Source organism: Brassica napus, chromosome A5 (assembly GCF_020379485.1).
Source record: "Brassica napus cultivar Da-Ae chromosome A5, Da-Ae, whole genome shotgun sequence".
NCBI lineage: Eukaryota > Viridiplantae > Streptophyta > Magnoliopsida > Brassicales > Brassicaceae > Brassica > Brassica napus.
The window spans coordinates 8,398,971-8,461,809 of NC_063438.1; the positions used below are offsets into that span (position 1 = coordinate 8,398,971).

At 35.0% G+C, this 62,839-nt stretch overlaps 9 protein-coding genes across 11 annotated transcripts; 2 read left to right on the forward strand and 7 right to left on the reverse strand.

Moving 5' to 3' along the window:
* Positions 1–232: 232 nt before the first annotated feature.
* Positions 233–2,103, reverse strand: LOC125609446 (probable protein phosphatase 2C 24). Its single transcript, XM_048780899.1, has 3 exons — positions 1,577–2,103; positions 1,167–1,487; positions 233–682 (listed from the first exon to the last, which is right to left on the reverse strand). Exons 1-3 carry the CDS (start codon positions 1,922–1,924, stop codon positions 452–454), a joined length of 900 nt encoding a protein of 299 aa, XP_048636856.1. The 5' UTR covers positions 1,925–2,103; the 3' UTR covers positions 233–451.
* Positions 2,104–8,419: 6,316 nt separating this feature from the next.
* On the reverse strand, positions 8,420–9,921 carry LOC125609448 (tropinone reductase homolog At2g29310-like). Of its 2 annotated transcripts, none has more exons than XM_048780901.1 (5): positions 9,703–9,921; positions 9,424–9,631; positions 9,123–9,339; positions 8,917–9,023; positions 8,420–8,815 (listed from the first exon to the last, which is right to left on the reverse strand). In XM_048780901.1, exons 1-5 carry the CDS (start codon positions 9,765–9,767, stop codon positions 8,624–8,626), a joined length of 789 nt encoding a protein of 262 aa, XP_048636858.1. In that variant the 5' UTR covers positions 9,768–9,921; the 3' UTR covers positions 8,420–8,623. The 2 variants fall into 2 exon arrangements, with proteins under 2 accessions (XP_048636858.1, XP_048636859.1); XM_048780902.1 differs by having other exon boundaries at positions 9,686–9,756.
* A 1,088-nt stretch (positions 9,922–11,009) lies between these two features.
* On the reverse strand, positions 11,010–12,420 carry LOC125609449 (tropinone reductase homolog At2g29330-like). Its single transcript, XM_048780903.1, has 5 exons — positions 12,271–12,420; positions 11,970–12,177; positions 11,647–11,863; positions 11,449–11,555; positions 11,010–11,355 (listed from the first exon to the last, which is right to left on the reverse strand). Exons 1-5 carry the CDS (start codon positions 12,333–12,335, stop codon positions 11,164–11,166), a joined length of 789 nt encoding a protein of 262 aa, XP_048636860.1. The 5' UTR covers positions 12,336–12,420; the 3' UTR covers positions 11,010–11,163.
* A 3,610-nt stretch (positions 12,421–16,030) lies between these two features.
* Positions 16,031–17,120, reverse strand: LOC125608540 (tropinone reductase homolog At2g29320-like). Its single transcript, XM_048778962.1, has 5 exons — positions 17,083–17,120; positions 16,837–17,008; positions 16,509–16,725; positions 16,313–16,419; positions 16,031–16,222 (listed from the first exon to the last, which is right to left on the reverse strand). Exons 1-5 carry the CDS (start codon positions 17,118–17,120, stop codon positions 16,031–16,033), a joined length of 726 nt encoding a protein of 241 aa, XP_048634919.1.
* Positions 17,121–18,703: 1,583 nt separating this feature from the next.
* Positions 18,704–20,059, reverse strand: LOC125609447 (tropinone reductase homolog At2g29310-like). Its single transcript, XM_048780900.1, has 5 exons — positions 19,885–20,059; positions 19,603–19,810; positions 19,311–19,527; positions 19,132–19,238; positions 18,704–19,046 (listed from the first exon to the last, which is right to left on the reverse strand). The coding sequence occupies exons 1-5, from the start codon at positions 19,947–19,949 to the stop codon at positions 18,855–18,857; spliced, it is 789 nt and encodes a 262-aa protein (XP_048636857.1). The 5' UTR covers positions 19,950–20,059; the 3' UTR covers positions 18,704–18,854.
* Positions 20,060–21,057: 998 nt separating this feature from the next.
* Positions 21,058–24,117, forward strand: LOC125609451 (probable inactive L-type lectin-domain containing receptor kinase III.1). Its single transcript, XM_048780906.1, has one exon. The coding sequence runs from the start codon at positions 21,556–21,558 to the stop codon at positions 23,425–23,427; it is 1,872 nt and encodes a 623-aa protein (XP_048636863.1). The 5' UTR covers positions 21,058–21,555; the 3' UTR covers positions 23,428–24,117.
* Positions 24,118–24,513: 396 nt separating this feature from the next.
* On the reverse strand, positions 24,514–28,252 carry LOC125609450 (serine/arginine repetitive matrix protein 1-like). 2 transcript variants are annotated; one of them, XM_048780905.1, is made up of 10 exons: positions 28,107–28,252; positions 27,935–28,024; positions 27,573–27,863; positions 27,413–27,511; positions 27,162–27,277; positions 26,931–26,987; positions 25,596–26,810; positions 25,399–25,500; positions 24,747–25,311; positions 24,514–24,632 (listed from the first exon to the last, which is right to left on the reverse strand). In XM_048780905.1, exons 1-9 carry the CDS (start codon positions 28,125–28,127, stop codon positions 24,783–24,785), a joined length of 2,520 nt encoding a protein of 839 aa, XP_048636862.1. In that variant the 5' UTR covers positions 28,128–28,252; the 3' UTR covers positions 24,514–24,632; positions 24,747–24,782. The 2 variants fall into 2 exon arrangements, with proteins under 2 accessions (XP_048636862.1, XP_048636861.1); XM_048780904.1 differs by having other exon boundaries at positions 24,514–25,311.
* A 7,476-nt stretch (positions 28,253–35,728) lies between these two features.
* On the forward strand, positions 35,729–38,376 carry LOC125609452 (laccase-2-like). Its single transcript, XM_048780907.1, has 6 exons — positions 35,729–35,989; positions 36,094–36,245; positions 36,348–36,592; positions 36,683–36,811; positions 36,894–37,868; positions 38,005–38,376. The coding sequence occupies exons 1-6, from the start codon at positions 35,885–35,887 to the stop codon at positions 38,133–38,135; spliced, it is 1,737 nt and encodes a 578-aa protein (XP_048636864.1). The 5' UTR covers positions 35,729–35,884; the 3' UTR covers positions 38,136–38,376.
* A 9,480-nt stretch (positions 38,377–47,856) lies between these two features.
* On the reverse strand, positions 47,857–48,627 carry LOC125608541. The gene has a single exon (XM_048778963.1). It carries the CDS (start codon positions 48,625–48,627, stop codon positions 47,857–47,859), a length of 771 nt encoding a protein of 256 aa, XP_048634920.1.
* Between the last annotated feature and the right edge of the window lie 14,212 nt (positions 48,628–62,839).

Genomic DNA, 62,839 nt, shown 5'->3' on the forward strand with positions numbered 1-62,839 from the left:
GTTTCTTCCATGCAACGTCGTTATCATCCTCCGGTAAGAGAGTTCCGTCAAGATGTCCGGAAGCGTCAAAGCTCTGGCAATGAGTGAGGAAAAGCTCTCGCCAGGCGTCGTAGTTACCATCGTCGATGTCAAGAATGAGGGGGATGTGATGTTTGATGTTTGTCACACCGTAAGCGCGTTCGTGTTGAGCAACAGGAGCAGCCATGGAAGGTGGAGAAGAGTAGAGATTGAAGAAGGCGTAGAGAAGAAGAAAGAGAGAGAGACGCAGAGATGCGTATTAGGTTTCAGGAACTGTAACCCTCTGATACCATATAAGAGATTATGTTTCCCTTGCAATGTATTATGTATTGATCTCAACATATATAGTACAAGAGGTTGAGCGATTATAGGGATCGGCTCATAACAGAAAGGAATATGCAAGGAATAATATCTAAACTATACAAAGTGATACTTATCCTCTAATAGACACAACGTCCCATAAACCGTCGCTGGCTAGAATAAGGCAGTCATCGTCCGTCCTGTCTGTTACCGTTACCTCCGGTTCACAAGTCACGTAAGGTTTCAGATAGTTGTCTCCTATGGCTCGTGACATCGCTAAGACTCCTAGAACTCTCGGACAGTCCCAGTATATGACTCGTCCTCCAGCTCCTTCGATTCGGTCCAACTCGTCTGGACGGTCAGGCTGTGTTTCATACAAACTTTTGAGTCAAATCTAGAATTCTGATTATTACCAAAACACACGAAAGTACAAAACAGAGCTTTCCAAGTGATCTATGTTATTTGTTCAAAAAAAAAGGGTGATCTATGTTCAGTGTGGATCTTGAGATTTATAAATATTTTAAAATAAATCATTTTAATAACTTTTCTTATATATAATTTACAGATCACAAAATTTATAAACGTTACTCTTTAAAATTTAGGAATCAGATAAATATTTCATTAGGTGTAACCCATGACCGGCCATGTCTATGTTGGCTTGTATCGCTAACGAAAACAAAATGAAGAAGCATGAGTTAGATATTCACTAGGGATCAGTGTTCGAATCTTCCTACTGCAGTATTAGTACTGTTTGGTTACCCTAGATACCTTCAGTCACAAGAAAGATTAGATTCTTGGCATGTCTCTAGATTAGTCTCATGTAAAGACAGAAATAGAAAGATAGTAACCTTGTGATCTGTCGATAGAGGGAATGGTTTTCCGTTCCGGCAGAGAACTGCTCTGGAATCGCCGCAGTTAGCGACGACGATCTTATCCTGCGTAATGATAGACACGACGGCGGTTGATCCGACCGCATCACAATCCGGCGTCTGAAGCTCGCACTTACATTTCGCACTCAGGACTGATTCACTCAACAACACAACCTCTTTATCCATGCGAGTGAAGCTACGCTCCATCGTCTTTCTCCACTCGTCCTCCTCTTCTTCCCTATCAGAGTTTAGCTCCTCTTGCACCAGCTTGTGAAGTCTCTCCCTACACCTCGCTGCAACCTGAATAACGAAAACGGCGTCGTATGAACTACAGCTGATTTTTATTTTTTATGAGTTACATACAAGTTTGGAGATAGACAACGACGTACGTGGGAACAACCGTGACCGTCGTAGACACCGAAGTAGTGTTGAGGATACTCCGAATGAGAAGAAAACGAAGGATGAATCGCCACCGCATCTTCCATCTCTCTTCTTCTACCGCACACCGAAGAAACGCCGTATCTCGGACTTGCCTCCGTCACCGGAGACTCACCGGAGACGTTCTCATTTCTCACCGTTAAAGCCTCCAGTTTATTACGCTTAAAGTTTTTCTTCTCCCATTCTTCTTGCATCGCCACCGTCTTATCCATCGGAAACCTCTGCCTCCTCCCTGAATGTAACGGTCTTGATTCATACGCCGACGCATCGGTCACAACTTCGTAACATATATCTGCCATATGTTCGATCTCTTTTTTTTTTTTAAATCAAGAAGAACAAGAAACTGTTTCTCCGATGAACAAATAAAAAGTTGAATGTTGTTTAGGTTACTTGCACGTGAAGAAAGACTAGGAAACGAATCAATTGAACACAATAATATTGTTACTACTACACGTTGCTCCACTCTACCTCATTTATACACAGCTCTACCTCATAAACTACTTTCAGTTTTGGTTTACTTTTTAAGAACGTCACGTACTTAATGTTTTAATCTGGACCGTCGATACATAGAGTACGGTTATTAAAAAATAAGCCACGTAAGCGTCACGAACTAGTGCGAGACTCGTGTTCCAATGAAAATAGGACAGGAAGGTTTAAAGCAAGTTCCTTTCGCGCCACGACTGGTGCTGGTTCTTCGCTTCAAGAATAGCTTTTCCCCAAATACATCTTTTGTATACTGTATTTTAATACCTAAAATGAATTTCACTACGTTAAACTTCGTATTTGATTACCATTTAAGTTTAAATTTCTATATAAATTATGTTTACCAATCAATACCTAACAGTGCCGATGATGTTTGTGTTTTCTCGTAGGCAGTAGACACGTAAACAAAGAAAACCTTAATATATATAAACATAACCTTGTATCAATTATTATTGTCTTCATAGACCAGTGGATCATTGGAAATTTAATATTTCGGACAGTTAATCAACTTTGTTGTGATGGCACTATGAGCAATTTTAAAATATCGAAAAATCTAATTTGAAAATGTGTTTTTGGTCCACACGTCGTCGAGATGAAGTTGGCTTGAGAGAGAAAATGTTAAGCTTTATACAGTTTGAATTCTCATTGTTCTCCTCTAGAGCTAATGATTTTATCATTTACATTTTTAATGGATATGAATGATTCAGTGACAACTCAATACAGCTAATACACCCACACAAAAAACATGTGTTCTTGGGTTCACGTACCGGTTCACCGACCAATAGAAATTAAATATTTTATATTTAATATCTTTAAAAAAAATTATCAATTTATATTATAATTTTAAAATGAAAATATAAAAAAAATACTAGTTGCAAAAAAAATTAAAATATTTTTAACGCCGTCAGCAAAACATTAAACCCTAAATCTTAAATCATAAATCTTTAAGTAAACCCTAAAACTTTGAGTAAACCAAAGACCCTTAGATAAATACTAAACCATAAATAAATAATACTAAATTTTAAAAACACTACACTAAACCCAAGGGTTTAAGGATTAGGATTACGGGTTTTTAAGATTTAGTATTTTTGATTTAGAGTTTAGGATTTTATCTAAGGGTTTATGGTTTACCCAAAGATTTAGAGTTTAGGATTTTAGTGTTTAGAGTTTAGGTTTTAGGTTTTAGAATTTAGTGTTTTGCTGACGGCGTTAAAAGTATTTTTTATTTTTTGCGACTAGTACTATTTTTATTTATTTTTACTTTTTTAATTTTGAAACCATGTTATAAATTGGTAATATTTTGTTTTTCTTTTTTAAAGATACTTAATATAAAATAAGTAATTCATATTGGTTGGTGAATCTATAAGTTCACCCTAGAGGGTGAACCCAATAATAACTCTACAAAAAAAAAAACTTTTTCTTGTGTTCACCTTAGTGAACCTCTAACTCACCAACCAATATGATTGAATTATTTTATATCGAATCTTTTAAAAATGAAAACAAAATATAGTCAAATTATATTATTTTTTAAAGTAAAAAAATAAATAAAAATAGTAATAATTATTAAAAAAAATATTAAAAAATAATATTTTTAACATCATCACAAAACACTAAATCCTAAACCCTAAATCTTAAACCTTTGGATAAACTCTAAACCCTTCGATAAATCTTAAACCTTAAATCAAAAACACTAAACACTAAAAGACTCAAAGGTTTAAGATTTAGGATTTAGTGTTTTTATTTAGAGCTTGATTGTTTTCAGTTGCTGAAATGGTTTCTGGCTTTTGTTTTTGAAAAATCACTTTTTTGCCAATCAAGATTTTGGAAAAAAATGATTCCTTAAAATTTAGGGAAACTAGTTTTTTTTAAAGTTACCACCTATTTATATACAAAAACCAAAAGCTGTGTTTTCTTAGATTATGGCCAACGTTCTTTTATTTTAAATTATTTTATTTTAAAATATTTTATTTTAAATTTTTCCTTTTATATTTATTCCATGTTTATCTCCTATTTCTACTCCCACACATTTGTTTCACCGTCATGTTATCAGTTAAACTATGCAATAGAGCACTAAAATGAAAGAAATTAAAAATAAAATTTAAAATAACTCAGAATGCAAATGGTGGATGATTATATTCATGTAGTTTCGAGTTCCACAAAAATATTCTTTAAAAATTAAGTTATTGGAGTTTTATTTAGCTAAATTAGTTTTATAATTATTTAATTAATATTTCATACTATAAAATTAATTATAACTGTTAATTATAACTGTTATACATTTAATAGATTCATTCTAAAAAAATAGATAGTCATTCTATTTTTACCATATTTTAAAATTTTAAATTTTTTTTTTTAATTTTGTTTTACTATATTAGCTATTTATTGTGTATTGTTCTGAAGATATAGAATTAAAGTTATTTTAAAATATAGCTATTAGTTTTTATTCTATAATATATTTTAAAAACTTATAATATAAGTTTATTTATTTTAGTGATAATAAAAACAATTAATGGTGTCTAGAAGAAAGATTTTATATTATACATATTTTAATTCAAAAAACAAAAACCAAAATCTAATGTCACCAATCAAGCTTTTTGAAAAAAAACTAAAATCTACAGAAAAATCAAAAACTAAAAACTAAAAACTAAAAACTAAAACCAAAATCTAAAGACTAAAAACCAAAAACCAAAAACTAAAATCTAAAAACTATGCAAACAATCATCACCTTAGAGTTTAGGATTTATGCAAGGGTTTAGGGTTTACCTAAAAGTTTAGGGTTTAGTGTGATGTTAAAAAAAAATTTAAAAATAATATGTTTTGTAACTACTATTATTTTTTTATTTTTTTTATTTTAAAAACATAATGTAACTTGACAATATTTTGTTTCATTTTCTAAAAGATATCAAATATAAAATAACAAAATCATATTGGTTGGTGAACTTTTAGGTTCACCATACGTGGTGAACCCAAGAATACTCCAAAAAAAGGAACAATAAATAGTTACAAAATATTTTTATCACCAAATTACATAGTTTAGTTAAAAGAACAAAAATGTACAGAATATTTTGTTTACATGCCTTAGATTTCGAGTTTTAAACAAGGAAGCATGTACAAATGTATTTAAGGCAAAGCGAAGCCCCGCAGGAAGGATATTTTCGAGTCTTTAGAATTTAGTGGCACCTCCGTCGACGCAAATGTGTTGACCTGTTATATATGAAGCCGCATGAAAAGAGATGCCACAAGCGATGAGACTTCGTTTGCTTCCCTGAAAACATCTCCAATGAGACACAAAAATGTCCTTTATATTCTATATTAAAATAGATTAACTTTATTATAGAATTGAATTTACTTCAATGGTTCACTCCATAAGAACATCTTCAATGGAACACTATTATATCTTCTATATTTTACACTAAAATAGAGTAACTCTATTATAAAGTTAGATTTGCTACAATGTTTCACTCCGTAATAGAGTGAAATATAGAGGGATGTTGTTTTTTTCTCTATATTTGGAATAAAAAAACAAGATTCTTCTATATTTCACTCCTTTATAGAGTAATTCTATTATAGAGTAAACCACTGGAGCAAATTCAACTCTATAATAGAGTTATTCTTAGTTTAGTGTAAAATATAGAGAAAAAAATAGTGTTCCATTAGAGATGCTATAATAGAGTTACTCTATAAGACCATCTCCAATGGTTTACTCTATTTTTTCTTCTAAAATAAAGTTACTCTATAATAGAGTTGGATGTTGCTCCAATGGTATTCTATTTTAGAGTAAAAAATAGAGTATGAACAAAAAGTAAAGAAATTACTCTATATATAGAGTAAAAAATAGGTTTACACTATTATAGAGTAGAAAATAGAGTATCATTGGAGCATTTTTTACTCTAAACTCTATTTTAAAGGATAAAATAGAGTGAAATTGAAGATGCCCTAATATAATAAAATATAGAGTAATATTTTTTTACTCTATATTTGAAGTCAAAAAGCAAGATTACTCTATATTTTATTTTATTATAGAGTGAACCATTGGAATAAATCCAACTCTGTAATAGAGTTACTTTATTTTAGTATAAAATATATATATAGATAATTTTTGTGTCCCATTGGAGATGGTCTAACACGTCTCATCGGTGTTTTACTCTCCACTTCTTCTTTTTTTTATCCAAACTCTCCACTTTTTATTTACTATCCTAGTATCGCAGAGATTTTCATGTAAAGTAATCAAAATTCACTTAGTGTCCTAGTATCGGAGAGATTTTTCATGTAAAGTAATCAAAATTCACTTAGTACGAAAAATCAACCAAAACCTTCTTATAAAACATAGTAAAAATAATATCTTACATTGCGATCAACCATGGACATCCTAAGTTAACCCTTATGTTGCCACTTTCCCACTCACAATCTATATATAAGTTTCTAGTCAGCTGATTCATAGCTCCTGGAATGTGTCCAAAGATTATGTTTTCTTTTGATTACCCTAACATTCTGAATATCGTTAGGGGTTTTCATAGGTTTTAATTAATGGAGAGTTTTTTTGGATTAGGGTTAATTAAGTATATCGTTTTTTACTATCATAACATCTCAAAAATGAGACACATTTTTTACATCAGAAACACACAAAACAGATTATAATTCAATGTGTAAACATGTTTTTATACCCAACTTATTCACAAAAGTGTATCATTCAAATCAAGCTTTATATGTAGTTATTTAGAGTCTGGGATGGAGATCACTAATCATATACTACTAGGTTTGAAAGTCCAGTAAAGAAGCTTCTCTACAAATTTTTGTCAGTATGCCTCTCTGTATTAAAGCAAGAAAACTGAAAGAACCAGAACTCCGGGTGATCATCCAAAGGTTTGACACAAGAAGACCACTAGTGATGCATGCATAAGGTCGGTTTGAGTTTTTGGAGACCAAAAAATACTTTAGAATAAAGCTTAATAACAATAATTTTTTAACAAATTGGAGGCATATATATATGTCAATGACCGGATGCAAAATTCATTTGATTTTCTAGTACGACCAAGTACTGGAGTTCTACCGAAAGACGAACCCGATTCCGCTGGTTCAACCGGTCACAAGAGAAGTCATACCTAGGCCTGGCGCTTTTTTCTTTTTTTTTTTCTGATAATTTTGGTGTGATCTCAGAGGCTTTCTAGGCCAAAGACTAATCACCAAAAAACCCATAAAAATCTAAGTTTTTTTACCACTTAAGACGTCTATGGGTGGCCAAAGAGAATCGAACCCAGGACAGAAGCTCCAGCTGGAACCCCTTTACCACTAGGCCAAGACCATAGGCCTGGGCATTCGGATCGTTGGGTCGGATTCGGATCGGATCCTTCCGGGTCCGGGTCTTTCAGGTCTAAGAGTTTAGGACCCGATAGGGTAATTTTAAATTTTCAGTTCCGGATCGATTCGGATCGTGCCGGTCCGGGTCGGGTCGGGTCTTAAATAGTTAGACCCATTTGGGTAACTAGAATTTATCGGTTTGGATTCGGTTCGATTTCGGGTCAGGTTCGGTTCGGGTTCGATTTAAAAAAGATCTAAAAATACAAAAAAAATATCTGAAAATATTTATATATCCGAAAATATTCGAAAATTTATCCAAAATTTGTGTTTTTATTATATTAAAATGTGTATATATATATTAAACTATGCGAGATACAACAACAATTTGTTGTCTCCTAGTGGTTGACCTCCATGTTCTCTAGACGAATAATCCGTCTTTGATTCCCCCTTCATGCATTTTATTTAATTTACATTATTAATTCGAGTACCCATCGGATTTGGGTCGGGTCGGATCCAAGATCCGCGGGTCCTCTGCAACAAGACCCGATAGAGTAATTTGATCGGATCGGTTCCTATCCGAACTGGGTTTTTTCGAGTCGATTTCGGGTCGGATCTTCGGATCCAGGTAAAATACTCAGGCCTACAAAACCACTTGGTTCCTGGCTCATTATTTTCATGGGCCCTATATATTAAGTTACGTCAAAGAACAACTAAAATAGTTATGCAAAAAGGTCCTAATTTTGTTGGTAAATGCTCCAAAATCTAACCAACAAATTGTAAAAAATATTGGACCCAGTGCACCTCTTGCACATGCCAAGAGCCAGGCCTGGTCATACCTTGAAAACTCCATCTTTTAACCATTTTTTGTTTGCATGTGATTAGTAATTACCAGAAATGCCACAGATTATAGATATACAATGAATGATTAAGTTGGTATTTGTGGTTGTAATTAAAAGAGAAGATGATTTAAACATGTAAACAAATGGTAGTCCAGATAATTTGAAACAAAAGAAGACGAAAAAATAACAAGCATCAATACATCTTAAATAAGATTGTACATTTAAGATGTATTAACTTTGGAAGTAGCTTTCAAGTCTCAACAATGAAAGTAAGAACTCATTTATTATGACAAACTGACAAAACGGGACAATGAGATTTTTATAGAGAGAGAACTCTGAGAACTGAAGGCAAACAGATAAAACGCGACAAGGTCATTTTTAAGCATGTGGTTGATAGGAGAAACCGTTAACCGTAAGGCCTCCATCAACACAAATAGTTTGACCTGTGATATAGGAAGCTGCAGGTAGACACAAGAATGCCACTAGTGATGCAACTTCATTCAGCTCACCAGCGCGCCCAAGTGGAGTTCTTCGGCATAATTCTTCATTGAACTTGACGTCATCAAGATACTTTAAAACACACAATTAAAAGATGATTAGAAGATTTGAGGTTGTTACATTCGTACACACACATTACACATAATATGTAAAAAACTGTTTTATTTACTGACAGATTGAGACAGAGGAGTCTTGATAACATTAGGTGCAACAGCATTGGCTCTTATGCCGTCTTTTGCCCATTCACATGCCAGATTTCTTGCTAGCTGATTCAGAGCTCCTATAATAAACTTTGTCTTACGATTTGTGGAATCAACAAAATAAAAGTTAAACTAGCGATAATTAGCTAGTATTGCCTCTATAATTGTATTTTGGTTACCTTTTGTTAAGTTATAAATGGATCCAGCGGTAAATGATAAAATGCCTGTAATAGAGGACATGAAGATGATACTTCCATAGCCTGAAGCCTTTAGTAGAGGATGTGAAAGCTGACAAAAATTGAAAGCAGGTTCCAAGTTTGTTGAGATGTGGAAATCAAAATCCTCTTTCGCATATTCTAACGTTCGCTTTCCACGAAGTACTCCCACATTGTTCACCTAAGTTGAACAGAATGAGAATATTTTTCAGTTTTCGTTAAACGGATATGCTTTGTTGTTTCAAGATTAAGATCATTTACTTACAAGAATGTTGAGCTTGCCATCGAACAGCGAGGAGACAGATTGTATTAATGATTCTCTCTCGGAAAGAGAGGTAACATCACAGACTGAGCCACTCACGTGAAACCCTTTATTTTCCCATTCGCTTAAGCTTTGATTAAGAATAACTTCAGATATGTCGCAAACATGGATTTTAGCTCCAAATCTAGCTAACTCCTCTACTATGGCATACCTAAACATTCAACAAGCATAGACTACTTAAAATCTTGACCATTCAAGATGATACAGAGAAGAAAGACGAACCCGATTCCGCTGGCTCCACCGGTTACAAGGGCAGTCATACCTTGAAGACTCCATCGCTTATCCATGTTTTTGAGTGTGACTAGCAATGGCCAGACATGGCATGTGTTATAGCGTGGATCAGATAAGTTTGAATGAATGAGTACGTTTGGATGTGTGGTGGAAATGTTATCTGAGAGAGCATGGCAATAATGTCTGTGCACGTTGTCCCATCACCCATGCAAAAACATACTGATAATGATCAAAATTGTCGACTAAAACAAATTTAGGACAATTCCTCAAATAGCCATTTAAGTTTTTGTCACAAAAATAGTATTTAAAAAAGAAAAGGACCAAAATAGTTCATTTTTATTTTGAAATTTTTATTTTTAATTTTTATTGTTTAAAATTTAAAATCTTATCCTCAAAACTCCACCCTTTAACTCTAAACCCTAAATTTAGATTAGTTAGCCCTAGAATAAAAACACATTTTTATTTTTTAATAAAATTTATTTTGGTCATTTTTTTCATTGAAACTATTTTTGTAACAAAAACTTATAAGGACTATTCTAAAGAATTTCTCAACAAATTTTCTCATTTGTCGTTTTCGCCTTGACGGAAAACGAAACCAGAAGTTAGAACAAAGTTTGCTTCATTGCACATTTTATAACTATGTGAGTTAGATGAAATCAAAACAATTTTGATATTGAAATTTTATTCACTTGAAACCAAACAGCATATAATAATAATTGTCTATCAAGTCAGCTCAATTTTCTCTACCTCTCTTTCGTGCACTAGTTTGCATAATAATTGGCTTGAATCAATTTCGGTTGCAGCAACTGTTCCTTGCATATGAGGAGGATTCTAGTGTCAAACTACTGGAGTTCTTCACTTTGGCTTTATTAACGATCGAAAGCAAAATTTTAAAACAAAACATAGGCTTTAATTGGTGACATGTAATATTAGATCTGAGTTATGATAAAAGTTATGGTTTGATGTAGTTTGCAGTAAAAACTTTGTGGTAAAAACCAAAACACAAATCGACTTAAGGGTAATCATAGACTAAAGCAAATAAACTGCTGACCCTAATAGAGAACCCAACATCAAAAGAAAAAAAAAGAGAAAAAGGCTAAAGGAAGGAATTTGAGACTGGTTAGTGAAAGTTACAAATGCTCTCTAATTTCAAAATGGTCTTTGAGCATTTCTCTTAATCGTGTTTATATGCTTATTATTGATTATTTGGAGACTAATTTATCATTTTAAGGCTCTCCATTCTTTAACTTAGAAGCAATTACAAACTACTTGGATATCAATAATGATGGGGAACTACATGAGTTTCTTCATTTTGGGTTTTATTAATGATCAAAAGAAAAGTTAAAAACAAAACATAAAGTAAAGCACGAATACACTGCCAACCCAAATACAGAACCCAACACCAGAAGAAAATAGGCTTGTACGCTGCATCACCACCACGCAACTCTCAGCTCAAGCATGTGGTTGATAGGAGAAGCCATTGACCGTGAGACCTCCATCAACACAAATGCTCTGACCAGTAATATATGAAGCCGCAGGTAGACACAAGAATGCCACAAGTGATGCAACCTCTTCTGGTTCTCCAGGGCGACCAAGTGGAGTTCTAGTGGACAAACTCTTGTTAAAACCAGCGTCATCAAGAAACTGATTATTCACAAGATTTAGAAACAAGAATGAGAAAAGTGCGTGACGTTAATTGGAAGGAGAAAAATAAAGTTGGAATGTGTCATTCATTACAGGTTGAGCCAGAGCAGTGTAGATAAAATTGGGAGCAACAGCGTTGGCTCTTATTCCATCTTTGGCCCATTCACAAGCCAGATTTCTTGCTAGTTGATTCAAAGCTCCTGCACAAAACAAGAATGATAGAAATTAACCTTTTCTTTTTACCAAAAAAATTTGAAATTCTCCTATATTGCGTCTAGTAATACTATGTACCTTTGGTTAAACCATACATGGATCCACAATCAATTGAAACAACCCCTGCAACTGAAGAAATGAAGACAATGCTTCCAGATCCTGAAGCTTTTAGAAAAGGATGTGAAAGCTGGCTAAGATGATAAGCAGACTCCAAGTTTGTTGAGATATGAAAGGAGAAATCATCTTCCAGATATTCAGTTGTTGGTTTTACACGAGCTGAGCCAACGTTGTTCACCTATGTAGAACGAAAACAAAAAGAAGAGTAACAAAAATCCTATTGTACAAAATTTTGTTTTCCGAAAAGAATATCCTTCGTTACTTGAAACTTAAATTTGACTTACAAGAATGTTGAGCTTGCCGTTGAACATAGTTGAGACGGTTTGTATGAGTTTTTCTCTCTCGGAACGACATGATACATCACAGACCGAACCACTCACTTGAAACCCTTTCTTCTTCCATTCACATAAACTCTGATTGAGCAGAGTTTCGGATAGATCACATGCATGAACTTTACACCCAAAGCCGGCTAGTTCCTCTACTATGGCATGCCTAAAATATTAACGACAAAAAAAAAGAGATATATTAAATAAAAGCAGAAAACTAGCTAAATTTTGATATAAGCTAGAGAGTAGAAAGACTAACCCGATTCCGCTGGCTCCACCCGTTACAAGAGCCGTCATACCTTTGAGACTCCATCTTTTATCCATTTTTTTTTTTGTTTATGACTGGCAGAGACAAGAGATACCACATAAATATAGTTATATAACATCAAAGTAAATCAAATAATACAAGATGCGTTTCCTAATTAGCAATAGGGCCTATTGTTGACCACGGAACACACAGAACAGAACATGTGAAGCAGCTTTTTTAGACCACATGTTAATAGGATTGAAAATTCAGTAAGGAAGTTGCTCTACAAAAAGTCAGTGAAATTTTGTGTAGCATGCCCTCTCTATTCCGAAGCAAAGAAACTGATGTACAAATTATATTTTTTTTTTTTAACTAATATCAAACTAGAACTCTTTAACGAAAACTATTTGAAGAATTTATATTCTGAATATCACTTTTCTTCAAAAAACAATTATGAAAAAACAATAATCTTCTCTTTGAAAATAAAATATCACTTTCAGAATTTTTTTGGAGGGTTTCTTCTTCTAAATGAAAGACAAAGCAAATCCAAACAATGTTCATTTTGAATATTTATACCAAAACGGATTTGATCAACATATTAAATATATTCTCTGACGTATGCATTTTTTATCCAAAAAACTTCTTTATGACCAAAAACTTTATGATCTTATGAAATGTTACATGAATATACTTTGTGCTTACATATATGTGATTCTTATGTAGAAATAATGCACTACTATTCTGACACGCCCTTAAAAAAGGCGGATATTTTTTTTTGTTTTACATTTTTTAGAAATTTAATTTTTATATTGTGTTTTTAGTTATATTTGTGTTTTTTGTATAATATTCTCTTAAATGATTAATAATAGGTTTTAATAATTGTATTAAAATAGTTGGACTACTCTATATCAATAGGTCATGTTCATGTTTTAAATGAGTATAATATATATTAGATTTTGACTCGCACTTCAAAAACACGGGTTTTTCTAGAATATAAACAAAATTTGATATGAATTAGTATTTGAGAATTGTTATACAGTATTATGTTAAAAAATCATATTATATCGAAAAAGCGAATATGTCTAAAACTATAATTTATGAATTACTTAATTTAAGATTTTTTATGTACACTCTTACATAACTATTTAGGCATGGCATATCCGGACCTGAGAAACCAAACCGAAATCGACATAAACATAATGTTTGGTTTGGATTCGGGTCCAGAAAAAAAATACATATTGGGTATTTTTGGACCCGCGGGTCTTGTTTCGAGTCTTGTTCCTACCAGAATCCCAATCGCGGGTACCTAAAATATTTTGCGTATATTAGTATATTTGGGTATTTCAATTTTCAGTATTACTATTATTTTTTCCAATTTTGGGTTCAGATTTTGATTAAAATGTCAAAGTTTTAAAAATATATGTTGGGCATTCGAATAAAATTTTGGGTGTTTTTTGGTTCTTTTATCAGATTTCGGGCAAACTTTGTGTTTTTCTGGTATTCAAATATTTTCAGGTATTTGTTTGAGTTTTCAGGTACTTTAAGTTTTTTTGGGTCTTAAATACCCAAACCCATTACATATTTAAAAATTACATGTATCTGAATTATGGGACCTGAATTGTCATGGTCATGAAGTGAACCTATTTGAACATGAACCAAGAAAAATTTCAAATACCTAGTTAGATCCAAATGTCTAGGACTCGAAAGACTCGGAATCGAAAAGAAACAATATGTACCCAACTCCAAGATCCGAATGCACATGCCTACTCCATCTTATTATATTTTGTGTGTATTTTATAAGAGTTGTATTTATTGAGGTTACGAGACTTAAGATTTACTTGATTTTGACTAATTTAATAGTATAGATTTATATGATTTTTAATAGTTTTTAAGTTTATCTTAAATAACATATTTTTATTATTGATACTCTTTATAAAAATTAATTTAACGTAGTATATATAATTTTTAACAAATGGTTTGCTAAAGTGTTTTTATCAAATTTTATTTTGTCAATATTTGGAATTATATAATGTAAAATGAATTTAATGTAATTATGAAAGTAACTGTTGAATTATTCCCTGTTTTATAGGAATCACAATCGATACTACTTATGTCAAAATATGACATACTCAAAAAATATTAAATCTAGGAAATATTAATGAATAATTAAATGTTGTTAATATATATTAACCATTAGTTAAAAATATTAAATCACTATCTAAATCATTTCGGATGGTTATAATGGATTCTATATGTAAACCAATTTATAATTTGATTAGACCACTTATGAATTTACGACAATGTAGTATGTGAGATGGCGTGGATATACATATGTAGTATTGATGATTAATTGAATAATAGAAACACAGTATAATTAATTCGATTGATAACGGAATCAGTTTGTTAGATATGAAAATATTCTAGGAGTGAATATTAAGAAATATCATATTGATATATTTTTGATTGGTTAAGGTAAATATTAATTATTAAGTTTCTAGTGAATAGGTCCAACAACCTTGTTTAAGTAGATTTTTTCAGATTCATTCTCCTTGAATATAGATAGCTCAGCTCTACCTTAATCAACGCTCAACTTTGACACAAATAACTTAACCCGGTATTCTATCAATTTCCACTTACATAGTAGACAATTACAATTGATTACACCATCGGTCTTCAACAGATAGGAGGACCTCTTGCAAGGATAAAATTGTCTCATGAAGTATACATTGCATTACCTAAATCTCATGCATAATCCGAGTTCATGTTACTATAACTAAGCCACACTGTTGGCCTCTAAACATAAGCCTATACTTTGTACCCTTCAAAGTAAATTTATTACGTGACTAACCGCTTATACTGAATCTGACATGTGTAGACTCTTAACATATACAAATAACCAACTACATTAGCATAAACGAATTATGTCACATCTATGATATATTATAAATCTTTGGACATTGCGTTGTTGAAAGCATGATGTGCTCACCAAAAATGTGCAAACTGGGTTTGCTATTAAAATTGTCAAACCTTTCTAAGATCTTCTGTATATAACTTGATACTCAAGATCTTCAACCAAAACTTGTCACTTGTCTTTTCCAATAACTTTACGCACAAGAGTACTAGTGTCGAACATGCAATAAGCTTAAATCTGAGTCGGCGGAAGAACGCCGAATTCAACAAATATTGTAAAAAAAAAACAATTTGATATTACAGATCAAATAGCACAATATTTTTATAGAATATTTAGTTTCCGGGATGGAGATTGATAGGATTGAGTTTATATAAGATGTTGCTGAACACAATGACAAAGTAGAAAGTGCCTAGCTGATCGCAGACACTGAAAGCATCACAAGGTTTTAAAGATTTGATACGAGTTTTGAAGTGCACATGTATGAGTGTTACCAATGTTATGCTCAGTTAAACATGTTGATCGAGTTTCTCTCTCAGTTTTCTTGTTTTCTTCGAGTTTGATTCGCTTTTTCTTTGTTAGAACAAAGCAGAGTATAGAGGAGAAACTTTATGATGCATGAGAGTCTCTCTTGAGAGATATTGCTTTGCTTCAAGTTGTTGGTGCTCGCTAAGGTTCTCCTGTGTGATTGAATCTTCTATTCATACAAATGGCAATGTGTAGTCGTTCATATTTTTGCGCATGCATTCGTCGCGTGAGAAATTTTATTATTATTATTATAATTTTTTTTTTTTTTGAGAAATTTTATTATAGATAATACTGTAAGAGTTTAAAGAAAAAAGAAAAACGAAACAAGGCTATTTCTTAAGCATGCGGTTGATAGGAGAAACCGTTAACCGTGAGGCCTCCATCAACACAAATGGTTTGACCTGTGATGTAGGAAGCTACAGGTAGACACAAGAAGACGGCTAGTGATGCAACTTCGTTTGGCCCACCAGCGCGACCAAGTGGAGTTCTACCAAACAATCCCTTCTTGAATCTAACGTCATCTAGATACTTTAAGAGCCAAAATATGAGAGATGATTAGAGGAAATGAGGTTGTTTAATATTTTTTTAAAAAGGTGTAAAACTTGTCTTGTTCATTACAGGTTGAGACAGAGGAGTCTTGATAACATTAGGAGCAACAGCGTTGGCCCTTATGCCATCTTTTGCCCATTCACATGCCAAATTTTTTGCTAGCTGGTTCAGAGCTCCTGTAAAAGACTTTTATGTGGAATCAACAAAAAAACACAAACACTCCTTGTTGACTACTGAATCTTGCCTCTAATAGTACTTTGGTTACCTTTCGCTAGACTACAAATAGATCCAGATTCAATTGATACAACCCCGGCGACAGAGGAAATGAAGATAATACTTCCATAACCTGAAGCCTTTAGGAGAGGATGTGAAAGTTGGCAAAAATGGAAAGCAGGTTCCAAGTTTGTTGCAATATGGAAATCAAAATCGTCTGCATCATATTCTATCATTGGCTTTGAACGAACTCCACCCACATTGTTCACCTATGATAAACATAAACAAAGTTTTCTTTGAATGTAAATGCTTAGTTGTTTCTATATCAAAGGTCATTTACTTACAAAAATATTGAGCTTGCCATTGAACAGGGTGGAGACCTTTTGCATCAAAGTTTCTCTCTCGGGTCGAGAAGTTACATCACAGACTGAACCACTCACTTGAAAACCTTTCTTTTCCCATTCGCTTAAACTTTTATTGAGCAAAGTCTCGGATATGTCACATACATAGATTTTAGCTCCAAAACCACCCAACTCCTCTACTATGGCATACCTAAACATTCAACACACATAATATAACTTAAAATCTTGACCATTCAAGACGATATAGACAGTAGAAAGACAAACCCGATTCCTCTGCCTCCACCGGTTACTAGAGCAGTCATACCTTGAAGACTTCATTTTTTTTTTCCATTTTGAGTGTGTTATGCATGTGATTTGCAATATCTGGAAATGCGACATTATATATACAGTGAATGTGGATCAATAAGCGTGAATATTTACTTATCAAAAAAAAGAAGAAGACAAATATAGGTCTGCACTAATGGGGTGAGTTTGTATGTGTGGTAGAAGTGTAATGTAGTTTTTTTTTGGTAAAAAGGTGTGATGTAGTTGTATGCTTTAAGAACTTTATCACCAACAATGGTGGAATTTTAGCCGATTTAACAGCTGAGATTAACTCCCTATATCATTCCATCCTTTTCTACATTCTCTAGGATTTTCTATAAACTTATAGAATACGTTTAGATAATTAACATACGACAAAAGACTTAGAAAATGGCTTTCCAAGTTTTTTAAAGTTATCTCTTGGCTTTAAATTTTACTTACAAGAACGTCGAGCTTGCCATCAAATAAAGACAATTTCCTCGAGTGTTTCTCTCTCGGAACGTGAAGTTATTAAATCTCAGACTGACCCGCTCACTTGAAACGCTTTCTTATGGGAATAATTTGAGCTCAGATTTCCTCATATTTAATTATAGTTTTCATTGGACAAAAGTAATATCTATTATTCTTAAGGGATCAGGTGTTCCTAGAAACCCTCAACTACTTTGATTGACAAAATACCTCAACTACTTTGCACCACTTTAAATCAAGCTGTCCACTTATCATTGGCTTTGTCGAAAGCATACTAGAAATGTTTCTATATTGGGTAAGGGACAAAGGTACTACATGTACAACCTTTGTTTTAAAGTACGCACCAAACTCATGTCTATATGCAACTTCCATCTTTCTCAACCACTTTTGTGTATAATGCGGATGGTAATCATTTACATTAACAAGGTACTACATGTATAACCTTTGTTTTAAAGTACGCACCAAACTCATGTCAATGATGTCAGAATCCAGAAATCATGACACAGAACAAACCAATGAAAGCTCACGGAATCAGGTTATAGCATGAAAAAGTTTCTCAGCAGCTTTCCACCACATAAGTTATCAGATGGTAATCATTTACATTAACAGTTATTAAATTAGTAGAACAACTTAAATCTCATGAACTATATTGAGTATCTCATATGAAGAATTGTCTTTCACAGAAACGAGATATACTAGTTAGGGATTAAAGAAAGGATCCCAAATAAATATCATAAATATGATAAGAGTGGCCTAAAAATAATGTGAACAGATAGCTTATGGTTTTGAGAAATATTCTTGGTCGCTTCATGACAACCTTATTACTCTTCCGAGAAACTTAATATTTCAAAGTACTAATCTACTCTATTTTGAATGATGTGTGTTCGTCATTTTAGAATGAATAGTATGAGTTCGAAGTTTTGAGATTAAATAGGGAACATGTATGAGTGTTACCCATGTTTTGCTCAGTTAAGACACTATCTGTCTTTTTCTTTGTAAGTACAAAACAGAGGATAGAGAAGAAACTTTGTGATGCATGAGAGTCTCTCCGAGAGAGATTGCTGCAAGCTGATGGTGCTGTGGCTTCCGGGTAGAAGAGTGGTGCTCGCTAAGGTTCTCGTGTGTAACTGAATCTTATTACAACAATGACAATGTAGACACGCTTATATTTTTGGATATAAACTCACAGTGTGACAATTTTTATTAGAGAGCAGACTTTAAGAGTTCAAGGACAGTTGCATGAAATAAACACGAGAAGGGCATTCTCAAGCATGTGGTTGATAGGAGAAACCGTTAACGGTGAGGCCTCCATCAACGCAAATTGTTTGACCAGTTATATAAGACGCCGCAGGTAGACACAAGAAGACCACCAGTGATGCAACTTCATTTGGCTCTCCAGCACGACCAAGTGGAGTTCTACCAAACAATTCCTCCTTGAAACTGACGTCATCAAGATACTTTAAGAAACAAAATTTGAGAGGGGATTAGAGGAAATGAGGTTGGTAATTCCAAAAAAAAGTAAAAGTTGTCTTGTTGATTTACTGGTTGAGACAGAGGAGTCTTGATAGCATTAGGAGCAACAGCGTTGGCCCTTATGCCATCTTTTGCCCATTCACATGCCAAATTTCTTGCTAGCTGATTCAGAGCTCCTGTAAAACACTTTTATGTGGATTCAACAAAAGAAAAACACTTAATCTTGTCTCTAGTAGTACTTTGGTTACCTTTTGCTAGACTATAAATGGATCCACATTCAAAAGATACAACCCCAGCAACAGATGAAATGAAGATGATGCTTCCATAGCCTGAAGCCTTTAGGAGAGGATGTGAAAGCTGGCAAAAATGGAAAGCAGGTTCCAAGTTTGTTGCAATATGGAAATCAAAATCGTCTGCATCATATTCTGTCGTTGGCTTTAGACGACCTCCACCCACATTGTTCACCTATGGTGAACATAAAAAAAGTTTTCTTTGAATGTAAATGCTTAGTTGTTTCTATATCAATGGTCATTTACTTACGAAAATATCGAGCTTGCCATTGAACAGGGAGGAGACAGTTTGCATCAAAGTTTCTCTCTCGGGTCGAGAAGTTACATCACAGACTGAACCACTCACTTTAAACCCTTTCTTTTCCCATTCGCTTAAACTTTTATTAAGCAGTGTTTCAGATATGTCGCAAACATGGATTTTAGCTCCAAAACCAGCTAACTCCTCTACTATGGCATACCTAGACGTATTCCAAAAAATTAAATTACTTGAAATCTTGGTATTCATGATAATATAGAGAGAAGAAAGACGAACCCGATTCCGCTGCCTCCACCAGTTACAAGAGCAGTCGTACCTTCAAGACTCCATCTTTTATCCATTTTTTTTTAATGTGGCTAGCAATGGTCAGAAATGGCAGATATTATAGTGTAGATCAGATATGTGTGAATAAATGAGTATGTTTGGATGTGTGGTGGGAATGTTATGTGAGACAACATGCCAAAAATGTCCGTCGTCCCGTGAATAAAGTAATGTTACTAGTCAAAATCTTGGACGTAAACAAATTTGTCGTTCTGTGACGACGAACCTAGAAAGTCTGAACGGTGAACAACGTTTTGTCGGAACCAAATTTTACAAGTTTATTAGACTAATAACTACAATGTTGGATTATGGTTTCAATTTTATTGGATGTCCCCAAAGGGACCTCTTACATTTTCATGAAAAGCTATTAAGCGTACGTAAAAGATGTATAATACTTGTTAGAGATTAGAGAAAGGATCATAAAAGAACCTAATAAAAATTATAAGAGTGGCCTAAAAATAAGGTGAGCAATAGTTTATGGTTTTGAAAAATATTCTTGGTCGCTTGACAACCTTATTACTCTTCCGAGAAACTTAATATTTCAGAGTGAAAATAATAATAATAATAATAATAATAATAATAATGATAATAATTCAAAGTACTTCTCTACTCTATTTAGAATGATGTGTTCGTCATTTTAGAAAGAATAGTATGCCTTGTTTGTTAAATAAATGCTAAGCAAATATATCTCATGACTTATTGCTGAATACACATTAACGAAACTTGAGAGTTTAATTTTCGTTTATACATATATGGAACGTTATTGTGAGATATACATATACATTTTGCATGAAAACTTCTCTTAATTTGTACTTTATATATTTATGCATCCAACTCCGCAAACTCCAAATAAGAATTGAATGGTCAAAGTCTGCTTTTTCTTCGTTTTAAAAGAAAAATTATAGAGAAAAAGACTAAAATAGCACTAAATCAAATTTTTGTTCCCAAACTAGTACTCAAGGTCAAAAGTCACAAAAATAGCACTCAAGAGATGGGGTTTAGGGTTTAGAATTTAGGGTTTAGAGTTTAGGTTTTAGGGTTTAGAGTTGAGAAGTGAGGTTTTGGGGATAAGATTTCAAATTTTGAAAAATAAAAAAATTTAAATTTTTCAAAAGATAAAATGCTATTTTGGTCATTTTAGTTTTTGAGTGCTATTTTGTGATATAAACTTAGAAATGTGCTATTTTGGAGATTTGCCCAAAATTATTCATCTTTATTTTTTATAGGAATACTAATATTTGAAGTTCATTGTTTAGCAGTTTCAAGATATATTCATCTATTTCTTATATAGGATAGTGGCCATTACCAAAACCAACGCATTTTCTAGGCGACAGATACTGTGACGTTGTAATCATATTTTAAGTTGTGTATATAAAAACTAATGTCATTGTTGCAATTATTTAGATTAGAAAGGAATTTTGGAGGAAAGACCAAATGAAACTTTCAAGGATATTAACAAAAATATTTGTTTAGCCAATTTATAAGAAGTCAAATGCTCACCTGAGGTTTGTGTAGCGTCTTGGTATAAACAAAAAAGGTTTGAATATGAAATAGTCGAGCTTTCTTGAAGCTATAAATAGATATAGCAACTGACACAAGTAACTTCAAACTCTAAAACAACATAAAATGGCCATTACCTCCAAATCCATAGCTCTAACAATAATCTTCCTATTACTTTCTGTTTCTTGCGCCTCAAGTCAACAAGAAACCAAGTTTCTTAACCATGGCTTTCTTGGTGCTAACCTCCTCAAGTTCGGTTCTTCCATTGTCCACCCTAGTGGCCTCTTGGAGCTGACAAACACTTCGATGAGGCAAATTGGTCAAGCTTTCCATGGCTTTCCCATACCCTTCTCGAAACCTAACTCTTCGAATTCGATTTCTTTCTCCACAAGTTTCGTCTTCGCCATCACTCCAGGACCCGGCGCACCAGGCCACGGCTTGGCTTTCGTCATTTCACCCTCCATGGACTTTAGCGGAGCCCTTCCCAGCAATTACCTAGGCCTCTTCAACACCTCCAACAATGGAAACTCCTTAAACCGCATCCTCGCAGTTGAATTCGACACCGTGCAGGCCGTTGAGTTGAGCGATATTGATGATAATCATGTTGCTATCGACCTAAACGGAGTGGTCTCCATTGAGTCTGCAACAGCTGCATACTTTGATGACCGAGACGCGAAGAACATAAGCTTGAGGCTGGCAAGTGGAGACCCAATCAGAGTCTGGATCGAATACAACGCGACAGAGATGTTGCTCAATGTCACGTTGGCTCCTCTAGAACGTCCAAAGTCAAACGTGCCTCTTCTCTCAAGAAAAATGAATCTTTCCGAGACTTTATCCGAACAAAACTATGTTGGATTCTCTGCAGCCACAGGAACCGTCACGAGCACGCATCTTGTTCTAGGCTGGAGCTTCAGCATAGAAGGGAAAGCCACAGAGATTGACCTAACAAAGCTTCCTTCTATTCCAAAACCGCCTTCTCCACCGTCTCCATCCTCAACTCCTCCAGTTTCAGTCAAGAAGGATTCGAACAACACTAAGCTCATCATAATCTTCGCTGCATCAGCAACAGGCGTAATCATGATCCTGGCTCTCTTAGGGTTTTGGCTCTTCCGTAGAAGGCAAGTATTCTTCACAGCAGGCGCAAGAAAATTCTCTCACCAGATGATATCAAGCGCGACGGGAGGTTTCGACAACTCTAGACTTCTCGGAGAGAGAAACTCAGGAAGTTTCTACAAAGGGAACCTTACTCCTACAGAGATTATAGCAGTGAAGAAGATTACTTGCACCACAAGGCAACAGAAGACAACCCTAATAGGGGAGATAGCTTCTATCTCAAGGCTAAGACAAAGAAACCTTGTTAACCTACTTGGTTACTGCAGCAAAGGTAACGAGGTTTATCTCGTCTACGAGTACGTCCCCAACGGTAGCCTAGACCGGTTCTTGTTCAGCAATGACCGACCGGTTCTCACATGGTCAGACCGGTTCTGTATCATAAAGGGTATTGCGGCAGGACTTCAATACCTTCACGGCGAGGGTCAAAGACCTTTGATTCACGGAAACGTGAAAGCCAGCAACGTACTCTTAGACGAAGAGCTACACGCTAGACTAGGAGACTACGGACAAGGAATCAGGCACAGCAGCACCACGGGACACGTGGCTCCGGAGCTAGTCGAGACAGGGAAGGCTACGCGTGACACAGACGTGTTTGGTTTTGGGGTGTTGGTTATGGAGATAGTCTGTGGAAGGAAAGCCATAGAGCCGACAAAACCACCTGAAGAGATCAGTTTAGTGAACTGGGTGCTTCAAGGGTTCAAGAAAGGCGATCTTTTACAGAGATGCGACACGAGAATGAACAGAGACGAGTTGGTGGCTAGAGAAGTGTTACTGGTTCTGAAAACCGGACTTCTGTGTGCTAACCGGTCTCAGGAAGCTAGGCCAATGATGAAGCAAGTAGTTGGGTATCTCGACGGTACAGAACGTCTCCCTCATGACGACTAAAAGAGGTTGTTGTATTTGAAGCATTTTCGTTTTGTGGTTGTGTGAATTTAAAGATATGACCAAAAGTATTAAGCATGATGCATGTGAATAAAACAAGAATTGTATACTCCATTTGTAAATTTGAAAATAAGAAAGATAATACATTACTTTGTCTTGAATAATGGATACAATAAGTAGTGTGTGTGGCTATAACACAAGTCTCAAGAAACTTTGTGAAAATTTGACCCAAGAAAAAAAAAACTGTGTGAAACCAAATGTATTTTAAATGCAGTCTTTAGACAAAGCAAGGAAACAAACACGACAACAAAATATCCAAGGTGTTGGATCTTACGCTACACCTAAGCCACAGAGACTCCTCACACTAAATCTTCATCATTTCTAGACAGCACTTTCAGATTAGACGATCAAGTAATGGGCAACATAGCAGCGCTTCAGCTTGTGTTAAGTATTGGATTTAAAAGGGTAACGTATTAAATACTTCTGTTACAAGATATTGCAGTTTGGTAACGAAACATAGAAATTACCATTGTTCAGAAAAAATATATATAGGAGACACAACTGACAGAACAGAACAAAAGGTTGAAAATATGTTAGGATTTAAAACAAACAAACAAAAGCCATGACCTGCCGATTCTCACATGGTTAGATCGGTTATGTATCATAAAGACAATTGATAGCAACATACTATTAGACAAAGAGCTAAACTCTCGAGTATGAGACTATGGACAATGAAGCAGACACAGCTCAGGACATTCAGCACCAGAACTAATCAAGACGGGAAAATTGCAAGAGCTTAAGGTCAGGCCTATGCTAATCTAAGACGCACAAGAAAAGAGATTGTGTACTTCACCTTAACCAAGTCAAGACATAAATGAGATAAGCCACTTTCTTAGCCAAGTCCTGTAGTTGACACTACTCATCTAACAACAAAATCCCAAAGGACAAGCATGTTTCAGTATCAAATGGTATGTGACAGTTTATTTATGCAATATTACTACATAGAGCAACCGCATGAAGATGGTTGAGCATTCTAATATCAAACCCCAACTCAAAGCTCTGAATAAGCACATTCCCAGACAATCACAATACCAAATAATAATATATAACTCAATGCAAGAAACTTTTACCCGAAGATCAGAGCCATCAAATGTCTGCAAAAGTCTGTACTCAAGAATAGCAGCATAGTAATATCAGCCATCAAGTTGCTGCCACCAACAAACAGACTGACATAAGAAAGTTTGCAACATGTAAGACGTAGCACCACATGAAACATAGAAAAAGATAGTAAAGCATTGTATCTTCAGAAAAAAGATGTTCACATGACGCTGGATACTCCTCAATAACGAGATAAGGATTTAGTGGCTGATGCCCTTCTTTGCTTTCAGTGACTCCAGTGCTTTGTTTCGCAACTCAATCTCAAGCCTCTTTGGATCCGACTCCTCCCCATTTTTACTCTTCTCAGCTTCGCCTTCTGACGAATCAGAATACTCTCGATTCTTAAGTTTCTGCTTCTCACCCCGACGTTCTTCCCTTTTACGACGTCTCTCCTCTCGCCTGCGTTTCTTCTCCTCCTTTTTCGTTTTCTTTTCCTCCTTCCTTCTCCTTTTAGCTTCCTTCCTATCCTCAAGGTCAGAGTCGGAACTGCCGTTACTATCTGAGGCTGCTTCGTCCCTCTCAGACCTTTTAGTCTTTCTTCTCTTTTTATCCTTAGAATCAGAATTAAGTTTTGCATCCAGGTCGCTGTTATCCTCTTTCTCAACTTGCGAAGGACGCTGTCTCTTTCCTTCCACATTTTCTACTCTACCGAAGTCCTTATCTGAAACTGGAGACATCTGTGAACCGTGGTGCATTCTGTGACTAGAACGTCTCTCTGGCAACTTTTCACTGTTAAGAAGTTGAATAGACAAACATTTAGCTTACAATAAAATATTATGTCAAAAGATTATCATTTGAAAAAAGATCAAAATGCACCTCTTTCTCTCTTGCGCCTTAGCATGTTCAACACGTCCAACTTCTTGTACCGTCTCTGGTAATTGTTTCCTAGACAGCTTGGACTTTTGATCCCTATCCTCTCTACAGGCAATAGACAGATGGGTCAAGGAGTTAACAGCTATTGATAAAAAGCCTTTACCAAAATAAAAGGGTGAAAGGAGTCACCAAGAGCATACCTATCTCGCATTTCAGATGGATGTCCCGGAGATCTTCTGTCCCTCAGGTGTTTTCTTCCACTAGGTGAGGGAGGTCTACGGCGAACAGGAGGCGAGGGAGACCTAGACGAAGATCTGCTCCAAGATGGAGACCGTCTCCTTCGGCTGTCATCAGGTGATCGTGAACCAGATGGAGATCTTTGACTTCGCCGGGTGACAGGTTTTGGTGATCTACGCCGAACAGGAGAGCGCGCTTTTTGATGTCGAGAGGGAGGAGATCTACCTCGACCTCTGACAGGGGACATAGATCCACCCTGCTTGTCATGTGAAGGGGATTTTGCCACAGGACGTCCAGCTGGAGATAGGGAGCCTCGCTCTCTGGCAGGTGTCAGTGACCTGCGCCTTCTAACAGGTGGAGATGGTAACCCATTTTTCCTACCAGGAGGGGACAGTGAACTTGATGATGGTGATTTAAGATTATTAGCTGACTGAGGTCCTCCTAGCCTCATTGGTGATGGTGATCCTGCACGCCTAGGAGGTGGTGAAGGCAACCTTTGCCCAGCGGGTGGTGAAGGCAATCTTGGCCTAGCGGGTGGAGAGGGTAACCTTTGACCAGCGGGTGCCCTGCGGCTACCCACTAGTGACGGAGATCTCCCTGGTGAATCAGACCTTTCCCGCTTAGCCAGTGGTGATCGTGACCGTGATCTGTTACGCCTGTAGAGTGGAGATGGAGACCTGCGCCGTCTAGCTACAGGTGAAGGAGACCTGCGCCGCCTAAATGGTAATGGGGACCGCTGACGCCTAGCAGGCGGTGATGGTGACCTGCGTCTCCTAACAGGAGGGGATGGTGATCTGCGTTTCCTAGCAAGAGGGGATGGTGATCTGCGTCTCCTAGCAGAAGGGGATGGTGACCTGCGTCTCTTAGCAGGAGGGGATGGTGACCTGCGTCTCCTAACAGGTGGGGATGGTGACCTGCGACGCCTTGAAGGGGGTGATGATTGGCGGCGTCTCTCAGGTGTAGATACACGGCGGCGCCTTTGTGGTGATGGTGACCTGTGACGTCTGATCGGTGACCGCGACCTGCTTCCATAAGGAGAGCGTACCCTACGCCGCCGAGGAGACAGAGACCTACTCAAGGAACGTGACCTGGATCGACGCCTTGAATATGATGGTCTCCGCTTTCTAGGTGAGATGGAGGCATCTGACGATCGAGACAGGCTCCTTGATTTCCGTCCACTGTTGTACAAGATGAGCTATTAGCAAAAACTGCAGTTGTTTATAAATTAACCAACGCGTTGAAAAACAGAGGCTACAATTTCACTGGATTCATGAAAAGTAACTACAGAAGGCACATACCCAGAAGAACTTCTTGATCCTGAATTTGTTCTGCTGATCGACCTCGAACGTGAACCTCTACAAAGAAACCAATTAGTTAGACTCGCATATGCTAGAAGGCTAGACTAAATTAAGACTCCAAGTACACACCATAACAAAGAACACAAAGAGCAAACAGTGATGACCTAAAACTTGAGGTGCACTATCGAACTTCAATAAGATAACACAATATAGGTATTAAGAGAACTCTACCTCCTCCTTTCGTTGGCTCCTCCAACCTTCTCATCAACCTTTCTCTCATCCTCTGGACGATCTCTTGAAGGTTTTGCCTCCATGGCATTTGTCACCTTGTGTTCAACGCCGCTGTCCTACAGTAGTTTGAGGTAAAGCACATGAACCCTTATAATTGCAGAAGCTCTAAATAACATGAAAAGAAGAGGGGTTAAGAAACCAAAGGAACATCTATAAAGACCGAAACTCTAGCATGAACAAGTTAGTCTTACAATTTTCCCCTGTATGTCATCCTCATAGCACTTCCTCCTCCCAATTTCATTAACTAACTTATTGTTCTCATCTGCTTCTGCTTTTTTCCTTGCTTGTTCCTGCCACAAAAGAAGAGAGTCATTCACCATCATCAAAATCCAAACTTTTCTACAACAATACCTTAAACTTGATGGTTTCAGCGACAGAAGCATCAAGAAACTGCTGCGGGACACCACTAGAATTACTCTGGGCGCTGAGAAGAAGAGTCCAGAGCTCTTTCATGAACTTGACAGTGTTCTTCTCCATGAAGCCAGTGATAGCTATCTGAATCTCCTTACCGTTGACGACCTTGTTATCAAGAAGACCGTAGATGAAGTTGATGAGGACTTCATCTTCGAAACCAAGAAGCTCAGTGACTCTAGTCGCAATCCAAGGCTTCATAACATCCATCTTCACCTTGCTCACATCAACCTGAGGATAATCACAACAATCAAAACCCTATCCGATCTGATTTTTTTTAGAATTCAAGAAAACTAACAAACCAGAGTCTCCAGCTCCGAGGCGAATTTCTGGCTCTTCATCAGCTTGGCTTGCTTGTTGGAGAACCGAGTGTCCTGGTCCGCGGTAGTACCCTGAATCGAAAAGAGGAATCAGATAAAAAAAAAAAACAGAGCGAATTGCGTCGATCTGGATCTAAGATGATCGGGGACTCACCCGGAAGAATCCGCCAGACATCTTTGTGGAAGCGACTCTTTCTTCCCTTCCCTATGATGAGAAAGATGGAGAAGGGGCTTGGGAGTTTTTTCGAACCCTAAAACTCTCTACTGAAGTTTTAGTTTCCATTTTTACCCTCAGATTTGTATTTAAATGACTTTGTTGCCATTTTGGAGGACATCGTATAACGTAACAAAATTATTAAGACTATGGGCTGAAGAAAGTAGTAGAAGCCCAGGCCCATAAGCCCATACTAATGTGAACATGCGTGAAAAAGCAAGCCAAGCTGACGAAGAGCCAGAAAATTCGCCTCGGAGCTGGAGAATTTGGTTACGGAGGCTACCGCGAACTATGGCCAAGCTTTTAACGTAACAAAATTATTAGACTACTAGTGTTACTGCCCATGCTACGCATGGATTAATTTTACTGTCTCTTAATTAATCACTAGTTTTTGATCCGCGCAGGCGCGCGGATGTATATTTTGAAAAATATGTTGATATTTGTTTTTCATGTAATTATTAGGATTTGGAAAAATGAATCCGAAGAACATAACCGATACCGATCCAAAGATATAGTACCAAACCCAAACATAAATTGATTAAATATTCTAATTATTCAAAATTTTGTTATTTAGAGAACTAGGGGTGGGCGTTCGGGTACCCGTTCGGGTTCGGATCGGGTATTTCGGATTTTCGGGTATTTCGGTATAGAGGTGTAGAACCCGTTCGGGTATTTCTGTACTTCGGGTCGGGTTCGGGTATTTTTAGTTCGGATTCGGTTATTTCTGATCGGGTTCGGATATTTAGATTTTGAAAAAAAAAATTAAAATTTTCATTTCTCAAGTTTCTTGTATTTAAAAGTATAACATTAAGTTAACTAATTTTTTTGTTTTTAATAGATTGAATGGTTAAATAGATTTGGACATAACATTTTAAAACTAAAAAGACACTAATTTAGTTATTTTTTTTAAAAAAATTTGGTTGTAACTTTTTGTTAATTTTTGAAATAAAAAACTTGACATGCATTTTAAGTGAGTAGCAAATCATTTTTTCCGTAATTGTATGTATATCATATGAACTTAAAGTATGTGTAGTATCAATATAAATATTTTATATAAAATGAGAGATGTAAACTAGAAATATAAGGTTGATTATACATATGTTCGGTTATCTTCGGATATCCATTCGGGTTCGGGTATTACCCGTTCGGGTTCGGGTATCCAATCTCTCCTTATTCAATACCCGTTCGGGTATTTTGCTACTTCGGTTCGGGTTTCGGTTCGGGTTTTTCGGATCGGATTCGGGTGCCACTTCGGATATCGGGTAAAGTGCCCACCCCTATAGAGAACCGAATCTGATCCGAACCGAAGTATTTAGGTATCCGAATTTATCTAAAAATAGATTTATATACTTATATATATTAATTATTTTTAGATTTAACGTATATAAAACATCAAAAATGATACTTTTAAATTGGTTTAAATACTTGAAAATATATATAGATAGTCAAAAGTAAATATCTGAAATAGTTAAAGTATACTCAAATCACCAAAAATACTTAAAATAATTATTGATTTCGTATCCAAAATTTTAAATCAAGCCAATTGATATGTTAAGTTTAAGTATTATGACATATGTTATTCAAATTTATACGTAATATATTATTTTATTTATACATTTTGAGAAATTTAAAATATATAATGATTTAAGACTTTAAAAATAATTTAAATTAGTTATCCAAACCCAAACCAAACCCGCAAAGATCCAAATCGAACTCAAACTAAAATTTAGAAACATTCTAATAAGACTGAAATCTTTGACCCCGAAAATCCAAAATACAAACCGATCAGAACTAAACCCGTATGGGTATCCAAAAGCCCATCCCTAGTCATTATTATATATCGTATTTTATCATCATATAATTAATCGTATTTTATATGTACCATCATATAAGTAATCATATAATTAATAGTATTTTATACATACCATCATATAAATAATTACATATATTATATTTTTAAAACTTAATATGAAATATGAAAACCATAATTTGAGTTGGTATTTCAAATTGGGCTTTGTATTATATTTTTCTTATATATATTGACAATATTTTTTTATAATGGTTATTGAAAAATAGTTTAGTAAAAATCCATTTTTGAATATATGTATATTTTTGAATCAATTTTTGATATAAATCAAATTTGAATTATTATTTTGATTTGAAATATGTATATAAAGTTTAAATTTTGTTTTATGGTTAGTTTAGAAAAAAAATTTTTAGGGAATTAGATTGACCCATTTTGGTATATTTTAAAAGTGGCCTAGATAACTTTCAATTTTTTAAAAAAACATAAGCTCATTACTTTTTTTCTTAATACTACTATCATTGTTTTCAAACAAAAATATTTTTTTTTAAAAGACTGCAATCCATGTTTCCAAACACTCCAAATTTTTAAAAGTCTTATTCAAGTCTCCAAACACTCCAATTTTGTACTTGAGTTTTAATAAGATAGATGTATACTTTTCAGTAAGAATAAGTTTTTCTTTTGTCAAATATTGTATGAACCTAAATAACAGTGTCTCAAATTTCAAAATTGTAAAGAGGATGGGGAAGGGTGTACAACAATAATTCTTTAGTATAGAAGCAATAATGTAATTATTATCCAAGTATATAATTAAATATATATTTAAATACTGAAAAGTAAAAAAAAAATTGTTTTTATAAATACTGAAAAGTAAAAAAAATATTGTTTACCTGAAATTCTGAATGGTCAAATGGTTTGCAACTCTATTTAATTCTCTATCTAATCCATCTGTCTCCAACTTCCCCCAACTTAAGCTCTAGAACATACTTCATCCAAACTTGTCTTTCATTGCTTAGATCTTCTTCTTCTCGTACATGTCTGCAGCAAACTGAAATAATAATAAAAAAACTGAACAATACAAAGATTGATGCTTGATTTTCTGTTTACCTGTGAATTCTAGAAATTTTGGTTTTAGTGGCTCGTAAAGCGGCTGAAAGCATCAATTGGATTGTGGCTCGTAAACATCAAAATTGAACACTTCAGAAAAATGGTTTTAGTGAAGCTTATAAAGAAATTTGTTGATGTTTGTGTGAAACGAAGAGCGCTTTGTAAAAAAAAATATGTTGATGAAATGATTTTAAAGTTCACTTGAATTAGGTGTAAGCAGTTTATGTGAAAAAGTGGTGATCGTGGCTTTGATTGAGAAAAGGTTAAACAGATACATTTTAACTTTTTTTCTCTTTTTTTCTAACTAATTCTAAACATTAACCGTAGACACATAATTTGAATTACATAAAAAAAGAATTTAAATTATATAAAAGAGAAATTAAGTGGAGTCAGACTTTTTCATTTTATTTTATTTAAAAACAAATTCCATGTGTCGGTTTTTGATTCGCCAAGTGACTTGTGCTTTAGTATATAAGGGATGGGCTGAGGAAAATGATAAAAGCTTGGCTTGCTTGTTGGAGAACCGAGTATCATTCTCCATCGTCTAGGCTCTAGCCTCCGTGAACTGATTCTCCTCCTACTCGCCCCTGGCTAAGTGTTCCCCGTGACTAGGCATGCCGGTTTGGGTTATTTGATTTTTAGTTAGGTCAGTTTATGTTGTCCAAACAAAATTTGGTTCAGTTCAACATTCGGTTCGTTTGGTTAACGAAAAATCTATCGAAATTAACAATTTTTGTTTGTTTTGTTTTAGCTGTCGTTCTAAACAGCTAATCATTTATGTAGTTTTTCCTATTATTTAACATTCAACTAGAATAGAACATGATCCATGTGCGGCTAAGTTTCATTTTAAACATTTATTTTGTTCTAAAGATAGTTTGAGTTCGTATTTTTTATATTCTAGAAGGATCATAAGTTGTCATTGGGATCTGAAACGAATATAAGTTTTTTATATGAAGTGTAAGCCAGAAGTCGATACCAGCTCTAACTCTAAATGAGTCATCCTGAATTAATAATTTTAATCTCAATTTTCCATCTAGTTTTAAATGGTACGAGATCTTATATAAATATTTTATATAATGAAATTTAAATGATTTAGATGAACCCGTGTTTGATAGTTCAAAAATTAAAATATAACATGTAAAGTCCAAAATATGATTTTAATTTAATAGATTAAATATATTTTTATTTTTTTTTTGAAATACAAATGAATATTATTTTTTTAAATTCTAACAAAATATTTTAAAATTTTATTTCCAAAAAGCAATTGATTTCAGTTTCAATTATCAGTAAAATATAATTAAAATATTTATGTGATTTTAATTTTAATTTTTAAATCAAAACTGAATTAATTTTAATTTTTAATTATATTTTAATAATAATCGAATATAAATTAATTAATTACAAAAAAAATAAATTGCAAATAGATTTTTGAAGATTTTGTTATAATTTTATTAAGGATTGTTTATTTTTATTTCAAATAAAAGATTAAGATATTATATTTAAATTATATGTAATTTTATAAATTTTCTAAAGGATAGTCTAAATAAAAAATTACACATAAAAACAGTATAAGACTCTAATTTAATAGATTAGATGCACCCAGACTTTTTATCTTCTCAATTATCCTTCTAAACTAATAATTTGATTAATAGCTTTTTCAAATTAACCTAAATAGGTTCGTGGATTAGAATTAAGAGTCGAATTTAAATTTTAATCGGATTAAACCATTAGAAAAATTGTTTATACAAAATTTGATTATGTTAATTAAACGTAGTTAATTGTATTGATGTTAGTAAAAAGGTTATTTTTCAACTTTAGTATTGTAAATCCAGTTACAAAAAGAGTATAATGATTATTTTCTCTTCCAAAAGTTACAACATATTAAATTTATTCATTTGATTCAATGACAAAAAGTTATATAATTGTTATTGGATAATGTTACTGGCTAACAAATAAATTCGGTGAGATGAAACAGTAAAGGAGAATTTTTGAAGTTGGTAAACCTACAACTAACGATCTACATTATTATGTTCTTTCTTACTTTTCTAAACCCATGATTTTAATCATCATTATTTACCATGATAACTGAAACACGCAACTAAACGCTGTTTTGAACCAAAATACCATATGAAGAACATAGATATTAGATAATACGGAAGAGGCATCGATTTTACGAACTCGTAACGTCTCGGCCATATCCACAACCAATAATTCCCTGTGATTGGAGAGAACTTACAAGAAAACCATACATAAACCAAGTGTCGACTCTGTTTTATAGCAAAAACAGCAAGAGCTAACCAGTGCAGTTTAAACCACTAACAATGCTAGTCAATTTTGTAATATCCTCTTTCAAGTTGAACTGAACCCTAATGCTGCTTAGTCTGCAACTCTTCTTGTAATTGAGATTTTAATCTCTGTTGCTTAAAACTTTTAAGATTTAGCTCCAATTTGAAACTTACTTCTTACAACCACTTTTTACTAAACTTGGTATTTAAAATTTCGATGAGATCAAAAAAAAAATTCGATGAGATCTTAGCAAAAAAAGAGGTAAGAGTGTGACTATAAATTTGAAAATTTCCACAATCAAATGGAAGGACAGAACGCAGAAAAAATTATCGAATGAGTTACGTGTAGTGTGTTGACACAATAAGTCAAACCTATTGTTTTATGTAATCAAACCTACAAAAATCGTTTATGCAGATTGCGTAACATGGATACTAATAGTCTCATCACTTAACTCATTGATCAACCCACGGGAAGGTTGTCTGTTTTGGCAGTATTAGGGATGTAGTATGGTGAAATCTAATTCTGGATCCCTGGTTGGATCTGGAAAACATTGAGAAGGTTATGTTTTATTTACACGGTTATAAATGGTGTTTAAACTTATTCAACTATATTCATTTTCAATGTTTTTTATAGGTAGAAGTTAAAAACGAAACCCATTAAAAAATTTGGTCTCACTTATTTGTTCTCTACTCTTTTCCTGCTTAAGAACAAGACACCAATCTTAACTTACAGTTAAAACATTCCTAATTAAATCCAAAGATTCCATGCTGTCAAATGAGATAAAAGAAAATGTAGTGTCTCATTTAACCAAAATTAAACATTGGATGCAACATCTTAATTGTAGTTACCAAATATCTAGAAAAAGTAGATGAGGCAGATAAAGGTAGAATATAAGGCCAAGTGAAGATTATTCCAACAATCGTTGTCTTATGTTGCTTGAAAGGAATGGATGAATTGGGTGAAGTGTCAAAGAGAGAGTCTTCCAGGAGACTGTGAAGATCCTCCTTAAGCTTAGAACCACTCAACACTCTCTTTTTTGTTGGAACATGTGTTTTCAAACAACCAACCGGCAACGTCCCATGTACTTACTGTTATATTCCATGTTTACTATAATTAATTAGTCTACTCATTACATTATTTAGTATCCTTAACTTGGTCTAACCACACATATATATATGATTATATTTCTTATCAAGTTTTCATATCTCGAAAAGCAAAAACGAAAAAGTTAGTCTTTTAGATTTATAAGTTCCTAAATTAAAATTTGATATGAAGTGTTGTATTTTTGAATTGCTATTTTGTATGAAATTAATAATCTTATTTATATTATTTTAGACTATGTTTTAGTGAGTTTTTGTATCCTATAAGCAATATTCATTGCAGAAGTTTTTTTTTAGTCATCTTCATTGTAGAATTTTATTAAGGCAATAAGTAAAGTACTGTTTGATCGTTAATTAGTGAGGCACGGGTATTCACTGATCAGAAGAGGGAGCGTAAGGTACAGACCAGACCCACATTAGTACCTCCAGGATGATGGTGTTTTATAAATGGTCCGTGGAAAGATAAGGAACTATTTTTGGGATAAGGATGGTATAGTATCTTACCGGGCTTTGATGGTTTATTAGGAGCAAGGAATGTAACGGCATGTATTTCACCTCTTCATTCGGAGATGGAGGCTTTGATTTGGGCAATGGAATGTATGAAGAATTTACGATAGTCTCAGGTTACATTTGCAACGGACTACTCTCAATTGGTGAAGATGGTTTCGAAACCAGAAGAATGACCAGCATTTGAAAGCTATCTGGAAGATATCAAGCTTTTACGATTAAGTTTTCTCAACTCATACATCGTTCATGTACCTCGGATGGAGAACCTACGGGCAGATAGCTTAGCACGCAGTGTTAGGAAACAACCATCTTTCGTCGTTCATATGGATACGAAGTTACCGATTTGGTTTACAAAATCAATATGAGTTTGTGAATGTCTTGCTGTCAAAAAAAAAATATATAAAAAAATAGGAATAGTTTTGAATTTACTAGTTTTGATAAATATACATTCTAGTAAATACCAAAACATGAGTTCTTTAGAAAGATAATTGATATTTAGCTAATATCTCGATTATCTGTTTGTATCTTTTTTATTAAAGATAAAATTATCATTTTGTTGGTACACAAATTTAGATGTAGAGCTATGGTTACCATTGTTTATGCACTCAATTAGTTAACTTAGAATTCACTCGGACCGTCAACAATTGGACCAACTATAACATCAACACTAAATCATCTCATTCATCACTTATCCTAATAAATCACAAATATATTTTGTTCCTTGCTTTTGTTACCAACCACTACCTTACCATTCGCCTCTTTCCTTATATAAAAACAACATTCGACTTCTATTTACACACACACCACTTAAGAGCTTCACCAGAAAACGATATAACAAGAAAATCATACTTCTTACATAAATGTTCTGAAATTTAAAAACAGATTTTCCTTCAATATTCAAATAAATAGTATACATGGCTATGTGGGGTTTGCATTATCTTCTTGTGGCATTTCTGATCACCATAACTTACGGCATCAACGCAGAATCTGCAGGAATCACGCGACACTACACCTTCCATGTAATAATAAATTAGTCTCAGTTTGAGTCCATATATATTAGTTAAAGTCTTTGTTTTTTATATATGATATGTTTTAGTCGCTTACTCCAATTCCCCTCTGGCAGATTCAACTTAAAAACATCACACGATTATGCAAGACAAAATCAATTGTAGCAGTCAACGGAAAATTTCCAGGACCGAAGGTTACTGCAAGAGAAGGAGATAATCTCCAGATAAAAGTTGTTAATCATGTATCCAATAACATTTCCATACACTGGTAAATTATTAGTTGCTTTTAGTCTTACAATGATAATAAAATTTTAAACTCTTGTTTAATTTTCTTTAAGCCTCAATAAATAAATGAATGTATAAAATGTAGGCATGGGATCCGGCAGCTAAGGAGCGGATGGGCGGATGGACCGTCGTATGTGACACAATGTCCAATTCAGACGGGACAAAGTTATGTTTACAACTTCACGATTATTGGACAAAGAGGAACCTTGTGGTGGCATGCACACATTCAATGGATGAGAGCCACCGTGTACGGACCATTGATCATTCTCCCAAAACTCTATCAACATTATCCTTTTCCCAAACCCTACAAACAAGTCCCTATTATCTTTGGTAAATTATCTTCTGAACACATAAATTTTATATATGTCCCACAAGATTAGCGTTCTGTTTAAGGGATTGATGTATTTAATCTGAGTATAGGTGAGTGGTTTAATGCTGATCCTCAAGCAGTTGTACAACAAGCTCTTCAGACTGGTGCAGGTCCAAATGCGTCAGATGCTCATACTTTTAATGGGTTACCAGGCCCATTATATAATTGCTCCACAAAAGGTAATTATCATATTTCTTCTTGTTGTCTAAAACTAGAAACTGATTTAGTTTTGCAACGATTAAATATATCTATTTTTTTCAGACACATACAAGTTGGTTGTGAAACCTGGAAAGACATATCTACTACGACTGATCAATGCTGCACTCGATGATGAACTCTTCTTTACCATAGCCAATCACACATTGACAGTGGTCGAAGCTGACGCTAGCTACGTTAAACCATTCCAAACCAACATTGTTCTTCTCGGTCCGGGACAAACCACCAACGTTCTACTCAAAACCAAACCTATTTACCCAAATGCAACCTTCTACATGCTAGCAAGACCTTACTTCACGGGCCAAGGAACAATCGATAATACAACCGTCGCAGGGATTCTCAAATACCATCACAAACCTACTTCAAACCATTTTAACTCTTCTAAAAACCTTCCTGTTATTAATCCTTCTCTACCTCCTATCAACAGTACGAGCTATGCAGCGAACTTTACAAAAATGTTTAGAAGTTTGGCAAATTCTAGATTCCCGGCAAACGTTCCAAAAATCGTGGATAAGAAGTTTTTCTTTACGGTCGGTTTAGGAACCAACCCTTGTCCTAAAAACCAGACCTGTCAAGGACCAACTAATACCACAAAATTTGCAGCAGCTATCAACAATGTGACTTTCATCTTACCAAACACTACTTCTTTATTACAATCATACTTCTCTGGCATGTCTAAGAAAGTTTTCACAACCAATTTCCCAAGTGCCCCTGTTTTCCCATTTAATTACACGGGCGTGCCACCAAACAACACAATGGTCTCAGGAGGGACCAAAGTCGTGGTCTTGAAGTACAACACAACTGTCGAATTGGTCTTGCAGGGCACTAGCATCTTGGGAATCGAGGCACACCCTATTCATCTTCATGGCTACAACTTTTATGTGGTAGGTCAAGGCTTCGGTAATTTTGACCCGACCCGTGACCCAAAACAGTATAACCTAGTTGACCCGGTTGAACGAAACACTATTAATGTCCCTTCCGGTGGTTGGGTTGCCATCCGATTCCTCGCTGATAACCCTGGTATTGGTTTAAGTTTTTTTTTTTAAATGCGTGTTACAAGTTGCAACACATATTATGCGGTTTTGAATATGACTGTGATAATTTTAATGTTTATTAAAACTGTCGTTTCTTAATAGTTTTTGTTTGATGGTGTCAGGTGTGTGGTTTATGCATTGCCACATTGAGATTCATTTGAGTTGGGGTTTGACCATGGCTTGGGTGGTTCTGGATGGAGACCTTCCAAACCAGAAGCTCCCTCCTCCTCCCTCGGATTTCCCTACATGTTGACTCTGACCAATCCAACGCCTATACCGTTGCCACATCACTTTTCCCTTTGTCGATTGATATTTCTTTAAATTGTGCAATATATGTTTTTGTTTTCATTTTATTTTTGTGTGTTTTTGATTCACCACCTGAGAATTCTGAGTTTTTATTTTATTTTTTTTCTCTATTTTTATTGTAAAAAGATCAGTGAACTGAAGAGCTTTGTTCGCGGTAATAATTTCTTGGTACATTATTTTGACGCAAATAAGTAATTATTATAATCAACGAAAAAAACCCACTGGCAAAAACTCCGCAATGCTCTTTATCGTGACTAGAGAATTTTTCCGCGCTTCGCGCGGATTGTGTCTTATAAATTTATTTTATTTATAGTATTATTTGTCAGTTTTTTTCTTTTATATTAACTTCTTGTTTTTCTAATGTTAGTTTTTCTTAATTTAAATTTATATGTTGATAATTTTTTGTTTTTTTTGTCGTAGATGGAGAATTATATTTTTTATTGATGGTTTTTTGTATGTGACAGTGACATAAACTTTTTGAAATTTTAAAATAATGTTATATATAGTACGATTAACACATTAAAGAACAGAAACATATTCAGACACATTTTACACAGCTTTTATATGCATAATTTTAAACATTATATATGTATATATTATAAGTTTGAAACATGTAAATGCTTTCTAAAAGTAAATACTTGTTCAGAGTTTACATAACTTATCGAAAATTTTATCTCTTTTTAAATTCAAATCACTAAAAATATCAAAAAGTCAGTATAGATGGGTTTTTTAGGCTTTTAAATCAACACTGAAAAATTACATGAATTAGATAACAACAGTTTTATAAACAACTGGATAAAATTTGACCGAGCCAAAGATTTTCACACAATATATTCTTTCTTCTTCAAATTGCGAAGAGCCTATAGGCACAAGAAAAAAAATCATAATTTTTGTTTTCACTTATATAACATTTTTTCTCCATTACACACGGAGTTTATTACACTACTATAAGCAATGAAGAACTCTATTCATATAAGATTCACATCTATGCATTTTGACAAAGATGAATTTTAGCCATCTTTAATTTCAGAATGGACCAACTTCAATCATATACACTATATTTTCTCTATGATTCAAAACTTACAATTTTAATTATTTTCTCTTTATTTATAACTACAATATAAGGTTATAAACTATATATATTATAAATTAATAATTTATTTATCCTTGAAGTCTAACGATTAAAAATAGAACATAATTCAATATAGATATATGATTCTATTAATAAATTAGAAGTTACAAATTTGAAATTTCTAGAAATATCAAAAGTTGTATGTTAGTTAATTATTTTCTAAATGATATTTATTTTTAATTCTTTTTGGATGAAAATATTTTGGATGAGGTGGATAGTCTCAAAAGCCTTAAATTTAGTCCCTTTTATATAGTAGGATTCATTATCTAGAAATTAGTGATGAGCAAAATAGCTATAAGTTTTGATTCGACTCATTACTTGTTTTTATTGAAACCAAAAGATCCAAATATCACTAACTTTACAGAAAAGCAAATATACTAATATATAATATCTATGAGAAAAGAAAAAAAATTATAAATACTAATATTTTTAAGGATAGATATCCGATCCGATCCATTATATGTATGTATGTACATATATTTCAAAAGTATATATATAAATTATATAACTGTTTTATTTAAGTAAGTTTTAAAATATTTTTATTTGAGTTATTAGAGTCATAAGAAGTTAATAACTTTAATTAATAAAATTCTATTAATTTTTTTTATTTGTACAGATCGAATTGGATATATGGTTAAATTTTCCAGAACATCAAATATCCGTATGGATATTGGATTGAATAATTAATTATTCATACGAAATACCTCTAAAAACCGGATATTCGTTTTTTGTCCACCTCCAATGGAAACAAACAGTTTTATTTATGGCAAAAGACCAAAGAAGAAGTCGTTGGCAACTTTTCACTGGTTTCTTATTTAATCAATTAATTTAGAATCTTAATTATCTGATCAGCTGGTTTTTGGACCGTCATTAGAGTTGTAATGTTCGAACTAAAATGGATACCAATAATTAGTATTCAATATCCAATGTATTATATTTGATATTTTCATATGTAAAATTAAATTAAAAAAAAACATAAAACACATTCCAAAATATTAGTGACAAATCAATTTTACCAATATATTTTAAATTTTATTTTTTCTTATAACAAAAAATATTAAGAAAATATAACAAAATCATGCCAAGAATTTTAATTTGTTTAAAAAAATAAAGCATCAATTGTTTCATAATTATAATTTAATATGAACTAAGATTTTTTATAATCCGAAAAATAAAACTATATACTACTTTTTATAAATTTGATAATTATAGTATGTTTTATTTTTAAATAGGAGTATTATATAAAATTAAATATAGAAAATTATATTAAATTGGTAAGTTAACCTATTTTTTTAATACTTTTCATTTACTCTAAATTAAATGTTTCAAAAATATGTATGTTATAAAAATATGTTGACTTTTACGCTCAAGAGGTAGTTTACTGTGATATTGATTTCAGTTATATCCAAAATATGATAGTTCTCATATGAGCGGAACTCTTATTTTATCAAATATATGTAAGTGTTGAGACTTTGAGTTTCCAAAGCATCATCTATATCGTTTTTTTTTTTTTTTTTGTCGACAACATTACAGACTCATATTGACCCTGTAAACCAAACTGGGAGATGTTGATCCATGTGAACGACGAAAGACGGCTGAATCCTGACACTGCGTGCTAGGCTATCCGCCTTCGTATTTTGCGTTCTTGGGACATGAATAATCTCTGAGCGTATGACTCTTGATATCCTCCAAATAGCTTGCAAAAGCTTGCCATTCTTCTGGTTTCGAAACCATCTTCACCAATTGAGAACAGTCCGTTGCAAACGTAACCTGAGATTGTCTTAAATTTCTCATACATTCCATAGCCCATAGTAATGCCTCCATCTCTGCATGCAAGGGATTTAGAGATGCCCGTACGTTCCTAGCTCCCAACAGTCCTTCAAATCCTTTTAGAGTACTGAACCAACCCTGACCAGAGAAAAGATCGCCCTCTTTCCATGATCCATCTGTAAAACACCATCGTCCGGGAATTGCCGGAAGAGACGTAACCGGTACGTGTGTGTCCGTTTTCTTTTCGTTCAACAGCTGTGCCTCTGCCCAAAGTGTTGCTTCCGTTTCTGCCAACTTAAGAGTATCCTTAGGATCCATATCCAAATTACTAAATACCTTATTATTCCTTCCTTCCAAATATACCATAATATCCAAGCAAACTGATGATCCTCCAGCTGTGGGATAACCCGCCAGAAGAGATGATCCATATTCGTAAAGAGAGAGCTCGTGGGGAAGATGGCTGGATTTGTTGGAATCTTTGAAAGAGCCCAAACCTGAAGTGCTGGGGGACACTCAAAAAATACATGATTAATCGACTCCTCCTCCGCTCCACATCTTGCACAACATATCTCACCTTGCATCCCTCGCGCCTTCAGATTCTTCTTAACTGCTACACACCCTGAAACCAGTTGCCAAAGAAAATGCTTTATTTTAGGTGGACACCGGATTTTCCAACAAAATACCTTCAGTACATCAACTGTTGATCCCACCAATAATGGTAATCGTTCCCTATCCGGATAGATCCGTTCCACTTGATATCCTGATTTAACCGTAAATTTTCTATTATTTGTGAAATGCCATCCTTCTCTATCAACCATCTGATTCCTGCTCAGTGGTATTCTTTCTATAATTTCCACATCCTGAGGATCTACCAAATCCCGGAGAACCTGCGAATTCCATCTTCGCGTAGTGGGGTCAATAAGTGAATCCACTGTGAGATCGGGATACAAATTATGTTGATTTTTATTGGCTGGTCTCGGGCGAGTGGTTGGGATCCAAAGATCATTCCATACAGAGATAGAAGATCCTGTTCCCACCCGTTTGATTAGTCCTTTGCTTACCAGAGATCTAGCAGATACAATACTCCTCCAGCCATATGACGGGGAGAATGAACGGATCGGATCAAGAGGTGAGGCATGACGAAAATACCTCCCCTTGAAAACGCGAGAGAATAAAGTGTTTGGCTGTTCTATCAGCCTCCATAACTATTTACCAAGCATCGCTGTATTGAAGTCAGTTATATCCTTGAAACCTAAACCTCCTTCTTCCTTACTAACACATACTTTATCCCATGATTTCCAATGCAGACCTCTTGAACTACCCCCAGGGCTCCACCAGAATTGTGCTACCGCACTCGTCAATTTTCGTGTAATGGCCTTAGGTAAATGGTAACATGACATCGTATGATTCGGCAATGCCGTAATCACTGACTTAATAATCACTTCCAACCATTGACCCTGTTATTTAGACGATCCTGCACAAAACTGAAAAATTGAATCTTGGAACCCCCTAAATTTTCCGGTAATCCTAGATAGGATCCCACGCCCCCCAAATTCTGAATCCCCAAAATATCTCTTAGTTCTTGCCTGACCGATTCCTCAATTTTGTGTCCAAATTGAATCGAGGATTTGTCGAAATTTATCAATTGCCCAGAAACTACCTCATACTCCTTTAAAATCCTGAGAATAGTGTGACATTCCTCCTTTTGAGCCTTGCAGAAAAACAAACTATCATCCGCAAAAAACAAGTGTGAAATCGATGGGCAAGCTCTAGCTACCTTAATCCCTGTTAATTGTTTCCCTCGCTCCGCTTTCCTTATATTGGCAATCAAAGCCTCAGTACACAGAATAAATAAATAAGGGGACAACGGGTCTCCTTGTCGTAAACCTCTGTGTGGTACAATGAGTCCCCGTGGTTGTCCATTGAGGAGAATCCTATATTGAACTGACGATATACACTCCATCATTAATTTAATCCAGTGTTGATGAAAACCCATCTTCTGCAGTAATGCTTTAATAAAATCCCATTCGATCCTATCATACGCCTTGCTCATATCCGTTTTAATTGCCATATACTTCCCCTGACACGCTTTATTTGTCCGTAATCCATGAAACATTTCCTGAGTTATAAGAATATTGTCGGAGATCAACCGCCCTGCCACAAAAGCCGATTGAGTCTCTGAGACGAGAGAGGGCAAATAGACTTTCAACCGTTGACACAAAACCTTCGATATAATTTTATATCCCACATTACATAAACTGATTGGTCGCAGCTCCGTCATCCTTGTAGGCCTTTCTATATTTGGAATCATACATATATTAGTAATATTTAACCTGGAATCCATTTCACCCGATACCAGAAAGTTATTCACCATCTCTACCAAATCCTTTTTAATAATATGCCACGAATGTTGAAAGAAAAGCGCCGTCATACCATCCGGTCCTGGTGCTTTTTCTGGATGCATCATGAATAGCGCCTCTCTAACCTCGGCTTCAGTTGCCGTCCTCAATAACCATCGATTTATCTGAGGAGTAATCCCCGGTGTTATTTCCGAAAGAAAATCGTCAAACTCCGATGGAGATGTGGTACTAAAAAGTTCTTCAAAATAGTCTACCGCTACCTTTTCGACACCATTATCCTCTGTAATCCAATTTCCAGCTACATCATGTTGTCCTACAATCCTATTACGTACTCTTCGTTGCTTTGTCAAAGCATGGTAAAATTTTGTATTAAGATCCCCAGATGAGTACCACATATTTCTACTTTTTTGGTGCCAATACTCCTCCTCATCCCTATATGCCTCTTGTAACTTCCTGGATACCTCTAATATATCCTCCTGAGACCTAGTATCATCAGTTTGTACCTCCTCTAATGCCTTCTGCAAATCTGCAATTTTTTCCTTTCCATAAGGTGGATTATTTTTCCGCCATTTTCCAATTTGGCGACGAAAATTACTAATCTTTTCCACTATGCCATTTGCATTGCCTTCATTATATTTCGACCATCCCATTGTAATTGATTCCATTAAACCCTCTTGACCAACCCATCTCTTATCAAACCTAAATTGACCTTTTTTCCTTTGAACTTTATCATCGAGGAAAGCCACCAGAGGTCTGTGATCAGATGCCACCATCCCTAAATATTCAGTATGAGAGCATGAAAATAGCGTATGCCATTCCTCATTAGCGAGTGCCCGATCTAATCGACAACGAACCATTACTGCCCCCTTTCCTTTACCTCGTCTCCCTTGCCATGACAATTTGTTACCTTTTGCCGGAAATTCCAGTAATCCACTATTCCTGATCATATTATTGAAAGGTACAAATGAATCCGCACTCCTGATAGCTCCACCCTCCTTTTCATGATTTCCTGTAATTTCATTCAGATCACCAATAATGAACCACGGTTCCGATCTTGACAGTCCATATCTAGTTAAGCGTTCCCACACTTGTTCCCTCAAATCTTTGACAGGATCCCCATACACAAAAGTAAAAAAAGCTGTTTTTTCCAGCATCACTGCTTCCATATCTATCATTCGATTACTTGAATATAAAACATTAACTTGATAATCATTATTATAGTAAAGCGCCAGACCACCACTCCGCCCTACTGGGTCAACTGTGACTAAATTATCAAATCCAAAATGTGATTGGTATTTTTGAACAAACTCAAAATCCTGCTTTGTTTCCGATAGAAATAAAAAATCCGGTTTATATTTATGCCATATCTCCCTTAAATAGGCTGTAGTCCATTTGCTTCCCATTCCTCGACAGTTCCAACTAAGCACTCTCATTTTAAAAATGTGAAAAAAACTCTGTAGAGCTATGTAATTTGGGTTTAATGATATCCGAAAAACTCAACCACCATTCTGTAATAAACAAACAAAAATACGGCACCAATGTTTTTAAAACCTTAATACTCTCCCATATAGTCACTCTCCCCAAAACTCTCAGGCTGATCCTTCGATACAATAAAAGACCTGTAGTCCGTGGAATTGCCATCCACGTATACCGTGTACCAACAACCTTCCTCAGAGACCAAAGTGTGATCAATACCTTAGCCTGTCGTAAATGATTGCCATCCGGATAACCAATTCCAATCTTGTATGAATAATATAGCCTCTCTTTCTGGTTTAATGAGACCAGAGAACATGCTTTATGTCCATCCATTATGTTGAACCTTATTGATCTCCCGAAGACCCCATGTATCCCCACCGAACACCAATCCTCCTTGCCCCTATTTCCATAACGCATCACCATAGTATTCCTCTCAGTCCATTTTATCCATTTTCCGATAGACATACCAACCTTATAATTAATATTAACATTCATCCCAAGCCAAGAACACATCCAAACAAAGCCAAAGCAACCAAAAAAGCCAATATCATTCCATAAACCAAACTCATAACCAGATAAAACAAATAGCAAATAGCCACCACATAGCCAGATAACAAGCAAAACAACCACAAAATAAAATCTTAAAGAAATGCTCACAGAGCTTATTAAAGACCAAACATAAGAAAAACCAGAAACTCCAAAAGAACCACTCCTCAAATCTTCATAAATTTTACTATCCATGGGGCGCATTTAAGGGTTTGGAAGAGGTTGGTTTGGGGTGTAAGGGACCCTTTTCCTCCTGCGATCTTATACCTTCTCCCTGACGCTTGCCTTGTCGAGATTGAACACTCTTGTTCTGTGAAAGTAGCGCTTGAACAAACTTCTTCTTGGAGGTTCCAGCAGCCATGACTGTCTGTTTAAGCAACAACTTACGAGTTCCTTTCTTCTTTTCATCCTCCCCTGCTTGAGTACCCTTCTCTCCAACTTCCTTTGCGTGTGAATCTTCCGCAACCTCCACTAAGGCCACCTCCTGTGTCCCAGTAAGTTCCTCCATCTCTCCATCAGTTAAATTTTGGAAGCCATCATCATCGCACATAAGCCCCACTTCACCATCAATGTGATTCCCTGTCTCCTCCAAATCCATACCCTCATTCACTAAGCTATCATTACCAACTCCTATCTGCTTCTGAGCCAGCTCTAATCCAGTACCAATATTTTCCGAAACCATTGCAGTAATTTCACTATTCACCACGCCCACGGGTTTACTAATTACCTTAACCACATTGCCATAGCCTCTTCGATCCTCCTGTTGTGACAATTGCAGGTTGTTTGATGCAGAAGTATTTCCCTCCCTCGTCACACCCCTGTTAGCACTACCCGTGTCTTGTATCTCGCCCTCTTCTTTTGGCTCCTCCCGAGGACTCCTCTCACGTCGTGTGCCCCGATGACCCCTCTCTCTTGCGTCTTGCGTGTGGTTCCGAGGTTGCTCCCACCTAGAATTCCGAGACCTCATGTTTCCCTCATCAGCTCTGTTGCTGCCACGGTAAGTTGAGTATCGCTTGTGCCCTCTCTCAGGAACCCGCACCCACTGTGACTCTTCCTCATACATTTTTCCTTTCCCCTTCCCCTGGTAACTCCTCTGATCTTTACCCTTGTCCTGATGATTCTCTTCACTGTGGGAACCGAAATTCACACTGTCGATTTCCGTTTAAATAAGGAAACTAGGAAAACCCTAATTTCCCAGAGGACCCGGATATCTGTTAATTACCACACGTCAAGCAATCAGAACACGAGAATAACAACGATAAAGTATAATAAATCGAGAAAGAGAGCAAAGAAGATCTTATTCCGAATTTGCGTATGAGCGTTTACAACAAGGTATAAGCCTGGGCTCGAGAGCTGTCGGCGAGATTCCTAGTTCTAGTAACCCTAAGACGGCTAAACCTAATTGAGTCGCAGCTCGAAATAACAAAAACGGAAAATTGCCTAAATTGCTCTAAGTGCTAAGTTTGCTCTGAAAAAGTTCTTCCCCTTGCTCCTCGCCTAGGACTCCTTATATACTAGCTCCAAGGTCGGTTTACGCTTTTACTCTTCTGCCCTTAAGCCGTCATAGCGTAAAAATGGAGATATTCCATTTTTCCCGATCTTCACAATTATCTTCAAAACTTCCGTATTTATCCGCGGAAACTTGACATTTATCCTTTCTCGTGGGCCAAGCGTGAACCATGCTGTGGTTCACGGGCTTTTGGTTAGGAAAAATCGTAGGATGGGCCTCGAGTCGTGTTTTAGGTCCCTTTGGGCCGTCTTCCGACTCGACACGTTTACTACGAGTTTTCCGCGGTTTCTAATCCGCGAAGTTTGATCGATGAATTAGAATAGCGGGAAACATGGACTGAGCTTGCTACGGTCTTCGGGAGATAGCATTCGAAGGTTTGACGAGAATGCAAGGACTGGTGTCGTATCGATGTTCGGAAAGGTTCAATCGCTACACAGCGACCAAACTTTGGCTCGAGCCCGGTCGCTACGTAGCGACCGAGCGAGACGAGTGCTCGGTCGCTACGTAGCGACCGAGCTTTGGCTCGAGCTCGGTCGCTACGTAGCGACCGAGCGGGACGATCGCTCGGTCGCTACGTAGCGACCGAGCTTGGCTGAGCTCGGTCGCTACGTAGCGACCGAGCTTGGCTGAGCTCGGTCGCTACGTAGCGACCGAGCGGGACGGTCGCTCGGTCGCTACGTAGCGACCGAGCTTTGACTCGAGCTTGGTCGCTACGTAGCGACCTGTTTCGAGCCTTCGTCGGACATCTCGATTCTTTCTTCCGTAAAGCTTTTTCGTAAGAAAGAGTCTATTTTCGAAAAGTACTCTTCGGAGAAATTCTTACTTTCTTCCTCGGATGTTTTGGATATTAAATTTGTCGTAACCGTTTTTAACCCTAACATTCACCATTAATCACAACCCCTCTGTAGCTCCTGGCTCGATCCTCTCTCCTGCCCACCGGCTCATCTCTGATATCTTTCTTCTTCTCTGTGCTCTTTGGATTCAGTGGGCATAGATCTTCCTCGTGACAGAGACTAAAACAGAGTTTACAGAAGCCAAACAGTTTCTCGTATTTAAGAGAAACCGACACCTCTTCCTCATCATAAAATTCTCCCCCTTTGAACTCCACAGTTGTCTCCAATGTTAGCTCCTTAAAGCCATCAACCACGACACGCATCTTTCCATAGTCCAAATCCACGTCCGTTGTCTCGCCACTCGCATCTCCGATGCTCTGAAATGCTGGTGTTGACCAGAACTCTGTTGGGAGACCCTCCACTTTGATCCAAAAAGGAATTTCTGATGGGAAAGTTCTTGACATTCTTGGCTGCCACCGAGCCACTGAGATCATCCAGTAATCAAAATGGTATGGTTGTGACTCCAAAACCGCTTCAATGTCCTCCTCCTTCTCAAAATGGAACTGGAACATCCCCTTTCCCAAATCTGCACCCGTCACCCTCTCCTCCACCTTCCATATCTTCGGAATCATCACCAATAGCGCACCAATCTTTTGTTTCTCCGGGTTCATGCACCGCCCAATCAAGGTCATAGCATAACTCTTGATCAAATCAGAGTTGTCAAAGTGGGGAACAGAAACCTTCAGCTTTTTGCGGACCCCTTCTCCAGTCGTTGAAACGCCCCCCTTTCCCACAAGTTGACCCTGATTCATAGTCGCCAGAAAAGGAATAAGCACCCACCAGTTTCGTAAGATAGAAAAAAAGAACTTTGAAAATATGAATCTATAGCTCAAGACCCATTCCCTTATATATTGATACAAACTCGAATCGATATTGATCTTGAAATCTAGGCCATAAATAACCCCTCCATTCCACTTGATTCGTAAAATCGTAATCATCCGATTGCTTAACGAAATCAAAGTTTCCAACTTTCCATCAGTATTGAAAACCCAAATCCAGACTTTCCAAACTCCATAGTCACAGAATCGACTTATAGAAAAAAAAATCCCCCACTAGGAGAAGGAAGGTTCTCGTTGTGAAGATAACAAGAGCCTTACCTCGAATCTTCCATGATTGAGTCTCCCAATTCCAGATTTCCACCGATCCGAAATCATTACCCAATTGAACCTCCATAACTCCCAAAATCCGTATCACCACAAATCCATCTTGATTCCATACCCTGCCGATCGCGAAAGGAAGAAAGATCTCCCTGCAAATCCCAATTTCCCCATCAGTACCAGGATCCCATCCATGAAACATATTTGAGACCCTAGAAAATCGCCATTATCGTCGCCTTTTTTGTTAGAGAATATAAATAAAATTCTCCTCCTCCTCCTTTTCGTTATCTATATCGTTTTGATGGGCTTTTCATATCAAAAATTGGCTGAAAAAACACTGTATACGCACTACAAAAGAAGTGCATATTAAATCACTTAAAATGTATCACAAAAATAGTGATTGTATTTTAAATTATTTATTTATATAAATCATATCATCATACAATAACTAAAAAGAAAATATCCTCATCAAGGAGGCCCTCCACGTCGGCATTTAATTCACACCACTTATGAGTTGCCACGTTTGCTTAAACTCCACGTCCTTTACAAATTGGACAAAGCAAAACCAATCCGTATGCATTTTTCAGGCCCGAGTTTTTTAAGTATTGTTTGTGTAACATAAGCCCATTCTCAACCCACAAAATTTACGAACAAACTTATCTTCTATCTACAGGCGGTGTCCCATCTCTTCGTCTACTGTTATCCTAACCTCACCGCACGTTCCAAGTCGCCGTATAAAGGCTCCCATCCACAACAATGATTCATCAAATCGAATTAATTAATGTAGCTCTTCACATCCCTTATCTTCCCCAAACTTATCTATCCTCTTTTTGATTCTCACCACTCTATAAGCCTTAGATTATATATGAACTCAATATAAAGAAACTCTTCTTTATTAACTTAAGAAACTTCTCAAAAGTTAAGTTCTCAATCTCAATCTCTAAAACTCATGTGTTATGCAACACTCTCGCATATACTATATATAGAGATTAATGTTTCCATATTTCCTAAACTCTTAGGAAGTAACTTTCCTAAATACATTAGGATTGCTTTAACTTCTTCTCTAAGTTAACTTCATGTTTATCTGTAACATTCTCCCCTTTAAACTTGAAGTTAGCTTCTTCAACATCTTGAACTCCCACAAGATCTTTCATTTCCTTGAACTTGATTCTTCCTAATGCTTTAGTTAGAATATCTGCCTTTTGTTCAGCTCCTGGTATGTGTTGGACGTCGACTAGCTCGTTCTCAATGCACTCTCGGATAAAGTGATATCGTTTGTGTATATGCTTGCTGCGACCATGGAAGACCGGGTTCTTTGTGAGTGCTATAGCTAATTTGTTGTCAAGCCATATTACCACCTTCTCATTCGTTTTTCCAAGAAATTCTTCTAGGAGTTCTTGAAGCCATATGGCTTGTTTGGCAGCCTCGGTTGCAGCCATAAACTCAGCCTCACATGATGACAGAGCCACATTCTCTTGCTTTTGAGAACACCAAGTGATTGGACAATCATTCAGGTAGAATATGTGGCCTGTAGTGCTTCTTCCGTCATATTCGTCGATGTTGTGGTTTGAATCACTGAATCCCTTGAGTACAATCCCGCTTGTTTGCTTGTACACGAGGCCTAACGATGTCGTCCCTTTTAGATATCTCAAAACGGGTTTTAATGCTGCGCCATGTGATGCTTTAGGATCATGCATGTATCTGCTGAGAAGTCCTACACTGAATGATAGGTACGGGCGAGTGTGGAGTAGGTAGCGTAAGCACCCAATCTTACGTCTAAAGTCTTTCTCGTCGATGCTCTCTTCATCTGCCGCCTTTGATACCTTCAGACCAAATTCCATAGGAGTTTGCGTGGCATTACACTCGGCCATACCTGCTTCACTTAGGATCTTGTTCGCATATCTTCGCTGATTCAACGTGATCCTCCCTTCTTCTTGATACACTTCAATACCAAGGTAGTAGCTCAATAGCCCGAGACCACTCATCTCAAAGTTACTTGACATCTCCCTTTTAAACTCGCATATCAGGCCCTGATCAGCACCAGTTATCAGAAGATCGTCAACATATACGGCCACGAGAAGACAACGATTTTCCTCTTGCTTGCGGTACAATGCAGGTTCTTTCGAACATCTCGTAAACTTCAGCTGTCCAAGAACTTTGTTGAGCTTCTCGTTCCATGCCCTAGGGGCTTGTCTCAGACCATACAAGGCTTTATTAAGTTTATATACCTTATCTTCTTCTCCTTCTACCTCAAAGCCCTCAGGTTGCTTGACATATACCTCCTCTTTTATTTCTCCAAGGAGGAAAGCGGTCTTGACATCTAAGTGATGGATTTCCCATCCATTTGATGCAGCTAGAGCAATAATGAACCTAACAGTTTCAATGCGCGCAACTGGTGCGAAGACTTCCTCGAAGTCAATACCATGACGTTGAATATATCCTTTTGCTACTAGTCTCGATTTATGTTTGTTGATTCTCCCGTCTGCGTTCCGTTTGATCTTGAAAATCCACTTTAAACCAATTGGTTTGGCTCCTGGTGGAAGATCAACGAGATCCCATGTCTTGTTCTTCACAATCGATTTGATATCTTCTTCACAGGCATCACGCCATACCTTCTCTTCCATTGCGCTTTCGAAATCCCACGGTTCTTCGTTTAACAGAAGTAAGAGACGCTCTCCTTCCTCTTCTGCAAGAAGGATATAATCATCGAGATAAGCAGGTGTTTTACTGATTATGTTTGACCTTCGAGGTTGGTAATGCTCTGTTTCTTCATCGGTTTCCTCTTGAGAGTTGTGCTTATCTCCTCGACTCCATCTTCGTGCACAACACTGCTACTAGGTTAAATGTTGCTTGATTCCTCAAGTCCTTGATTCCCATACTCTCCAAACGTAACTGTAAGTGTTTTTGTGTTCTTGGCTTCTTCACTACCAGTTTTGTTCCATTCTCATGTTTTATCTTCTTCAAATACTACGTCTCTGCTCACGAATATTCATTGTTATCTGGGATCAAATAGCCTATATGCTTTAGAGCCGGGCTCGGTCCCGAGGTGTACTAGAGTGCGAGACCTACTATCCACTTTTCTCAAGCTCTTTGACTCTATTTTAGCATGCACAATACATCCAAACACTCGCAGATGTTGGATATTAGGTTTCTTTTCTTGAACGCTTCATACGGGGTTTGACTGCTCATGTTTTCGTCGCTAATCGGTTTATGAGATAGGTTGAGTGTCTTACCGCTTCTCCCCATAGGTAGTTTGGCACTTGCATGTGAGTTAAGATGCTCCTTGTCATCTCTAACAAGGTTCGGTTACGTCTCTCTACTACTCCGTTCTGTTATGGCGTGTATGGGGCGGTTAGGTGTCTTTGTATGCCTGATACTTCGCAGAAATCTCGAAACTCTGAGCTTGTGAACTCTCCCCCTCTATCTGTTCTCAATGTCTTAATGGTTGCACCGGTCTCCTGTTCCACAATCTTCTTAAACCGCACAAATTTGTCGAAAGCTTCTCCCTTCTCTTTCAAGAGAATAGACCACATGTAATGCGAGTGATCGTCTATGAGCACAAGATATATATCTGCTTCTTCCTGCAGTGGGTGGTGTTATTGGCCCGCAGAGATCAGCGTGTACGATCTCCAGGATTGTAGATGCACGATATGAGGTTGAAGTTTGAAAGGGTCGCCTTGTTTGCTTTGCACGCAAGCAAGATTCACATGTGTCCTTTCTCGACTTTCAACTGAGGGAGTCCGGTAACGAGCTCCTCTCTTACCATGGTTTTCATAGCATTGTTTCCAAGGTGTCCTAGACGTGCATGCCAGACAGAGAATTCACATTGTAGTTGGGTTTGTAGGCACTTTGATTATTCTATCTCCATCACCACTTTGTATAATCGATTCCTTGCTCTTGAGGCTTTCACAATCATATTACCATCCTTATCGTGTAAGGTCAGGTAGTTCTCTTTCATCCTTACGTCACATCCCGATTCCATGGCCTGTCCGAGAATGATGATATTACTCTTAAGTGCTGGGATGAAGTAGACATCTGCAAGAATTTTTCTTTCCCGTCTTGACTTATAAACAAATAGATCCTTTGAATGTCTATTCTTGATTCATCTCCAAACCGAACCTTTCCAGTGATTGTTTCGTCGATAGAGTTGAAGTAGCTTCGATTTCCAGTCATGTGATTGCTGGCTCAGTTCTCTAAATACCATATTCTATCGCCATCGGTACTGGATTCAAATTCTTTGAGATTCACATTACGTTCATTGAGGTAAACGATTTCATGCATCATGAGCCTATCGGCTTCTTGGGTCTCGTCTCCATCCCTACTCTCAGTTGTCTCTTGTAATTGAGTATCTATCAGGACATGAGGCTGCAAAGTGTCATATTTTATCACATCTGTAACAAGTGATCTTCGTCGCGTCTCGACTGTCCCATAATATCGGCAACCTCGACCACGCCCTCTGTATTCTCCATACTCGCGTTGTGTTTGTTGTTCTGAATTAGCGTACATGAGTTTGCTTTGACTCCTCTGTGTATCTTCTTCTTCATCATGAATACGTTCTTCGTATGTTTTCAACGACCTACAATGTCTTCGAAGCTTGTAGTCTTCAATACAACATCTGTTCTATGGAGGCAATGATGTGAATGTACTTCTTACGTGGTAAACACGATAAGAACTTCTTCACGAGCTTTGATTCATCCATACTTTCGCCTAATGCAGCTGACTTTGATGATAATTCTGATAGCTTGGCCAGAAAGTCATCAATCTATCAGTGTCCTTCATCTTTAAGCGGTCGAATTCAGTCATTAGGGTTTGTAGTCGCGCCTCTCGAACTCTATCTCCCACATAACGAGTTTTGATCGCATCCCATACTTTCCTTGCGGTGTCGAGTCCTCCAGTTTTGTAAGATCATTGTTTCCGGGATGGACTGAAACTGAAGAGCCGTCGCAATATCATTCTTTCGCTCTCAGCAGATTCATTCTCAATTATCTCCCATACCTTATGAACCCTAAGTAAGAGCTTCATTCGAATTGACCACACGGTGTAGTTCGTTGCCGTCAGCATCGGGCAACTGATAGAGGATGATCCGCCATCCTTCTTAACCGTTGTAGTAACCAAATCACCCGTCTCTGATCGATTTTTCTCTCTGATACCAAATATAAGCCTTAGATTATATATAGAAACTCAATATAAAGAAACTCTTCTTTATTAACTTAAGAAATTTCTCAAAACTTAAGTTCTCAATCTCAATCTCTAAAACTTATATGTTATGCAACACTCTTGGATATACTATATATAGAGATTAATGTTTCCATATTTCCTAAACTCTTAGGAAGTAACTTTCCTAATACATTAGGATTGCTTTAACTTCTTCTCTAAGTTAACTTCATGTTTATCTCTAAACACTCCCACAGGGCCACCAAAAGAAATCCCATGCATCAATCAAAGAAACGTCAAAATATACGAGATGGCTCTGGCTTCTCTCTCTAATCTTCAAGGCTGTTGTCCCAGGCTTAGGGGGGCGCGAAGCTGAACTTCAGTTGACATCCTTCGAACAGATACTCACAAGTTCCTTCGTTGATCATCTGTTTGCTGACCCTCTTACTCTTTATTTTCATATTTTCTGCTACTAATCCCGACACCTGCTGTTAAAATTAACACACTGTTATTCATACCATCGGGTTCAATCCAATAAAATTATTAATTGAATATGCGAAATCTTCGAAGTAGAAAATCTGGAGTAGTGCACAACACATATGTTTACAGTTGAGTTTGCTCAATTCTGTTACGCCAAATAACTGTAAGTTCATATCTCTTATATACTAATCACAAGTCACTACACCAATAATATTTTGCCACATAGATCAAGAAATAAAGAGTTTAAATACAAAAACAAATGAAAAAATGCAAAACAAAATATTTACGCAAGAGACAAAAATCAAAAATATTATCATTCCATTTTGCGGAGCAGTTCCTCTTTCTAAACTCCATGATCACACCACTCACTCTCCTAATAACTATCTCTATTTTCCTTTAAATACTTTTTGAAGTTATCCAATGACCGATTGTTAACTGACACTTTTGTCTCTTTCTCTAATCACAAATCTGATGTGGGTATGGATTGATTCTTCCCAGAGGTAAATAGTTAATTTGTGTCATTTTTATGCTCTTGCTTCATCTATTTTCTTCTACGGCCTTTAATCATGTCACTTTTCGCATTCAAGGTTTTCTTCAAAAGATCAAGCTTATATTCTGAAATATGAAAAAGTTACTTTCTATTTTGCTCCCTTTCAAAAATCTCTATTCTGGTTTTTTCTAACGTTTATATGCTTGAAGAGATCGTATCCTATTACTAATTAGTATTGATTGATGCAGAAACTGAAAAATGTAAAAAGAGAGAAACTCCAACGCTTATTGAAAACTATCAGCAAACTAAAATTACAGGTATATTATAGTTTTACTAACTTTTTTGTCCTAACGAATGATCATATTTTGCATGGTTTCCATGACACTGATATACGACAACTTCTTAGATTTGTGAAAGGCCATTTGAATAGGAATTATATATCTTCTTTTGTTTTTTTACTAAAATATTGAGAAAAAATGAGAACAGATTCCTAATTCATATAACTTTTAAAGTAAAAACAATCATGTTTGAATTGACTTATATAAGTGAGATTTTATATTTCTTGGTTTATCTATTACAGTGAATAGGTAACTAAATATAATATTTGTTTTGATGATGTTTTTAGTTATTAAGTTTTGATCAGATAATTTAGAAAACAATGAATTGACCCATGCATAGCATGGGAGCTAATACTAGTTTTTATTGTAAAATTGAAGTCTGTTTATTTATTTTGGGCCTGCACTTTCGTCTGTATATGGAGAGAAATATGTTATGATTCGAACTGAGGCTCTTTGTACTATCAGATGTACTATCAGATCGATTGAAATATGATTTATATTGTAAATTGAGTTGTGCTCTAAATCATATTTCTGTGACAAAGATTGGTTTTTTTCTTATGTTCCAATTTATGTTTTTTTTTTCAGCCTGCAAAGCCTGAGACTGTGACCAAGCGGAGTCAGGTGGCTTAATCAAGGAGAAGAATAATTTCATAAGGCATCCTCATATGTCTGCTTCATAAATTGTCTATACATGATAAGAATGTCACCAATAGAGGTTGCAGAGATCTGACTGTAACTTTGGTAGATATACAGTGGTATTCCATTTATAGTTTTTGGTTGTCATACAATGGGATTTGAGCGTAAATGTTGCGCTCCACTGAATAAGGCACTTCTTCTAAATTGAGCAGATGAATAAAGAAAATGGGTGCAAAAGTACATAGGGTGCAAAAGTATATGGAGCAATAAAGAAAATTAGAAATGGAACTTATTTAAGAAAACAGAATTGTGTTGATCCAATCGCTACTGGGTATCTAAGGGTTACTCTTACGTTTTGGTTGAACTTGCATTTTATTGATTAATGTCATTGAGGAATATACTGTTCACTTCCTTCTTATAAAACCATCAGCAAGTATAAATATGTTTCTGTCATGACAGCTTTTCGCCTAGTTCATAGCTAAGAAGGAACAATTGATAACATGGTTGCTTGATTGCCTTGGTTAATCACTAGGTCTCTTAACTTTGGTGCAGCTTCAACAATTACGTCAAAAGAAGTCTGTCACAAACACTGCTCATAAACAACAACCCGAAAGGCAGTACAAGCCAAGTACAATCCTCCAATCAGAAGCTCCGTCTATTTGTGGCAGCGTGAGGAGCTACATACCTAAGTCTCATGTGAATATCAGTGATAAGATTATTAACTCCCCCACAAACTTCTGCAAATGTATCACCTTACGAGTATGTTCCAGTCCATGGTTCATTATCAGAACCTCATATGTATGAGATAATCGGCTGAAATATTTATCTAATACAATCCCTTAGCTTACCCACGGCCGGCACTGTAGGAAGCTTGGATTATTTTTGATCCCTCTTTGCTCTCCACTACTACGACCTTTACAATGTTCGATTATTTTCACAGCTCACAAGCAAAAGAATGTTTATGCTTATACATATGTTCTTGAAATTGTTTATCTAATGCTAAAATATAAATCAGCATTTATAATGATGAGAGATCGGAAGATGACAGATGTGTACATCACTTTTTCTGAGTTGAGAAAAACCACATGCTTGATTGTTGATTTGGTACACGATAAGTTTTATATTCTTTCAACCACTAAAATAGATCTTTAACTAACAAAACATTTTAAAGTATGAAATTTTCAGAAAAAAAATTATCAGAATAAAGTTAAAATCAATATTAAATTACTAGCAGCAAGAAAATTCAGATTAAAATTATTTTAATATCTAAGTTAAATTTATTTAAGTGAAATTTGTGTAATAAAACTTTCATATGCATGAAACTGAATTTAGAAAATTTTTAGGAATCATGTAAATATTTTAACTAACAAAATAGTGTCCTAAGAATGTAAAATCACTATCAATATAAACTTAAAATCATTGGTAGTGATTAACATTTATAAACGAAAAATCTATCAAATTTATATCACAATATAAAAAAACTGCCAAGTTACAACCAAACAAAGAAAACTGAAGACAGCAATAACTAATTAATAAACATATAGAGATATAACAGAATTATTATAATTAAACATATATAGAATATAAAAACATATACAGTAGAACCTCTATAAATTAATAATGTTGAAACTTTAAAATTTATTAATTTATAGAGATATTAATTTACAAAAGTTTTTTTATTTAGATTTTTATTTTAAGATATATTTATTCTAAGATAGAAAAATAGTTGATTTTAGTGTATAGACATTAATTCTCATTTTTTAAAATTTGACATTTATATTAATTTTATTATATTATTTGGTCTATATATATATATTGTATAGAACTTAAATGTGGTTTTAGGTATACTATTACTAATCTCATCAAAAATATATTAGTATAAAAAAATATTTAATTTCATTGTGAATATAATACAAACAATATAATAATAGTTTTTACTTATATAAATTTAGTATACATACAAATATTAATTTATAAACTTAATGGAACCATATATTTACATAAAATTTTTATACAAAGTTATTATCTTTATTTATCGATTTGTGTAAAATTTTGAACCAGTCCAAATAGAACCCACGAATTTATTAATTTATAGAAATTATTAATTTTTGAATATTAACTTATAAGATTTCTACTGTAAATGGTAAAATACACATCAAAGAATAAAGCTCCAAATAGAGAGGCGGAACGAAGGTGGAGATTAACTTACACACTTAGGTAGATCCATAATAAAAAAAAATATGTAACATAAATGAAGATTTAATGTTGTTCGTAAGAAAATGAAGATTTTATATTTAAATTTATTGTAGGTTCACATTATGCAGCTAACTATATATGATGAATTATATTATATATTTATTGAAGACCAAAGAGTGGAAAGGACAATCATATTGTTAACGAACATAAATTCTAAATATATAAAGATCAAAAACTTAGATTAATTAGTCATATATCATATGACAAAAAATATTAGTCATATACCATATAATTTTAAAATTAATTAAAACATGTAGAAAAATTAGTAATTGTCATAACACCATTAACAAGATTTTGCTTTAACAATTATATAAATACTATTTCAAATAAAAATAAAAATTAACAAAAAAATAAAATACAAAAGAATATACATCATACCACGTATAAGGTCATCGATCTAAAATAAAATCAAACTAACTGTTCACATAGTGTGTTATTTATGCTACTTATTTTTTAGTTTCAAAAATTATAATCTTATTGTGTAATATGTAAATATATATATGATACTTAGTAAATAATTAACAATCCTACTCCAAATTTACTGTAAAAATAACAAAAAATAAAGAAAATTATTTAACGGGTAAAACTTTTTAAAATTACAAACTCAAAAAAAAATTTTACATTTTTGTCAAATAATAAGTTAACAATTTAAAATATATAAACCCGCGCGTAGCGCATAAAAAACTCTAGTATACATAATATGACACTTTCCTCTCTTTTGAAAGTGTCTACATATGCATTTTTTAATGATAGTGACGTCCGCGTACATTTAGTTTTTTTGGGCGACTGATTTGTTTGGTTTGAGTCTAAGGAAATAATTGTTGGTCAGTTCTCAGTGTTTGGTTCGATAAATAAGGAAATAATTGTTGGTCAGTTCTCAGTGTTGGTATGATTGAAAAGAAAAACATGAAACCGCAGTGTTTTCTACTTTAGTTGACTGGGGCGTCATCGCTTTCCCTCTTCCACAGATGAACTCACCGTCTCCGTTTTTCTAAATCTTCAAAGTTTCTGTTCTCATCTCTTCACATTCCCTGAAGTTGAATGATTCGTAAATTAGGAAATACTGATAACCACCTTAAACTCTGTAACGATCCTGACCTCTTTGTTTCTTCTCTTTCCCGTCAAATCTATAAATAAGGGATGGTTGAGATATGGCTGCGATAGACTATGGATTTGATCCACTTTTATCCATGGTTTATAAGTATTTTTACTACTATTTATTATATTATAGAGTCTAATTATAGGATCATGAGTGATTTGGAAGAAAATGATGATTTTGGAGCATTTTGGAGATATTTGGATAAGCATCCGAGATGACCATCAGCACGATCTTAGGTCGACATTGAAGAGGAATAATCGATCGATGTTCACATCATTACATTGATCGACAGCGAAACGCGCAGAAAGCCCTTTGGTCTCAGCCGACTTAGAGCCCAAGTCTTCACCAATTTACAATATTACCTCTGACGCGAGTTTTAACCTAATTATATAGCTTTGCCAACATGTTAGAGATAAAGTTGCTTTCTTGTTTTACTATTTCATAGCAAAGGTTTTTAAGATTTTTAGTAGTTGGAGAGAAGATCCAAAGATATTTGTGATTGGAACTCCGTTGATATCTATTTATTTATCTATGCAGTTTTTATACCTATTGCTGTTATGAATGCTTAGCCATGTCTGAGTAGCTATATTTGTTAGATTTAGGGTGTCATAGTTATGAGGGATTAGCCCAACTATAGATTGCTAATTGTGATACTCATCTTTAGGATTGTCATTAATGCCTGCTTCTAGATTAGCTACCTAGAACTTGCCCTAGGAGTTGTAGACAAAGCGATAGCTTGCATCTCACCCTAAATCCATCCTAACTGAGCTAAGATTGTTAGAGTAAGGCGAGAGCTGATCTAGAAGCTTGTGAGCACATTCAACCCGCACATTAATGCTTTGACCAAAGCATCGATCGATATTTTAATCAAATAATCGGTCGACGTTGCAACAAGTGTATTGATCGATATTCTTCTAGAATCATCGATCGACACTGGTCATTAAAAAACCTAGAAAACAAGAGCCTAAATGTTTGTTTATAGTGTTGAGCTCTATAACATCATGCATACAACTTATTAGGCATCTGTAGGATAAATCCTAATTACCTGAATAAAAACCTTAAGTCGAGCTACTTTCAACTTATTAGGCATCTGTAGGATTATAATCCTACTCTATAATCTTGTTCATTTATACGTCATATAGTGTTTTTTGTGAATGTGTACAATTAAGTTTTATAATACAATTAATTTTCCTGTATAATTAAGTGAATGTGTACAATTAATATATTTTTATGTGAGAGTGTACAAGTAAGTGCAATGGTAAAGGGCTTGTTTCTAGTCTTCTTAGTTTCTCGTCGTTCATTAACATTTGTATCATTTAAATTTAAACTTAAGTTTTTTTTTCAATGAGCGGCAATGTTGTAATAATATCATCCTCTTCGTATTAGGGTTTCTGATTTTCCTGCAAATATATCTCAAAGCCACCATTGATTTTAACATGCAATCTTCATTATATTTTGTATTTTACCTCCAGAAGTTACAAATATTTAAATATATTTATTTTTAACATGCAACTTCATTACTGTGTGACTCATGATTTACTGTTTTTTTTATAACTGACTTATCTAAATGGGAGAAGAAAACATATGAAAAAAAATCAAAGATGAGATAGATTATGTTGTAGAGGGTTGAAGAACATTAATTTTCTAAAATCATTTTCTATTTAAATAAAAGAAAGAACGAATGAATGAAGAAGAAAGTCAGGAAGAGAAGATGATTAGAAAATGTAACTTGGTTTGATTTTATTGAGAACATCAAAGTAAACAACCAAAATAAACTGTTCTAGTAGCTGAAACTGCCATATTATGTAATAAAACTTAGAAATATCGTATGGTGTAAAAAACTCTTTAAAACAACTGTTTTTAATATATAGCAACTACATGATTTGTTATCTAACACTACAAGAAAAAAGGTTTTTCTTAGCAGACGAAAACGCTATCTAACGATTGATAACGGTTTATGAAATGTTGTATCATCGCCCGTCATAATAGGTCAACACATTAGATAGCGGTTTTTTGCATTGCTATCTTATTGTTATATATTATAGCTTTTTCTGTATGCAATTAAATATGTTTTAATTGCATATCTTTACTGTTATTATTTACATTAATTATTTATTTTAGATTAATTATTTAAAATTTATTTATTTAAAATTTATTTATTTGTAGGTTTAATAATTAAAACATAATAAATTATTTTTTATTAACATTATAAATTACATTTGATAGAAGATAAGAATCGGTTACACTTAACACAACCAAATGTTTTAAAAATTAAATCTAATCTAACCTAATCTATCTTATTAAACTCAGGTACAAATTGGAGTGTTTGGAGACTTGAATAGGACTATTAAAAAATTTGGAGTGTTTGGAAACATAAATTGTAGTCTTTTAAAAAAAAATTAATTTTGTTTGGAAACAAGATAGTAGTATTAAGAAAAAAAGTAATGGGCTTATGTTTTTAAGAAAATTAAAAGTCCATCATTTATAAAAAACTATCTATCTGGGCGAGATTTAAAATATACGAAAACGGGTCAATCTAATCGCCTAAAACTTTTCTTTTTCTAAACTAACCATAAAACAAAATTTAAACTTTATACACATATTTCAAATCAAAATAATAGTTTAAGTTGATTTATATCAAATTGATTAAAAACTAATACATATATTCAAAAATGATTTTTACTAAACTATTTTTCAATAACCATTATACAAAATGTTGTCAATATATATAATAAAATACATACAAACCCAATTTGAATACCAACTCAAATTATCGTTTTTATATTTCCTATTAAGTTTTTAATATAATATATGTATTATTTATATGATGATACGTATAAAATACTATTAATTATATGATTACTTATATGATGTACGTATAAATACAATTAATTATATGATGACAGTATACGATATATAATAATGAATAGGGATGAGATTTCGGCCACCCATACGGTTTGTTCTGATCGGTTTTGTGTTTCGGGTTTTCGGAGTCAAAGATTTAAGCCCTCTTAGGATGTTTCTAAATTTTGGTTTGAGTTTGATTCGGATCTTTGCGGGTTTGGTTCGCGTTTGGATAACCATTTAAATTATTTTTAAAGTTTAAAAATCATTATCTATTTTAAATTTCTCAAAATCTATAAATAAATAATATATTACCTATAAATTTGAATACACATAAATACCTAAGCTTAACATATCAATTGGTTGATTTAAATTTTGGATACGGAATCAATAATTATTTTAAGTATTTTTGGTGATTTGAGTATACTTTAACTATTGCAGATATTTACTTTTGACTATCTATATATATATTTTCAAGTATTTAAAAACCAATTTAAAAGTATCATTCTTATGTTTTATATACGTTAAATCTAAAAATAATTAATATATCATATCAGTACTATAAATCTA

Coding starts and splice junctions, on each gene's coding strand:
- LOC125609446 (XM_048780899.1), bottom strand. CDS start 1,924: ATGGCAGATATATGTTACGAAGTTGTGACCGATGCGTCGGCGTATGAA. Junction 1,488..1,576: donor ACGGTCACGGTTGTTCCCAC/GTACGTCGTTGT, acceptor TTCGTTATTCAG/GTTGCAGCGAGGTGTAGGGA. Junction 683..1,166: donor CTCTATCGACAGATCACAAG/GTTACTATCTTT, acceptor TATGAAACACAG/CCTGACCGTCCAGACGAGTT.
- LOC125609448 (XM_048780902.1), bottom strand. CDS start 9,756: ATGGAGTCTTCAAGGTATGACTGCCCTTGTAACCGGTGGAGCCAGCGG. Junction 9,632..9,685: donor CGGGTTCGTCTTTCTTCTCT/GTATCATCTTGA, acceptor TTGAATGTTTAG/GTATGCCATAGTAGAGGAGT. Junction 8,816..8,916: donor AGACTCCTCTGTCTCAATCT/GTCAGTAAATAA, acceptor TGTGTTTTAAAG/TATCTTGATGACGTCAAGTT.
- LOC125609449 (XM_048780903.1), bottom strand. CDS start 12,335: ATGGATAAAAGATGGAGTCTCAAAGGTATGACGGCTCTTGTAACGGGT. Junction 12,178..12,270: donor GGTGGAGCCAGCGGAATCGG/GTTAGTCTTTCT, acceptor TTAATATTTTAG/GCATGCCATAGTAGAGGAAC. Junction 11,864..11,969: donor ACGGCAAGCTCAACATTCTT/GTAAGTCAAATT, acceptor CGTTCTACATAG/GTGAACAACGTTGGCTCAGC.
- LOC125608540 (XM_048778962.1), bottom strand. CDS start 17,120: ATGACTGCTCTAGTAACCGGTGGAGGCAGAGGAATCGG. Junction 17,009..17,082: donor GGTGGAGGCAGAGGAATCGG/GTTTGTCTTTCT, acceptor TTGAATGTTTAG/GTATGCCATAGTAGAGGAGT. Junction 16,420..16,508: donor TATTTGTAGTCTAGCGAAAG/GTAACCAAAGTA, acceptor AGTCTTTTACAG/GAGCTCTGAACCAGCTAGCA.
- LOC125609447 (XM_048780900.1), bottom strand. CDS start 19,949: ATGGATAAAAGATGGAGTCTTGAAGGTACGACTGCTCTTGTAACTGGT. Junction 19,811..19,884: donor GGTGGAGGCAGCGGAATCGG/GTTCGTCTTTCT, acceptor GAATACGTCTAG/GTATGCCATAGTAGAGGAGT. Junction 19,047..19,131: donor AGACTCCTCTGTCTCAACCA/GTAAATCAACAA, acceptor TGTTTCTTAAAG/TATCTTGATGACGTCAGTTT.
- LOC125609451 (XM_048780906.1), top strand. CDS start 21,556: ATGGCCATTACCTCCAAATCCATAGCTCTAACAATAATCTTCCTATTA.
- LOC125609450 (XM_048780905.1), bottom strand. CDS start 28,127: ATGTCTGGCGGATTCTTCCGG. Junction 25,501..25,595: donor CCATCTGAAATGCGAGATAG/GTATGCTCTTGG, acceptor TATTGCCTGTAG/AGAGGATAGGGATCAAAAGT. Junction 25,312..25,398: donor AAGGCGCAAGAGAGAAAGAG/GTGCATTTTGAT, acceptor ACTTCTTAACAG/TGAAAAGTTGCCAGAGAGAC.
- LOC125609452 (XM_048780907.1), top strand. CDS start 35,885: ATGGCTATGTGGGGTTTGCATTATCTTCTTGTGGCATTTCTGATCACC. Junction 35,990..36,093: donor CGCGACACTACACCTTCCAT/GTAATAATAAAT, acceptor CCCCTCTGGCAG/ATTCAACTTAAAAACATCAC. Junction 36,593..36,682: donor ACAAGTCCCTATTATCTTTG/GTAAATTATCTT, acceptor ATCTGAGTATAG/GTGAGTGGTTTAATGCTGAT.
- LOC125608541 (XM_048778963.1), bottom strand. CDS start 48,627: ATGAATCAGGGTCAACTTGTGGGAAAGGGGGGCGTTTCAACGACTGGA.